Source organism: Stegodyphus dumicola, chromosome 3, assembly GCF_044657685.1.
Source record: "Stegodyphus dumicola isolate Sdum_Otavi_A_Nest chromosome 3, ASM4465768v1".
Taxonomy (NCBI): domain Eukaryota; kingdom Metazoa; phylum Arthropoda; class Arachnida; order Araneae; family Eresidae; genus Stegodyphus; species Stegodyphus dumicola.
Genome location: NC_140770.1, coordinates 26,198,276 through 26,270,364, shown reverse-complemented (window position 1 = coordinate 26,270,364; position 72,089 = coordinate 26,198,276). Strand labels below are relative to the sequence as shown.

Genomic DNA, 72,089 nt, shown 5'->3' with positions numbered 1-72,089 from the left:
ATTAAGAAATACAAAAATTGGCGCTTATTCATTTAAATTAATTAAAAAAATACAATAATATTAATAAAAAACATTTTTTGCAACAATATTAAAATAGCTTATGTCAAAAAAGTATTTGCGCACTCAACTCAACTTTAGCAAATTTGCATTTTTATGCTATTATTTGACAGTCATCCTGCAGTAAATAGCATACGTAAGACTATAAAAGGAGGTGTCGTCGAAACGTCATCAGTTGATTGTCGATTTCAAATTGTAATGGCACCTAAAAAATCTGAATTGCCGATTTCGTTGCGAGAAAAAATTGTTTCTCTACGTGAAAATGGCCTAAATTATCGAGAAATAGGTAAAAAAGTAAATGTTTGCTTCTCTACTGTTCGGTATATTATAAAACGTCATAAAGAAAGAGGATCTACATCAAATAACTTGCGCTCTGGACGCCCAAAGAAACTTTCACTGCGAATAAAGCGAAAAATCATAAGAGAAGCATAGAAAAATTCATTTGTTAGTGCAATTACTTTAGCCAATGATGTCGCCTCAACATCTGGAGTTCAAATCTGTGCCCAAAGTGTTCGAAATGTCCTGCACGATGCACACATTTATGGGAGATCTCTAAGGAAAAAACCTCTCATAACTGAACGAAGTAGACTGAAGAGACTTGAATTCTCTAAGGAATATATCAATAAGCCAATTGATTTCTGGAAAAATGTCATATTTTCCGACGAGAGTAAGTTCAATATCTTTAAATTAGATGGCAGGAAATTAGTTTGGATAAAACCTTGTACTGCTTTTCATACCAAAAATGTGTTACCTACAGTTAAACATGGAGGAGGTTCTGTTATGATTTGGGGGTGCATGGCTAGCAAAGGAGTTGGTAATTTGTGTTTCATTGAAGGGAATATGAGAGCTCCAACCTATATTGATGTGTCGCGAGATAACTTGCCACAAAGTGCAATAAAATTGGGTATCAGTAATTCGTACTATTTTCAGCAAGGCAACGATCCCAGCACACCGCCGGTATAACACGTATGTGGTTTCTTTATAATGTACCCAGAAAACTTGCCACTCCACCACAATCACCAGACTTAAATCCTTTGGAAAATTTGTGGAATTCTTTGGATTTAAAAATAAGAAAATGGAAGATTTCAAGCAAATCTGCCTTTAAACAAGCCCTTATTGAAGAATGGTCGAATACTGACCCTACTGTTACAGAAAATTTAATTAAATCAATGCCAGCAAGATTACAAGCAGTAATAGATGCTAAAGGAATGCATACTAAATATTAGTTATTTGAAATTTGCTTATATATTTTATTTCTTTTGTATTCATACAGGTGTGCAAATACTTTTTTGATACGTGATATTTTAATTTTGTTACAAAAAAGCATTGTTATTTATATTATTGTAATTTTTCTGTTTGTTTTGGATGATTAAACTTATTCTGCTTTGGCAATGCAATTTTTTTATTTCTCAATGCTTCTTTTTATGAATTGCAAACAAAAATGTAGGTGTGCAAATACTTTTTTTACCCACAGTATATACAGTGTGTGGACAAAAATATGGAAACACCTTGTGAAATGCATGTTTGAAAAGAAAGATTTATTTTGATGAAATATGTAGGTGGCGCTGGCGTTTTTGACTACTGACGCCACCTATACAACTTCGTAAATGTGCTAAACAGTTCAGTTGTTGTCGGAGTACTGTTATGTGAGGTTGTCATCGCATTATGTCAGAGTTAACAGACTTCGAACGGGGCAAAATGTTGGAGCACGTATGGTAGGTACTTCCGTAAGCAAGGTAGCCGAGGTGTTTAGTGTTTCAAGAGGTACTGTATCGAAGATTTATTCCGCATATTTGAAAAGCGGAAAAACATCATCTGCTAAATCACAGCGCGGACGAAAGTGTGTCCTGAGTGATCGTGACAGACGATCATTAAGCGCAATTGTGACGAAAAATAAGAAGACCACAGCTGAAAAAGTTACTGCTGAAATGAATGTTGTGTTACCGAACCCTGTGAGTACCAAAACAATTAGAAGGGAGCTTCATAAATAGGGAATTGCTGGCCGTGCTGCAATTGAGAAGCCACTCATCAGTGATGCTAATGCCCGTAACAGGAAAAGGTGGTGTTTAAGTCATAAAGCCTGGACTATAGAGCAATGGAAGCGAGTAATATGGTCTGACGAATCTTCTTTCACATTGTTTCCCACTTCTGGCCGACTTTACGTCTGGAGAACGCCATCTCAAGCCAATACAGAATGCATCAATACAGAATGCTTGTTGCCAAGAGTGAAACATGACGGGGGTTCTGTTATGGTTTTGGGCAGCCATATCGTGGTTTTGTTATGGTTTGGGCAGCCATATCGTGGTTCTCTGCTAGCCCCATGATAACTGTGTCAGGGCACATGACTGCCAAGACTTATGTGAACATTTTGGCCGATCAAGTTCATCCCATGGTACAAACGTTGTTACCCGATGGTGATGGTGTCTTCCAAGACGACAAAGCCCCTCTTCACACAGCTCACATAGTCCAGGACTGGTTTTCTGAGCACGAGGATTAGTTGTCCCATCTCCCCTGGCCACCGCAGTCACCAGACCTGAATATTATCGAACCTTTGTGGTCTACATTGGAACGGAAAGTGCGTTCTCGTTATCCACCGCCAACGTCGTTATCTGAACTTGCCACCGTTTTGCAGGAAGAATGGTATAATATTCCCTTGGCAAACATACAGAAACTGTATTTATCCATTCCGAGAAGACTGCAAGCTGTTTTGGATGCCAACGGGTTTCCTACACCATATTAAGCAAAGAAACATGTTTTTTAAAGGTGTTTCCATATTTTTGTCCAACCCCTGTATATATGGGAACTACTCTGATATGCGTCCTCAAGACGCCAAACATTTGTGGCGAGAAACTCGCCGCTGTCATATTACTATCTAAATTTTTTGTCTACATTTCGAACTTTAAGCCTAAAATCCCTCCAGAAACGCGGTTTTCGCACATGCAAAAACTACGTTTTGAACACACAATTTAAGCTAAAAATCCGAAACAAAAACAAAAAATTTAGATAGCAAAAACGTAAAGTTTCTAACCAAAAATATTTGACAAGAATCCATGTACACAGCAATATGTTTTAACTTAAAAAACATCTACGAATGTCACAATCTGTGGAACGAACGAATCTACGAACACCTCGCTTTAATAAATTAACATGACAATAATAAATTTCAAAGAATACCATGTACACAGCGTTCTGTTTCAACTTTAAAAAACGCCTACGAATTGCACTATCTAGACACTGCGCAGTAATCAACAAAATAAACTAAAATAAATTTCAAACAATTACAAAAACAACAATAACGACAGAAATTCATACTAAAAAAAAAAAAAAAAAAAAAAAAAAAAAAAAAAAAAACAATGAACATAACATTCTACAAAATAAAATAAAATGCACTTACCATGAATTAATGCTTTTTCGAACAGCAGAAATACCAATTTCATACCGCCTTTAACATGCCTCCACGTAATCACTATCGTATTTATATCGTATGTATATATTACACTATCCAGAAAATTCATACTATGGTTCACAAATAATCACAAATCCCTATTTCTATATTATGCACAGCCACTAAAAATAATCTCCCAGACCCTCTTTCCACACCTTCAAATACCCACTCCCCTCAACAGGATGGCCACAATGATATTTCCTTTTTCAACAACTTCCACCATTTTATCTTCTCCCCCCCCAATCTTCTGAGACACAGATGCGAACCAACAAACCAACGAGCTCCAGCGAAAGATTTTATCAACGTCAACAGGGTTGCCATACAACACGCAATCGCGCCAGAAACCAGCGCAGAACACATATCGCCACATTTGGTGAAATTAGGGCGTATATCAGAGTTGTACGTATGTATGTAATAAAAAAAAAGGACTTTGCAGTATTGCTGGTGTAGAAAGCAGACAGTTGAATTCGTAATGAAGAATTTTGATGTCATAGAATCCTGAAATACCTATCCACAGCGAACAGGAACCTGACAGCTGAGGCAGATAAAAATCTTTTATTTTATTTCAGTAAACATGTTGCGGCCACAAACAACTTGGCCTATTTCAAAAGTATTTATTACATTTTTGATAACTTTGCAGTAAGAAAGAAGCTACAGTCCAGCTAGCTACGCCAGAGGATTTGCGAGCGAGTGTGTTATCTTCAGGGGGAAATCTTAATTCAGACTTAATCGGAAGGCAGTATCTGAAAAAACTTTTATTTTATATTTGGCTCTCTACCGTATTTGATGAACCCCTCTTTTGATGTAAATTAATTTTCTTTGATGATGTGGAGCTAAAGGCCTAGCCTAGCGTACTCCGTAAATTAACTTCCTTGATCCTTGAATTATTATTGGCTGTTTTAGTTCCATTTACATCATCAGAATTATGCAGAGTCATATGAAAGAATCATATGATATGAATTAATCTCAATGACGCAGTGCAAATAGAGATTACTATTTTTAGAATAGAGAAGGGGAATTATTTAAGATGCTAATTTAATTTTTTTTCTTTTACATATTGTTAACCATAATTACACACATTTCAGCTTCAGGCACTTTAGCCATTTCTTACACTGCAATTCAAGTCTGCAAACGTTAAGTTCCTCTTGCTACTTTTCCCATTTACAATTTTCATTTTTCTAATTTCCAATAATAAGGAGAATAGGAAGTTTTTATAATCCAGCAGAAATTGCGAATGTATTTTAGTTTTCTTTTTTGGGAAATTGCTTGCTTTTTAGTAAGTTAAAATTTGAATTCTCGAACTTAGCTTCATTTTTTTAAAAATATAATTCTGTTTGTACGATTCGTGCGTTTTCATAAACGGTTTGAATATTTGTGTATAGTTTTTTAGGTTTTTATCTTTATACGATTTTTTTTGCATAATTTTGCATTTCAGTTCAGTTTGATTCTGAATTTACTTTTGCTATTTGCTTTTAACTAGGAGATTGCTAGATACGCGCCGGTTTAGTTCTTGTCATTATGGGATTCATAGAAATATTATTTAGCAATTTTGGACCAGGAAGTAGCAGCGAGTTGAGTAGTGTAATGGGCAGGAAACGCGAATCGTGTATTCTGCACTCATTAACCATCCAGATATAATGTTTCAAATTCTAATTCCTTCAAAAATTCTAATATTTTAAAATTAAATCTCGATTATTAGAAAGCGAAATTAGTTCTTCCTCTTCATTCAAAGTTAATTCAAATGCAGAAGTATTCGGCACAAAATCGGCTTGGATACGACAATTAGCGAGCTTATTAATGTCTTAAAAACCGAATTTCAGAAATTCTCATGTTTACCGCATACTAGAATTAAACTCATTATAACTTTTACTATATACATTTCTAAAATTTGGCGGCACATTGAAGCGCCGCGGCACAGTGGTTGAGAATCACTGCATTAAGCAGAGGGTGATTAAAAGATTTTATTTCTCTTCCCCATCAATATTGTTACGAAAGCCCAGCTGCGGTAAGACAGCTTCCCCGCAGAGCGGGTTTAGGGTTGCCAGATTTGGAGCGAAATCTCCCATTTGGCAATATTTGACGACAAACTATAGGCGATATGCCATAGACTGAGCAAGAACATTTGTAGCGACATTAGGTATTTTTGGAAACAGGCAAGATGAAAAATTAGCAAACGCCTTCGCCGGGAATCGAACCATGAACCTCTGTAATACGGCCCAGCGTGTAGAATCACTACACGCAGAAGGCACGCTAGAAAGGCAGAAGAAATACCTTATATACATTAATTACAAAACGAATTCTTTCCGGTTTTCTCCAGAATGTTCGACGAAGGCAGGTCAAAAGCTATATAAATATGTACGCAAAGTAGCAGTGCAACGTCGAGTGTATCGTGAGAGTATTTAGAGGACGTTGAGTTCAATAGCAGTATCTTGAGTTCCGAGAGCGACTAAACCGAGTCGGGACCTGTGCTTTGCAATGAAGCTGTCTTCACCCGTTGTAACCTGAAGGCTGTGTTGCTGATTGTTTCATCGTGTTTAATGCAGTCTTTTCGGCGACTGTAAACATGCTTTTGGAACTGTACGGAGTAATACTGGCGAATAAATTGTGTTTCATCAAGTGTTGTCATCAATCACGAACCCGTGGAACGCAACAATATTTTTCAAACTTTAGTTGTCTTTTAAGAAAAAAATATTTCTAGCTTTTTTACACTATCTAGTAATTTAAAATTTCACTACCAATTAACGTAGACATTATTAATACCGAACAATTTTTCCTAAGATGGGGTAATCTTTTAGCTCTGCAGGAATTATTTAAATATTTTAACCCGAAAGGACACGCGCTGTGTATCTCGAACTTGGGGGCATATTCTTTGTTCCTTATCTCCAACGGCTTTTTCTGGAAATGGAAACCTTTTGTAGTTGAATTCAAGGTCACATTCTTGAAACTGTGGTGTCCGCGGAGTGATTCTTGGCATATTTTTCGCCGAATAGTTCCGTCGGGGTATGTGATTTTGGAACGTTACGTAATGCATTTAAAGATCTTTCTAAGTTTGTTCGAGAAATGAAAAGTATGTGTATATTTTCAAACAAAATTTTGGTTCGCTTACCTGAGCTCCAGGGAACGGACAATTCAACTCATAAACTTGTTCTATTTTTCAATATTCGAAGATATTTTCAGGTCTAATAGCAATGTTAATAATGTGTATGAATCTCTCAGTGTTATTACATCACAATGGTCTGTCTAACAAAACTTTTGAACTCAGGGGCTTTATAAAAGAGGACTCGCCTGATATTTTGTTCCTACAAGAACGCAAACCTGGCCCTACTAGACCAAATTACGTCTCAGTTTACGATGTTTACAGAACCTGTATATCTTCTCAAGGTGGAAGAGGTAGTCGTGGAGGAGGCTCAGCAGTTCTTATCAAACGCAGCATTCCATATTACTCTGTCACAATTCCACAGCATTATGCCGTAGAGGCCTCAGAGCAATTATGCTCGCAAACGAACACCACCAATATGACATACACTTTTGTCTCCAACTATATCCTTTCAAATCGGAACCCAACATTAATCACAGACGATTTGAGAATTTTATTTACACTTGAAAACCGTCGTGTTATATAGGTGGAGATCTAAACGCACGGCACCGCGAGTGGATTCGCTATAATTATAATACCAACGAAAGTGTAATTTACGATTTGGGGCAAATTCGGCTGTATTACGCCTAAAGCAGCTCCAAGGAACCCAGTACGGTATACTGTTGGGTCTACAAGCATTATTGACTTCTTCTTGCTCCGAAATACCAGTGTTCCACTGGACATTTCGGTATTCGGATGAGTTATCTTAAAACCATAACGCAGTCAGAATTATACTGGATTTCAGACATTATATTAAACCAGACAAAAGAATCTTTAGCACTGATTGGCTGAAGTTTATTAAAGCTTTAAACAACATCCATTATTCCTTAGCAGCTGTTCATTCTGTGGATGACACAGACAGTTTCGTTAAGAATTTTACTCAGGCCATCACAAATGCTCGTACGGATGCAGGTAAAAAAGTTTCAAAATTTAAACCGAAAAGGTGTGCTGCTTTCATAAATCTGCTTAAACAAAGAAATGCAACACGGAGGCTTACGGCGCGAGGAATCTCGATTTAACTATCTCAATGGTCTCTTACAAACAAACGGAGGCAAAATGTTTGGACTAACTTTCTAAATTCACTCTCAACGGGTGATAATTCAATCTGGAGAGAGCGTTTCAAGATTCAAGAAATGCTACAATCATATTCCGCTCCTTAACGGCCTTGATAGGATGCATTCCGCTCCTTAACGGCCGAACTGAGAACTTTTAGCAACGCATCTGGAATCTCAGTTAAACAAGAACAACATACATGAAAGAGCAGCAGAACGCATAGTCTCTGATGTCCCCTCTAGGTACACACCAAACCTACTAGCACATAACCTAGCTCCAGTCCTCCCGTCAGAAGTACTTGGCTGTGTAAAGAAACTAGTCCAAGAAAATTCCTGGAATTCACCACATTAGTAATAAAATGATCAAGATATTACATCTCACGCACATTTTCAAGCTTACTAGAATTTTCAATATCATTATGATATGGCAGCATTTCCCAGCAGTTTGCAACCCGCAATAATTACTTCAGTACTGAAATAGAACAAGTGTACTTAGGAGCCTGCGTCTTATAGGCCAATAAGTTTTTAACATGTTTAAGCAAACTCATGGAAGCTGTTTGTCTGACCTAATTTTTGTTATTTTTCAGATAATTAAAATGGGGTGTCAAGTCGACAAAAATAAGCATTTTCGACACCTTCTTTTTGCGTTTAATCGAGGCATCAGTGCTGCAGAAGCTGGTCAAGAGATTTGTGAAGTGTATGGAGAAGGTGCAATGCCTGAACGAACTGCAAGAAATTGGTTTGCTGAATTAAAAAATGGAAATTTCGACCTCGAAGACGCTGCCCGTTCTTAACGACCAAAAGAGTTTGATGAAGAGCGTTTGAATCAACTTCTGCAGGAAGACGCGCGTCAAACCACTCGAGAATCAGTCGAACGAATGGGTTGTAGTCAAATGACTACAGTTCCGACATCTTGAGTCTATGGGAAAAATCCAAAAACTCGGTTATTATTGACAAAGTTAATGTTTTTTGTTTTGTTAAAATAAACATTTTTTAATAAAAAGAAAGCCCGTTACTTTATGTTTCAACCCAATACATGATAAAAATGATAGTTTAATGCACAAATATTCAAATTGATTCTATTCAGGAGAGATTTTATATCAATTCATAACAGGTTGTTCCGAGTACCAAAAGTAAAACTATTTCCGAGTGGCTAATATCAAGATGGAGCCATAATTTCTGTTAACGAATGACAGTCTCCAATAACCTGCCGCAATTTGGATACTTGTTTTTAGGCTGGTGTCAGCGTGAATTTTATCACGCTAATGCCAACATCTCAGATAAACCTTATTAGGGGTTGTTTTGGTTTATTTGATTATGGCAAAGCACTAGAGAGCTATCTGCTTAAGGACAGGGATACTTTCGAAGGGAGCACAATTTACCTCGAAAAAACTTACCACTGTTGTTCTATATATATCTATATGTAACCTTTTTAAAATCTGCAATTTTGTTGGACTGGTTATTGCCCTACTGTTTATATCTTATTAGAAAAATTTGGTTGATAAAAGTTTGGTCATAATATTTTTATAAATAAGAATAAGATTTAATATTTGACATCAGAGTATATGGGGACTTGGAATAGAAGCCTGTGTCCGAAGCTTTCAGTCAGCTAACGATCAATCCATAAATCTGTTGACCATTGGGTAGCTCGGCCGGGATTTCAGTCCCTGCGAATAGACTGGATGCATGGGAGTTTTCGTAGTTTATCCATGTCTAACCTAGATACGAAACAGTTGTCATTTCGAAAGACCAGTGCGACGTTCGCTTCTGCGACGCTTCGCTTCTGCATATTATAAATACGCCCCGGTTTTCATTAGAAGATAAACTAAAAATCTCATTCATGCCCTAAAGGAAGTATTTATAGTGATTGGTCATTTCAAATAAATAAATAAAAAGTTTCGCACATTTTTCACGAAGAGTCTTGAAATTTAGTAGATATGAAAGAAATGAATTTTAATATTTTCGACACGCGATTTTCATTCGCATTTTTTAAGTCCTGCACCACTAAAACCAATAGCATTAACCTTGGTGAACGAACAAAATATAAGAAATTTTTTAACAAAAATTACGTCTGTGCTAAATACGTTAGATATACAAGGCATGGAATTTTAAGGTGAGTTTCGATATTTCAAAAATTAGCAGAAACCCTCTACTGTTATTTAATAGTGTTAACTGATAAAACAACACAGTTGAGCTGTAAATAGGTTCCTGAATAAAACATAACAGGGCATAACATGTCTTTTTAGAGTCTAAATTCCTTTTTCATGAAGTATTTTAAACTTTGAAATTTTACAAATACTTTTAATTAAGGAATCTGTGCTGGGATTTTCTGAAGGTATATTTTAATTTCAAAGTGCTTTTCTATCAATTCTTGTTTTCACTTATTCCCTACCAGCTCCCCCGGGGGTCGACGTAGAGAATTCTGCGAAGCTACTGGCTAGGATCTGTACCTAGGCAGTCTCGGCCACGGGGGTATACAAATTTTTTAAACCTGGTGGTTCTGGAGGCCCAGAAAAGGTCACTTATTGGCTGGTAACTTATTGGCCAAATTTGGCATCTGGAAGCCCAAATTTGAAATTTGGAAATCGCTTTATTATCGATTTCATATTATGTAAAACTTTAACGAATTTTTGATTAACAAACTCAAGAATTTCAAAGCGAGCAATGGCAACTTTGTACAGAACAAACATTTTTATATCCAGCCCTCGAGACTGTGTATCGGAAATTCTAAAGATATGCTCAATTTAAAGTTATTTTGCGATATTGTGCTTAAACTTAATTTTATGGTTTAAGTGAGAAGACCATGATATTTAATAAATAAAGGTAACACACAAAATGTTAGATAAAAACGTCCTTTTGGATGTAATTTAAAATCTGAAACCTTTCAGATTTTCATTTTATTATTTTATAGTAAACGAGCCTGATAGTATGTTAGAAATTCTAAAGCAAACAAGAAAACGTGTCTATTTAAAGCTTTGTAACTTAATCTTAAAAATTTATGCGAATTACACCGATTCTTGTTTGTTTCAGTATCACCAACGTTTATTTTTCTGCGTGTAATTTTAACTAATATTAAGTTTGACAGTTTTTCATTGTTTTCAAAATGTATAAATTTTCATTCGGGCAAAGTGTTTTTGTTGTAAACTTAGATTACATGCCTGTTCGTATTGTTATAAATGTAGAACAATAGTTCCGGTAAAGAATAACAAGTATTTTTTCAGTGTCAAATAATAAATTTTGAAAAACTGCTCTTTGTGGGAAATCCAAAAATGGACAAATTTTTTTTCCCCTTTTTACTTCCTTGTACGAAGTAAAAAGGAAGTACTGTAATCGCGAAAAGCTTCAGGCAGCATATTTCAACGAAAATATCCACTTTGACCGCTTTCGAATGCAATTTAACGATGTTTGTGCGTGATATCTGTACGTAAGGACAGATTAAAAGACTCTTTTCCTTTTTTTTATATAAGACTCCAAAAAAAAAAAAACTAAAAAACTGCTTTAAAATGAATTCTGAAGAGAATTTTTCGTGGCGTCGGTACGAACGTATGTACGTACGTACGTACGTATCTCGCATAACGAACGTTGAAATTTCGTATATAAGACTACTATAACATGTAGATGTGCACCTCGTATTTTGGTTTCAATCGGCCGCGCCAAACGTATATAAATATATTTATAAATACATCCACTCTGTTACCCGGCTCAGTGATCTCAGTTTCTTTACTCTTATATGTTTGTAAATTGTACATTTTTTGCTTTAAAAATGATCGAATTATGTTGTTTTTATATTCCGGTTAAGGGTTTTATGCCTTTAGTAAATCTGTATGCAATATTTTTAGAATTATCAACAATTTTAAAATTGTTTAAGTGCCGCTAAGCCTAATTTGATGGCGGCCATTGATGTTTAAATTTGAAACAAGAGACTAGTGGATTTGTTGCCAATCTAGAGAAACTTAGCTTCGAAACAACAAAGATAACGCGTTTATTTATTTTTGCCAATTAAATCATGCTTAATCCTTTCAGGAATTTTTCGAGGAAATAAGCGTTTAAAATTTACTTCGTAAAATTTAATACAGATATTTTGAGTTTTTATGGATTTTTGCCTTGTCGCGAAGGGAGAACTGAATTAATTGAATGAAAAATACTCAATCGTCTGTGAAAAGCTGTTTCTTTTTAGTTTTTTTTGCTTAATTTCCTTTATACATAGTTCTAGCTTTATTATAGTATTTGAATAGAACATGTGGCAACGATTAGATAATTCTTTTAATGATATAAATTTTGTGCATTCAGAGTTATAATATGAACGAAATATAATACTGTTAAGTGAAACTAGCGCCAGAGTGTCGCTATGGTAAACAAAGTGAATTTTAAAGAATGCATTTATTCTATTGTGGTTTATGCGCTGTCGGCGAAGTAGGTTTAATTCCATCTAATAAGTTTAAATAAAATGCAAGAAAAAAATGCGTATAATTTAATATTCCGTACAAGGAAGTCATGTGGTGTACACATCAGATTTTTATTACATACGATACCTCAGACATTTAATCAATTAAAAATAATGTATCAACTGCAGTCTTACTAACTGCTCTTTTATGCATATGTCCATAAATCATATTACATATTTCTATCGGTCTTTAAGTTGTAGGCATTTAACCAATACTGGTGGCAATCCCAGTTGAGTGGCATCTTCTTCTATATTTCTAATTTTTCTTCTTATAGTTATATTGCGTAGGTTTTCTAAGGTAAGACACAGTTTCGATTGATGACTAACATAATTTAACAGCTGATTATTTTTATCATTTAATTCATTCATACGTCTCAACCCTTCGAAATAAGTTTCCCAAACTTCGGCCTGTAAATTAACACCGAAAAATATGAGTAAATCGACTATTCTCTGGCGTCCATATTTACACGCATAGTACAACGCAGTGTTGCAATACGAGTCACGTCTTTCCATGTCACTTCCAGAAATAAGGAGTTTTCGAACCAAATCTTCGTGGTTTAGTCTAGCAGCAACGTGCAGAGCAGTTAGATCCATACACGAAGGAGCATTAACATCACATCCACGGTCAATCAAAAACATACACAAATCTCTATGTGGATAATTTGATTTGCAGTGGAAAGTACTCATCTTGCAATTCATGCAAGGCAGATTTATGTACAGAAAATGTTAGTGCTGTTATTCCGAGCCTGTCAGCACCATCAATCTGAATAAGAAGGAAGTGGACATTAAAATGGATCTAAATTAAAATAGTCGAATAAAAATAGATACATAAATAATCACAAATAGTTAATGAATCATAAAATCAATATCGATGTATATATTATAAAAATAAGTATTCAATGTGCGTGTCGCCAAAACTCAGAAACGAGTTCTGGTACGCGGTAGCCCTGTATGCCCCATCCGTGAAGAAGGTTCCCGTTTTTACCTGAAGGACGTGCTTTTAAAGATATAAGGGCTGGAAGTTTCGCCTTCTAGAAATTTCCAGAACATTTGAGAGCATTCTACAGCATTCCGAAACATTTTGGAATGTTCGGGAACAGTCCAGACCATTGTGGACCATTCCAAAACACTCTCGAATGTTGCGGAATATTCTGGAACACTGTGAACCATTCGAAGCCTTTTTTGTATGGGTGGGGCTACCCATTGGTAGGGATATATACACTGGTGTGCAAAAATTAAGGACGAGACGGTTTTTTTTCAATATAACTTTGTACAAAAGCTTTCCAAATCAACACATTTAATACCGTAAGATCTCCAATACGTAAGGACATGAGTAATGTAAGCAACACTTGCTAAAAGAGAAATCAGAGGGATAAAAAGAAGCTTTATTGAAAAAGTAGCATGGAGCGCAATGCGACTGCAGGCCGAAACATCCCTGTGATGGATGTCCAGCAAGGAACATCCGGTCTTTAATAGGGGATATGATCTCCCCTGACTGCTAGGCAGGTTTCACAGCGTCTGCCCATGCTGAGAATGAGGGTGTTAATGAGTTGTTGAGGCATTGCTGCCCATTCGTCTTGCAGCGCCAATCGAAGCTCCGGAATCGTTACTGGGGGTAAGGTACGAGCTGCCAAGCGTCTGCCTAGAAAATCCCATACATGCTCGATGGGATTGAGATCCGGAGATCGTGCTGGCCAATCCATACGTTCAATATCCTCACTCTCTAAGAGCTGTTCGGCAGCTACTGTGCGATGACATGGTGCATTGTCGTCCATGAAAAGGAACTGCGTACCCATAGCGCCTCTAAAAAGACGCACATATGGAAGAAGAATCTCGTTACAATAACGGGTCCCGTTGACTGAACCTGCGTCGAAGATGTGAAGGTATGTACGACTACCAAGCATGATGCCTCCCCAAACGAGAACACCTCCACCTCCATACCTGTTCCTTTCAATGATGTTCGAGGGATGATTGTGGCTTCCCCGCTCTCTCCAGATGAGTATGCAATGAGAATCGCTATTCAGACTGAATCTGCTGTCATCTGTAAAGAGTACTCGTCCCCATTCATTGTCTCTCCAATTCCGGTGTTCCCGGCTCCACAGAACGATATCGGTAAAACGCGATATCGGTCGTCCAGTCGCCTGTGTCGTGTGTCTAGCGATTTCTCCCGCTGTCTGCCGCCTGTTTCTTCTGGCCTGTAAGGTAATATAGCGGTCATCTGCGGGTGTGGTTCCTCGTGGACGACCACTACTTAACCCCCGGATAGCTGTTCCTGTAGTTTGAAATTGTCTCCAAAGTCACGAAACGATGCTGTCAGCAATTCCGAACTCTGCAGCCACACTTGTCACACTGCGGCCTTCCTCCAACTTCCCAATGATTCGACCTCGGGTAAAAGCATCCAGATGTCGTCTAACAGATTGATTATTCGCCATTTCTCGCTGAGGCAGCAACTCGGTGTGATTTTAACTGCTATACGGCGTGCAATCTCTTTGCCAGAAATACTGATCTTACACCGACAACATGCTTTATACTACTCAGACACTCCCCCATTACGTCTACCTGCATATCTGCCTATGTGCTACCGTACATCACCTTACTTAATCTCCTGATTGGTCTTTCTGTCCGCTCTGCCTCTTCGTTCAGCTGATATGCTAATTTTTCGACTTCGTCCTTAATTTTTTCACACCAGTGTAAAGCAAGATCCGTCGTGGATTCGAACGTCAGTTTTTATCTCTGAAGTGCAGTGAGTGAATAAAAACAAACAGTAATGTGTGAGTAATGAAAGTAATGCAGTGACTGAATATAAATCTAAAATAAAGTGTATAAAGTATATTTAGTGTTGATTTGATTTATATTACGAGATCATTACTAACACTACCCAACGAAGACTATAGATTTCTGCAAGTATATTTCATCCGAAATGAAGAAAGAGAAATTGAGCAACGATGCATAAACAACGACAAATAATCCAAGATGTACGGAGGATCTTACTTAAATATAATCAACTTATTCACATATTCAAAACATCACTAGACCGAATGATTTCCGATGACTATAAGGTTATAATTCGAGCCGACAAGAGACCACCTGGAGAACATGAACGTCGATTTAATTCTTAATATTTCTACACAGAGAGGATGGATATCATTTTAATGTGAAACAAATCCAACCTGAAAGAGGCGTAGAAACAAAGAAAAAAGTCACTTTAAAGGAGCTCTATGCTTACCGCTTAATGATCAAAGACAACGAAACATGCAATCACATTCTCAACACTCGCCATTTATTCCAACAATTCCTGTAGATATATATGTCAAAATACAAGCGGAATGAATGCTTTACATAGGACTGGATCAGAAGAAACTACACATGGAAGAATACACCTCCGAAACACGATCATGAATGACGGAATCATTGACGACATTGGAACAGTGGTAATCTTACCCTCATCTTACGTAGGAACTCAGACACATGCATGAATACAGCCAAGGTTCAAAAGAAAATTCCTGGTGAAGAGAGAATATACAAAACGCTTGACACGATGGTAAACGTTGAAGAAAGTGTTAACTTCCCTACAGAATTTTTTAATTTTTTGCAAGTACCAGGGATACCATTACACTGTCTTCGACTGAAGATTGGATCTCTGATGACACCGTTCAGAAATCTCAACTCACCAAAGCTATGTAATAGAACAAGGATGGTTGTTAAACATCTATCGAATAAGATCATCGAAGCCGAACTTGTGACTGGAAGGGTCAAAAAGGACACACAGTATTTACCCCAGAATACTACTGATATCTACTGAACTGCCACTCTAATTTAAAAGACTGGATCTTCCAATCAAATTAGCCTATAGCCTATAATTTTGCAATTACCAAAGCGCAAGGACAAGCTTTTTAACCATTTCCGGCACGCTACCTTTTAAAGTCAGAGTTTTGACAAAAAAAAAAAAAAAAAAAAAAAAAAAAAAAAAGTAGGCAGTCTAATTAGGCCTAGAGAAGTACACAAGTAAAATTTTGTGAAGATAGCACTTATCGTTTTAATTCTGTGGGTGTGCTTAAAGGCGCACACTGATTGAATAGAGCTTCGAAAAGAGTGCTGAAAATAGCATTGTTGTGAATGAACTGACGTATGAGATGCGGAGAAACATAGAATACAGACTTTTGTCCTAGATTATCAGTTAGCCCTTTCTGGGCACACCTAGGGTTCGCCGTTTGATTTTAGGCAAGATTTCAAGGTAAAAATTTAAAACCAATATAGAATGAGGAGATTAGCATACAATCAAAAAATAACATAGAAATTTCTTTTCAAGCAATTCCTTTTATACTCTAAAAAAAATCTGGAAGATGTCTTTGAAAAATGAAGGTCTTAAAAAACTAACTAAGTGGGCGTTTTCGTGGTTTTCGCCATGTGTAACGTGTATACGAGCCAGTTTCCCTTAGAATTTCCTCCACGAAGGCCTCCCTCCCCTTAGGCAGATAGCCTTCGAGGCTTTGCCATAATCACACACACACACACACACACACACTCAAAACTAAACATGGCTAAAATATATGGACTGGTTTGTGTTGAGCTGCCATCTACTATAAATAAAGAAGGTTCAGAGTAACCTAAAAATCCTTTTTCATTCAATTTTTCTGTGCGTACAGAATGAAATTTTTAGGTGTGTCCAAACCGGACACACTGTGCCGCAAACGGTTAAAACATTGCGGCATCAACCTTAGACTCCTTCTTTTCTCCCGGTCAGCCACGCGTAGACCCACATCTATACAGGAAACGACACAAATTATTATAGCAGTCAAAAACCTCAAACTGATAAAATGATTACAAGATTCCACGCCTTCGAATTGATTATGAAATTGGCAGAGCAGAAAGAATAGATGGTAGCTGAACGGTATCTACACTTTACTGAATTGAGGATCGAGTGATCGTTCCCCGCTCGGGGAGAATCGACATAATTCAAGATTATTTTACTCGTGAAGACTGGAAATAATTCAGGATTATTTAAATTTCCCAATTCCACGCATTCGTTATTAGATTTAACTGCTCTGAATATTTTTTTTCTCCGCTCTAAATTACCCTATGAGACGAATGATGACCGGAGTCAGAGCCTTGAATAAGGCCGGTACTTCAACTAGTGTAATGTCCTGACCTGACGTGAAGTCCATCCTCGTTGTGGCTCTAGCAACCATTCTTCCATGAAATTTGGATTCAACGTAAGCTTCATCTCCAATATCAAAAATTATTTTCGCGACACGGTAAAATCTATCATTACTTATAAATTAAATTAAAATTTATTCCGAGCAAAAGCTTTTGCTAAGTATATTAAAAGAACTCAGTTTCTTTTCTAGATTGTGTACAGAAATATGCGGTGAGATGATGCTTCGAATGCAAAATTTTAATTTGAAAGTACCTCAGTACTATCAAGCGGCAACTTGTATTTAACTGGCTATAAGTATTCCAAAACAGCTCATTAAAATTATTTAAAAAACTTTTATAATTAGAAAACCTTTCCACAACAAATACAAAATAGCAACAAACATAAAGCATTTTGTGTTGGATATGCGTTTATTACCACTGTTGCTTGATATTCTCAAGACAGATATATGGCTATTGTTGGAAAACAGATTTAAACAATGTAATTTAGCATAAAAGTCATTTTGTTCCTTAAGCTAACTAAGGTGCTTGCGGAATGCGATTTCTCTTCTTTGATGAAAAGATTATTTTGTACGTTAAAACTGTTTGCCAGCTAAACTGGTGAGGTGTTAAGGAGAGGACTAGTTGATATAATGGAAGGACTGATAAAAAGAATAATTTTTATTACGCTGTTTTTCATAATAGCGATTCTGATATTCTTACCTACCAATGCTTTCGCTCCTCATGTATTTGAATTCCTTGGATTTCAAGCAATTTTCCGGCTTTTTCTCAGCTGTATGACTATTATTTTCATATCGATCATGGCACTGAAGAAAATGAAAACAGATGTCCATAACTTCGAATTTACTGAAGATAAATATTATAATCAAAATGTCTATTTTGAATACGCATCTCTATCCCAATCAAATATACATGAAGACATAAGAGCAGAAGTTGACGTTATCGGTCGCTGCACGGAACTGAACCCAAGTTTAGGATATGGAGGAAGTCTTTTGAATAAAACCCAACTTTTGAATGACGTTAATGATGACGTTGAACTAATTGATCTCTTTACGGAACTGGACCAAAATATAGCACACGAAGAAAATCCAGTTTTATCTGAAATTGAAATTGACAACGAAAATGGTAACCTGCCTGTTCGTCGTGAAAGAAATAATAAGGCAATCCTGAACGAAATTTCGAACCATGATGAAAATACAGAAATTCTGAAGCCTGAAGTTGGAAAATTTTCGGATCAACTGCCAATGCTTTTCACCATGTTTATACATAGCATCTGTATTGGGTATTTTATTGGAACCTGTATCCGAAAATGACTTCTTATTCTATTTGATTGTTTTTATTTTTTATGTATATTTAATTTTTATTTATTCAGTCTATTTTTAAAATTTTTTTCTCTAACTATAAAATGACGAATGAGCAAAAAATAGTAAAATTTTGGAAAACTGGAATAACTTTAGAAACTCGGTGTAAAAATTGATATATTCATCAATATTTTTTTATTTGTACAATATATTTAGTTTTTAAATAGGGAAGAAGTATAGTAAAATTTAAATAGCTAAAAGAACACAAGAACTTTCATGCGAAAATGTTTTGCTGTATTGTTTTCTTTTTTCTTTCGGCATGCGAAAACTTTAAATGCACAGAATAAAACTCTCAAGATCAAAAATCTGAAGCAACGTTGGAGCCTACAGAAGAAAATAACTTATTCTTCCGTATTGTCACTTACGACATATATCATAAAACGAGAAAAAGAAAATAGAAGATTTTTCTAAACCCAAACAATGATTGGCACCTGCAACTGAATTCGATTTGCTCATCATTTTTTATTCACTTACTGGAACATCCATAAAATCCGAAGAAAAAATTAGCAAAATCTGAAAAGCTGAGAAAAATTTAGAACTGTATCCTAAAATATTTCGTTCTCCGACTCTCAGACTCTAATTCTTAACTGGAAATAATAACATATGAAAATCCTAAAAGCTAAAACATTAGAGTATGGATACGAAAAACATTTGTTCCTACCTTTGATTTATTCTCGAAAATCTGAAATCATTAATGGGATCATAAAACTGTAAACCATAGTTTTATGCATAGTACTGACGTATCTGACAATATTAACATTAATTCCACTAAGAAGAAAGAAACATTAAATGGATGTCCAATTGTTTTTGCTACGCAAAGTCAATGACTGGTTCCGAAGATATTTTTCTTATTGTCACACTACAAGCTATTCTCTGATGTTGAACCCTGATATTAATCTAAAGCATGATACACCCGGCATTGCTCCGCTGCTTCAATTATTATTAATGATCAATTATTTACTCTTTATTCCTTTTATTATATTCGTTTAAAGATCAGCATGGATAACATAACATTTCGGCTTTTATTCAAAATTATTCATAATTCATACATTATTTTTTGTTATTGTAAATACTTGTTTTTTCTTTTTTTCTTAATTTTTTTTATTATTATCCATTTGAAAACCGTCATGGATTAAGTTTACAATTTTGGATTTCACTCAAAAATTTTCTATATAAGATTTAAGATGTATTATTTCTTGTTATTATTTTAATGATGCGATTTTTTTAATTATTAATTCTTTGTTCTTTTTATTTCGTAATTTTAAAAAACTACATGGATAATAATGTTAAGTCATTTTAGGGACGTTTGATTTTTAACGTAATTCATAATTTCTTAATTATTTAAGTTTATAATTGGAATAACTTGTTCCTAAATATTTGTATAAAATTTTAAAACAGATAATAATTGAATTACCCTCCTTAAGTTTAAAACTTGAGAATGCAAATCCAAGTTATTATTGTGAGTGTCCTAAGTGAGTATTTGAGAAGTCAGGGAGAATTAGAATGATTTTAAAAGTTTACTTTTCAGAGGCTGCAAATCGCGAAGTTCTCACTTTTGAATGCAGAAATTTTACAAAAGAGGGAATAAATTGTCTTTTAATTTCAAAGAAACATTTTCCCTGCGGCGGAAGAGTGTCCGTGGCCTGAGTTCGTTACTATTTTGGGACAAGGTGACGGATAGGGCAGTCATTTTAGGCCAGGGTTTAAAACAAACTATAAAAAATTACACATTATTAGAATCTGAAATATTTGTGTGTAATTATTTTATGGAGAAAAATTAGCAATCGAAGTATCAATGGTAAAGATGTTGTAATTGAAAATTTGCTGTAATTTGTGATTAGTTAGGCAAGAATAAAATTTTAAAATTTTGAGCTCAATATTGGCGTAAGACAAAAGCTCTTCAATGGCGTACCTAAGTCAGAATAATTAAATTTTGCTTTACGTTTCTTGAGGTTTGATATTGGGAACTGAGTTATATTGGTTGTTAAGGAAAATGTCGGAAATAAAAATTTTGATTTATGGATTAATAAAGAGTTATAGGTTAGGTCAATTGTGTTGTTTCGTGTTTTCAGATTTCGGAGTATGAATTTTGTTGTATTATTTAAGCAGAGATGTATTTAATTAGTAATTTGGTTACAAGTTCTGCTAGTCCATTTAACGATATTTAGTTACGAAGAGTGATCTAAAACATTCTGTTCTCTTCAGGTTGTTGATGGAATCAGGCTCGTGATTAAAATTTTAGGAAATTAAGCATTACTTATATATAATTACTGTTTATTTTGTTAGAAATAAACTTTCGATGTGTAATGGAGAATGGATATTTAAATGCGAATTTTATATTGGACAGAATTTTTCATTTAATCCATTTTCTCCCTTTAATACTTCCAGTTATTTGTAGTCTTGCTTATGAATTTTGTCATGCTTCCGGTTGCCAATCATATTTCAAGGCGTATGCTTCATTATTTAGACTTATTAAGTGTTTACTAATAGGGATACGAGAAAACTTGTTGCTGTAAATTATTAACGCATTTTCTTCTTTATGTTGAAATGCTGCTAATGACGGTAAATTTTAAATGAAGCTAACATCTTCTTTAGCGTATGGATTCATTATTACAATTTCAACGTGTGTAGCAGTTCAAACAGAAATGGGACGAAATTACTGCATGGATTCGAGCAATTTACGGTCTACCACCTTGCCTTCCTCAATCATGATGGCATGAATATTTTATTACGGGAAAAAGACGATTTGCTATGAAAACTTTTTAGTGCTGTTTCAAATTAAATATAATTCAATTCTATAAAAAAATGCAAAAGAAAAATATTTCTTAATTTGATTTTACATATAAACAGTGAATGATATTTAGTGACTAATAATCTAATCTGAAATCTTCCAACTTAATATCCAGTTGAGAGGCCAGAGAGATCTGGCATTACATAAATTTATTAAACATTAATTATTCTAATTCATAATATTATGGTTATTTGATAGTGTTACTGAAAATATTTCTATTTAATCTTAATTAGTATAACCGCTCTTCTCAGAATTTAATTTCTTATCAACTTAAGGAAATCATTATTTACCTGATGTGAAATCATAGATTTTTGTTATGTTTAAATTTGATGATAATATTTTAAGGATAAAAACTACGATTTGTTGTCTAGAATTTTATAGTACATGGTATCTTTTATATATTTTATGCATATGAATTCATGAGGAATTTATCGATAGTTCAAAAAGAATACCTGTTCCATCCAGTATTGTTACCAAACAAATGTGAATTTACTAGGATATTGAGTAAATCGAACACATGAATAATTATCAGGCTAGAGCTCAAGTAATACGAAATATATTTACGGGAAAGGTTTTGGACAATTCAAGTCACATAAATAATTAAATATGTTTTTCATAACAGCAAGGTTTATGAACAATTTAAAGTTAAATCTATATGAAGTGAACCTACATATGTTTGCAACCAGATTAATTTACAAATTGTGTAGCTTTCCAGTTTGTAGGAATTGAATTTGAATACATTCATTAAATACAAATTACGAAGTCCAAGGAAACATTTTAAGAATTTAAGAAAATATTTCAGACAGGAATTTTTCAGTGAGCGTATTCATAAATGCAATGATAAATGTTGATTGAACCCAAAATTGGTGAAATAGATTTAATGATAATAAAAGATGATAATAAAAATAGTTTATTTTGGTTCATAACAAACATTATTGAACAGATGCCTGAGTGAGATAGGAGAGTTCGTAACTTTAGTAACCAACAGAGAAGAGTCTTGGGATAGGTGCAGCTTGCTTTTCCTTTAGAACTGCAATCTATTAGAATAGTGTAAACGGAGAGTAAGAAAACAGGAGAGGAAGAACTTAATTCTCACAAGACTTCTGGATTTAAGATGAGTTTGTCTCCTGTAGGAAAGAAAAGACATAGCTCTTCTGGTAGGAGCTAAGTGGATTTAGTCAACTATAATTGTTATATATTTGAGACTCTTCCTAAAATCTGAAAAGTGGGGGGGGGGGATGTTACGACTCAAATGAACTGAAGCTGAGTTAGAGCGAGTTTAACTTCTAGAGTACATAAGAATAAGAGTTAGTCTTTTGTTAAAGTTCGGTGTTGTGTGAGTGTGTGACATTCATTTATGCATTTCCATGACTTTCGGAATGATGCTTGTCTTCCTAGACCTTATGAAACAATTTTTTACGTACATGCGAACGCATGAATTAAATGTTTCTTTTTCGATCCCAACACGAGCTAAAATCTTCTTTCGAAGGCTTCGAGAGTGGCAGAAATTTTTCTAGAGGCGTTAGAGAAGATTTCTAAAGGTGTATCCCAGGCTACGTGTATTTTTTGTCCCTCCGAAAGGAAATTATAAGTGTAGCGGGAGTCAGGAAATGTGATAGACTTTAAATAAGACGCTTTTCGAATTCATACTCGTAGATTAGAGAATATTCCTCCCGTTCTCTGCGACCCAAACTGTTTGCTGGCTGATCACAGCAGGGAGGGGTTGTCCCGGTTTTCTTCTTGATAGATGATCCTCTCCTCCTTCTTCGCCACTCCTGTTCTCCAGTCGCAGAGGAGGTATTAGGGGTCTTTCCACCAACTTTCCACTTCCCCGGGCAGCTACTACTTCACCGCTGCTGTCCACCCATACTCTCCTCTCTGTTCGTCGAAACGGTGAAATTAATTCCTATTGGGTCCATCGGCATGTTAAAAAATGGCAATGCGTTCAGGTCACGGACTGCTTCCTCGGCACCGGAAATGTGCCTTTAAAAGAAAATTTTCTGCTGTTTTGCGGAGTTTCCACATTCAATAAAAGGGAAGTGCGCACTGTACAGCTTTCAGAAAGAGGTAAACATTTAAAATCATTCTATCTAATGTTCTCTAATTTCTATAATATCCTCTCATGCTCTTGTGTTTGCTTCCACAGAACCGACCTTTAGATTTTATGCCTTATTAGTTAAACTCCAATCTATAAAGGTACTTATTGTTTGCTTTGGAAGTTTACTTAAATAGTTAGAAAATAACTGTTCCAATTTAGAACTAAAACAATTAAAAAGTTGTTAATTATCCTTAGAGTAAAACGTCCCTGAAGTGATATAACACTATAACGTTTTGGTTTCGTTCAAAATTAGTTGATAATTTTATTTATTATGTTTTCTTATTATTTTTAACATGTGATTTTGCTTTTTAATTTTTACTATTTCTTGATTTTTTATTATATATTTTTAAAACCTACATGGATAATATAAAATTTCGGCTTTCAATCAAAATCTAATTCTTTGGTTCTTTTTATTTTAGTCATTTTATTTTTTCCCTTGAGTTTTCCACTCTTTTTGAAATACAATTCGGATATATATCATTTCGGCGTAAAATAAAGAAAAAATTAATTTTATGTCTCTTGATTTGATCTGTCTGTTCTTATTTTGTTACATAATAATATAGGCATATATTATTTAAATTTAGAAAAAAAAAAGAGATTGTGTCAAAATGGAAAATGCATAATCCATTTGGACGGAAGCCACGCCCTTCTCTAAAAATTAATCGTGAGGTAATTTATTAAAAATTTTAAGAAACGTTTCAACATATCTGAGAGCTATGGACGTATTTACATTGTGTTGTTCAGAGGCCAATATTTAGAGTAAAGAAGCCATCGTAGGACAACACACTTTATTTACACGAATAATGACTAAAAAGATGACACAGGAAATCATACTGACCATCACACAGCACATAACAGCTCACCATCTCCATACGCTCGAATGACAGATGTGTCGGGAGAAGAGACAGCTGCGCCATCATAATTAATACGCATGCGCATAAAAAAAAACGTTCGCTCGCCTCTACCCAACACATTGCATTAACCTTTTAAGCACAAATGAGATTTCGAAGAAAATATTGCCGAATAACTATAACATAATTTTGAAACGTAAGATCCACTCCAATGACATTTGCTATTATACATTTAATTTCTTGAAGAATCCCTTGATGCCTTTCTTACGAAACAGATTTCCAATTGCTTAGCATCTTTTTAAAAATTGGGACCATCAAATTGTAAGAAAACTTTAAATAACGACTTTTATTTAAGCTCGAATTGATTAGATTTAGAAAAGTTGGATTTTGGTAATTTGGGTAGCCGCATACTAACCAAATTTCGCCTAACTCAGTTGGCTCGAGCTTCAGGCCTTGATTCAAGCAAATTGCTAGCGGCAGGATATTAACTGGTAAAATGGGCAAGTGAAATCAAACCTGCGAGCGTCGCTGCCAAACACTTTATATCTAAAACAATGCAAACAAACCCTTAGCTTTAAATGCACTCATGTCCATAAATTAAGGATAATTCGGAGTCACGCGGAAATCGAACTCTAAAATATATATATCACCTGTAAAATCACTACACACATCTTCAAAAATCATATGCAAATTTCAGGAAGTAACCAGATGACACCGATGGTACGTCACAATGACGAGAGTGTAAAAGAGTGATATATAAGGAATACAGGCAAAAACGTAAAATTGTTCGCAGGCGCTTTATAAGCATTTCAGTGCAATAACCGAATAGTTATAACCCTTAATGGTCTCCTTCATTACCCTTCAGCCAGTGCTTTTTCTTAATCACCTCAGTTTTCTTAACGAAGTTGTGGAGGTAATTGCATTAAGTTGCAAAGGTACTCCGGAAAATATCGCCTTGGGCCTTGGGCCGAATAGTTATGACACAAAGGATGCATTTGGATGATTTTTTACGTGGTAGAATTATCGGCCGTGTGGAATGTTGGCCTACCCTATAGGGTTTATATTTATTTTAACTAACCTTTATTTTAAGTTTAAGCTATCTTTCGTGTCAAGCCTTTACTTTCCCCTGGAATTGCCAATGCCAGAGTATGTAAATTTTAGTAGAACGCGCAGAGTATTCAAATTTTTAGCAGAAGTAATTTTGAGTTAAATAGAAGGGAAATGAGTTTGTAAGTGTGCTTCTTGATACACGATCGTGAAGGTTGCTAGGTAGAAATTTAAGAAATTTAAGCCATCACCACAACTGCTTCTGAATTTACATAAAATTTATAAGCATGTTTATGTATAAATTTAAATTCAGAAGTTTGAAAATTATCATTATTTTATGTTTTGGTATTTTCAGAAGATCATCTCATTGTTTCCAAAATTTTGTGGTTTTCCAGTATATACTGTACTTTCTTGCATACCTCTTAGCTTTTTAGTGACAGATTCTAAATTTTTTTTTAAATATTAACATGATTTAGCTTTCTCCAGTGCATTAAGCTCTCGTAAGTTTTAAAATGATTTCAACCATATAGTGATTATTTTCATCTTATTAACAAAAACAAACCCTCACACTTTACTAGGGCTTTCAGCGTCCAGGGACATCTCAAGATCTTGTGCCCCTCTTGTTTGCCAAGAATGGAAAATATTTTATTCTAAAATTTCATAACATCAGTTCGGCACTCCGTGGTTGCTGCGCTTGGGGATAAATGTTCTCTAGCTATGTCTCATTTGTGAAGTTCAGGTCGTACGTTTCCTATCTAACTCTTGAACTTTATGTCAGCTTTGTACAAGAACTGATTCATCATAGAGAAGACACAGGAACTGATATTCAGTCTATGATTTCAATGAGTCAGCCGCACATTCACTTTCTCTAATTATTTCTAGATCATTTCAGGTTTAAGAAGTAGCAGAGATAACAATACAAATGGGTGAGGTTCAAGTTACAGGGATTGAAAAAATGAAGATAATATTATTGGATACTTTAATGTTAACCTTTAACTGCTGTGAGCGGTCTGAGAGACTACTGAGGATTTTCTAACCGTCATATCCACCCCTAAAAACGGAAAATGGTCCCTTTCCTTCCTCTTACCCCCACCTGTCTCCGTTTGATGATGAAAATATAGAAATAAGTGATGTTAAGCTTAAATTAACTACTTTGAAATGCATTAGTGCTGATTTAATGACTCTTGACAACGAAATATCAGAACTTGCCTTAAGTGCTGACGATAATAGTAAAAAATATTCTGATGAATTTGAAGCTGTAGAAGAATATAAAGTCAAATTTCATGAAGCTATAGTTTGCGTCAATTCTTTATAGAGAGTAAATCATAACCAAATGGGAATATATTAAGTAATGAGAATTCAAAAATAAAACTTCCCAAACTTGAACGAATGAAATCTGGCTTGTTGAAGTTAAAGAATGCTTGTGTTTCTGGAGAGAGTTTAAATGAATTCACGATCATAAAGAAATTGAGTTGGAAGAGAAATTCCAATATTTAATATAGTGTATCAAGAAAGAAAGAGATCATTGATAGCTATTCAACTACAGCATAAAATTATACGAAAGTGATTAAGCAAGATTTGGCCGTGAGGAATTGTTAGTGGAATATTATATGTTCTTGAACTATTGACTTTAGTTGTTAAAAATGCTACCAAATCAAGACTTAGTATCACTCAGTTATATGATAAACTTGAATCCCACCTCAGATCACTAGAATCCATTGAAATGACCGCAGACAAATATTCTACAATACTCTTCCCACTTGTGGAGTCGTATGAGAAACTCAGTAAATGAAGAGAAATTGTATAGTGCAAAACTGACACAGCTTTTAAATTTTGTAAGGGCTGAGATCGAAGGGAAAGAAATAATAACTGAAGCAAAGCGATCCCCACACACACACACACACACACACAAAAAAAAAAAAAAAAAAAAAAAAAAAAAAAAATTCATAAGGATAGCGAAGATATTACTATACCTACTGCAAACAACTTGTTTTCGGGAGCAGAATAAATAAATAACAATGATATAATAAATTGTATATTCTTTGAAAAATCTCATCAAAGCAAAGATGGCTACAAAGCACAAAATTTAAGTCATGATGAAAAATTGAAAATTATCGATAGAGAAAAAGTGTTGCTTTACGCGTTTGAAAACAAACCGTCGAGTTAAAAATTGTAAAAGCAAAGCTCTATGCATGTTTTGTGGTAGGAAGCATTTTGTTTGTCAAGAATTTAAGCAGAAATCAAAAGTTCCTGTCGAGTGCAATCAAGAAAATTGTCAAATTAGTACTCTTTCTTCAACATGTACTTCAGGAAGTTTTGCTTCAAATTTTAGTGGTTGCCATGCAACATGAAGGAAAGAAACTTCATCTTTGAAGCTTTGGTCGATACTGAATCTGAATATTCCTATGTTTTAAAATCAACAGTAGAATCCTTAGGAATAAGATCAGAAACTCATAAAAAATTAACACACGTTGTGTTTAGAGGAAGGATATCTGATATGAATCATAAATGTTGAGAATCTACATACTGGTTATAGCTGCAAAATTCCTGTTTTAGATCAGCCTATTATTTGTGGACCTATACTTAGTCTACAGAAAGGACCTTCGGGATCAGAATTAGCTCTAAAGGGAATTCATATCACAGATGTTGATTATGTCAACCCGAGGATTGAACTTTTGATAGTAGGGTTCAGAATTTTCTGGAAATATTTATATAGGAAAAATACAGAAATTAAGTACAGGGATTTTTGCCATGGAAACAGTGCTCGGATGGGTAAATCGCCAACAACTAGGGGGGAAAATTGTATTGGTGCTATAGTTACCTTCCTCTTAATTCAAAATCAAGATAACAGAAAAATCTCTGGGAATTAGAAACCATTAGCATTACAGATCCCTTTGAATTGAAATCTAAGGGGAATTTGATAAGATCGTAAACGGTCATTTATGACAAATTTAAGAAAGATAATGAGGGAAGATATGAAGTGAAATTTCCATGGGTACATGAGAAAAAGAAGCTATAATTGAAAAGGTACCACGTGAAGAACTATCTAAATTTGATTGCTACTTGCCACATAGAGGTATTATCAAGGAAAATTCAACAACTAAGTTTAGACCAGTTTTGACGCATCAAGTTGAAAGAAAGGATTTCCTTCACTTAATGATTGTCTTGAAAAAGGACCTAAACAATTTAGAATTGATACCGCCATTATTAGTAAGATTTAGGGGAAAAAGAATAAGTGTTATACTTGACATAAAAATGGTGTTTTTACAGATAAGCATTGCCGAAGAAGCTCGGGATAATCTTCAATTTCTGTCGTGGAAGGATAGTGACAGTAAAGAAATTCAAGTTTTTTAGGCACCATAGAGTAGATTTCGGAGTTATCTGCAGTTCGTTTTTTCTTGGAGCAGTTATTCGTCATCATCTAGAGAATACATGCATAGAACGTAAAGAAATTGCTGAAAAGTTATTGAGATCGTTTTGTGTTGATAACTGCGTCATTTCATTGGATACAGAATGTGAAACTCAGCATTTTATAGACGTCTGTATATAGTTAATGTAAAACTCTAAATTTGAATTGAGAAGCTGAGAGTTTACCAATTTTAATACGAGTATATCAACTCCAAAACTAGAAATATCTCAAGTCTGAGGAGTGCTGTGGAATCGAAGAACTGACACTTTATCTTGTGAAGTTGATTTAAGAACTGAGATGATGGAACCATTTACTAGAAAAAGTTACTTTCTATTGCACAAAGAGTTTTTGATCAGATTGGGGTTTGTTGCCCTGTAACATTGTATCAAAAACTACTTCTTCAAGAAAGCTGGAAATCAAAACTTGGTTAGGATGATGAACTGTTAAAAGATGTAACTGAAAAGTTTAAGAAATGGTTTAAGGATCTTCATCTTTTGAAATTCGTTGAAATTCCAAGATATATGTCAATAGAAAATCGTGTATCCATCAGCCTGCATACATTCGGTGATGCATCTAAATTATCTTATTTAACTGTCATTTTCTTGAGGGGGGAAGTGAAAATCAAGTTCTAGTGCGACTCCTGATTTCTAAATCGAGGATCGTACCATTGAAAGCAATGTCAATTCCTAGACTAATGGCATGTGCAATAGGCATACGACTTTCTGATATGATGGAAAAGGCCTTAAGTATCCAAGATATTGAAGAATATTATTGGACAGATTCAACTTCAGTACGGTATTGGATAAGTCATGATGATACATGGATTGTGTGTGTAAAAAACGAGTTAAGGAGATAAGAAATCGAACAAGGTGGCGACATGTACCAGGCACTGAGAATCCTGATGACTTGCCTTCAAGAGGTTGTTCAGCGAAGAATCTAAAAGAATCACATTGGTGGGAGGGTCCTCAGTGGCTGAAGTTGTAGGAAAAAGAATGGCCTCATCATACCCGAAATGATGAAGAAGAAAATGTTGACATTGTTGAATAGTTCTAACAGCATTTAATAATGTCAACGACTTGTCTTCAAGAGTTGTTAGCTACTTTTCGATTTACACGAAAATTTCAAGAATGATCGGGTGGATGTACAGGATTATAGAAAATTCTCGAAAGAAAAGAGAAGAAAGAAGCAGGGAAAGTCTAGAGTTCATGAGCTATAAAAAGCAGAAAAAATTATAGTAAAGCTCGTACAACTTAACTCCTTTTCATCTGAAAATATTAAAAATTTAAAGTCCGTGTGTTTAAGGATGAAGGGATTTTGCGAGTCAAGACAAGAGTAACAGAGAAGAAAGATTTAGGAAATTTTTCCAGTTTTATTGCCAAGTACACATAAATTAGATAAACTATTCATCCTAGAATATCATTTGATTTTACATCATGCTGCACTTCATATGCTCTCAGAGATTAAATTGCGCCGGTGCTTGTCAATTTTCAAGATAAATTATAATTTCTGTCGGAGCCCTAAATCAAAAAGCTTTCTTTTATGTACGTGAACCACAATTTGAGCACATAAATTTTGTTTTAATAACAAACATGCCTTAAAAATCAATTCTAACTTCTGAACGCAGACCTCGCACTTTCCCTTTAAGTAAAGAAAACCTATCCAATCATATGTCAAAGGCTTATTCTCCAGGATATGCAATGAATTTGTAAGAGCGGGTAAATTTTGCATTCCCCTCAAAGAACCAAAAGTGATACTTTGGTCGTGAACGTTCCGCTATAGTGACTTCCTACTGCAGAGCTCCTGTAGACTTTCTGACTGATGTAACCAAACGGTATAACAACTTCTATCACTATACAGAGAATTCTTACGTTTATTCTCACGCTGTATTCAGGAAAGTTTATTCATGAAAACTTTCTCCTTCACGGCTAGAATTATATCGACAGAGCATCGCAATCGGAAAGTCTTTAACTCTTCCCTCATTATTTTCAAAGCTATACATTTCCGTTATCTTCATACCGTTTCTAGAATTTTCACTATTCTCCTTAGTGAAGCTTTAATCATTTTAACTTGGTGTGCTTTAAAAAAAAAAGAGGGATACCTGTCATCCCTTGAAATAGTACATTATACGTATACAATCAGGGCTTAAACTCAGATGGAGATCGACTGAGCTGCTTCTTAGCATCTAAGTGGAATTGTAATTCCAACCGACGCCCCAAATAAGACAAGGTCCGATACTTTTTTCTGTTTAACTATGTAAAACTAATTTAATAATTTATTAGATTTCTCTTTATCTCTTTACATTTTTCTTAATTAAAATAATATTAATCTGAATTTAAATTTGTTATTTAATTATTTTAATTTTTAGCTATTTTTTTATTCTTTTTCCCTTCCTCACAGCATTCCATAGGGCTCCTCCATTTTTAATTGTAAAAATTAAGTCCCTTTATGCTCTTAACCAATCTTCGAGAGAAATTTTGGATTATAAACGGTAGAAAAACTATAAGAAGAGCTATTTCTAAATGCATTGCCTGTAGGAGACGCAGTGCAAAAGCAATGAGGACAGATTCTGTCCCACTTCCAGGTAACCTATTTAATATTTTCATCGACTTACACTGGTGTGCAAAACTTAAGGACGAGACGCTTTTTTCAATATAACTTTGTACAAAAGCTTTCCAAATCAACACATTTAATACCGTAAGATCCCCAATACGTAAGGACATGAGTAATGTAAGTAACACTTACTAAAAGAGAAATCAGAGGGATAAAAATAAGCTTTATTGAAAAAGTAGCATGGAGCGCAATGCGACTGAAGTCCGAAACATCCCTGTGATGGGTGTCCAGCAAGAAACATCCGGTCTTTAATAGGGGATATGATATCCTCTGACTGCTAGGCAGGTTTCACAGAGTCTGCCCATGCTGAGAATGAGGGTGTCAATTAGTTGTTGAGGCCTTGCTGCCCATTCGTCTTGCAGCGCCAATCGAAGCTCCGGAATCGTTACTGGTGGTAAGGTACGAGCTGCCAAGCGTCTGCCTAGAAAATCCCATACCTGCTCGATGGGATTGAGATCCGGAGATCGTGCCGGCCAATCCATATGTTTAATATCCTCACTCTCTAAGAGCTGTTCGGCAGCTACTGTGCGATGACATGGTGCATTGTCGTCCATGAAAATGAACTGCGTACCCATAGCGCCTCTAAAAAGACGCACATATGGAAGAAGAATCTCGTTGACTGAACCTGCGTCGAAGATGTGAAGGTCTGTACGACTACCAAGCATGATGCCTCCCCAAACGAGAATACCGCCACCTCCATACCTGTCCCTTTCAATGATATTCGAGGGATGATTGCGGCTTCCCCGCTCTCTCCAGATGAGTATGCGATGAGAATCACTACTCAGACTGAATCTGCTCTCATCTGTAAAGAGTACTCGTCCCCATTCATTGTCTCTCCAATTCCGGTGTTCGCGGCACCACAGAGAACGCCTTCTCCGATGGGCAGGCGTTAGAGGTACACACCGTACAGGGAGTCGTGCAAACAGACCACCACCGTGCAGTCTTCTGGCCACGGTAAAACGCGATTTCGGTCGTCCAGTCGCCTGTGTCGTGTGTCTAGCGATTTCTCCCGCTGTCTGCCGCCTGTTTTTTCTGACCTGTAAGGCAATATACCGGTCATCTGCGGGTGTGGGTCCTCGTGGATGACCACTACTAAACCTCCGGATAGCTGTTCCTGTAGTTTAAAATTGTCTCCAAAGTCGTGAAACGATGCTGTGAGCAATTCCGAACTCTGCAGCCACACTTGTCACACTGCGGCCTTCCTCCAACTTTCCAGCGATTCGACCTCGGGTAAAAGCATCCAGATGTCGTCTAACAGATTGATTATTCGCAATTTCTCGCTGAGGTAGCAACTCAGTGTGATTTTAACGGCTATACGGCGTGCAATCTCTTTGCCAGAAATACTGATCTTACACCGACAACATGCTTTATACTACTCAGACACTCTCTCATTACGTCTACCTGCATATCTGCGCATGTGCTACCGTACATCACCTTACTTAATCTCCTGATTGGTCTTTCTGTCCGCTCTGCCTCTTCGTTCAGCTGATATGCTAATTTTTCGACTTCGTCCTTAATTTTTGCACACCAGTGTATAGTTACCTGGAAATACTTGAATTTTACACAGTAAAAAGACTCAAAAAATTGAGATTGATTTTAACTTGAATAAGATTTTTACTTTATGAGCTGTTAGATTTGTTTACACGAGTTCATTAGTTCTTAGTATCGAATACTAGACGTTTGGTTTTATTTAATCTGTTGCTACAAAACACGGCAAAAAAAAAAAAAAAAAAAAAAAAAAAAAACATTACGAATTAAACATCTGGCGCGAGGGCAGCCCCATTTATAGAAAAAGATGAAATAAGGCATAAATATATATAAAGCTGAACATTTCTCCTACCCCTTCGGGCTGAACACTCAAGTTCAGGAATGACTACTTTCTCGTAGTTGTAGTTGATTCGGATATTCCTTCTGCCATCTTGACCAAAACTGATTACGAAGCTGTTGAATCAGATGCCATTTTGACTTAAGGCAAAGAGACTTTGTTGGAGCTCTTTCAGAAAAGGAAGTTACAGGAGCACCTATTAAGAAGTGTCCTGGAGTAAGCGGTTCTAAATCCTGAGCATCTGAAGAAAGAGGAGTCGGTGGCCTAGAATTTAAACATGCTTCCATCTGTATTACTAGAGTGGTAAATTCCTCAAAAGTTAAGATAGCTGACTTGCAAACTTTCAATAAATGTTGCTTCGCAGATTTGATTCCAGCCTCCCACAGTCCTCCAAAATGTGGAGCTGAAGTGGGATGAAATGCCATACAATAAATTCTTGAGCTGCAAAGTTTTGAATTTTAGCAGAACTGAGAAGCACTGATTCGTCTTTTATGTAGGTTACTGCTCCTCGAAAATTCGTTGCGTTATCAGAATACAAATTTACCGCCCTTCCACGTCTAGAGATAAACCGTCTTAAAGCCGCTAGAAAGGCATCTGTTGATCAGTCTGAAACAACCTCGAGATGAATTGCTTTAGTGGCAAAGCAAATAAAAAGAGCAATGTACGATTTAATTCTTAGGTAAATTCTGCGTGTCAGGTTAGGTTTTGCAATGAATGGTCCACTAAAATCAAGTCCATCGTTAAGAAATGCTCTTCCAACACCAAATCTACTAGAAGGCAAGTCTCCCATGATGGTATGGCATGATTGCGACTTCAATTTTAAGCAAGTCAAACATTTAGATAGAATTCGTCGGACTGCATCTCTTCCAGAGGGTATCCAAGATTTTTGACGGATACAACACAAAGTAAGTAGAGGACCACTATGTAAATGCATTTTGTGATAATACTGTATCAGTAGCGTAGTGAAATGATGATTCTTTGGCCTGAGAATATGATGTTTTTGATTGTGACCTAAGTTCGAGTTTGTTAAGCGTCCTCTAATAATTCCCTCTCCATCAAGGAAAACATTCTTTGGAAACAGTTTACTATTCTGAGGCAAGGAAAGTCTCTTTTGTAAGTAGTTGTACTGAAGCTTGAATTCTGATTTTTGAATGAGCTTAATTATAGATTTAGTTGCTTCTTTAAGCTCTCCAGGTGATAATTCACCTTTGATGTTTTTAAGTCTGAGCTTGTATTTTGCAATTTCTAATGTATCTTAAACACCACGAAATTATTCTAATGCATTTTGAAAATGATGAATATTTTGAAATAATTTCTAGCATAGCAGTAACTTCAGGTGTATCTGAAATGGTGATACTGACTGACAGAAACGATTTCTTTTCTTCGCATCTGATATCATCTACACATGCTTCCTGTGGATCTCTAGGCAGAGGGAGCATATTATGCTGATACAACCATTGAGGACCATGCCACCACAAAGTGTGACTTTTCAGTTTTAATACAGAAATACCTCTGGAGGCAAAATCTTCTGGATTTTCTTGACTTTTCATGTAATTCCATGAAGCTTCTGAAGTTAAGTCTTGAAATTTTGATATTCTATACGCAACAAAACTTTTCCACCCTTGAGGAGATGAACTAAACCAATCTAAAACTATTTTTGAGTCTGAATATAAAATAGCCTGATCAATGTGAATATTCTCTCTTAAGGATGTTGAAACAACTTTATAGAGTCTAGAAAGAAGAAGCGCTGCGCATAGTTCGAATCTTGGCAATGTTATTATCTTTACAGGAGAAGTTTTTGATCAATGAAACGTGGAATGTTCCATTTTCGAATATTGTTCTTAGATAAAACACTGCAGCATAGGCATGTTCAGACGCATCGCAAAAGCCAATTAACTGAATATTTTTAATACAACTGTTTTTCATCATGAATCGTGAAATCTTGATTTCAGCTAAATGTTATATTTGAGATTTAAAGAGATTCCATGCTTGGGAAATATCATTTGATAATAAATCATCCCATTCAATATTTTTCCTCCGTTTAAATGCTGCTTTAAAGTTTTTAATTGAATCGTTGTAGGTGATAAAAACCCAAGAGGATCATAAATTTTGGCGATAGTTGACAGAAGTTGACGTTTTGTTAAAACACCATCCATAGGTGGGATTATTCTAATTCTGAATACATCTTCTTTAGCATCCCAAATGAAGAATTTTAGAATTGTATGGATTTGACTTTCTTCACTCTGCCAAAGGTCCGTTCGGCTTCTTAGTTCTTGGGGTAAAAATTCAATGACTGACGGTCCATTAGATACCCATTTTCTTATTGGAAAACCGCCTTTTTTGATTAATTCGATAATTTTTCTAACTGTTTTGCTTCCTCATTATTCTTCGCTCCTGTGAGAACATCATCTACATAGATGTCTTCCACTATGACTCTCGAAGCTTCTGAAAAACTCGTTTGTTCCTCTATGGCAAGTTGTTTTAATGTCCGAATAGCCAAATGTGGAGCACAAGAAGTGCCATACGTAACTGTCAGAAGTTGGAATTCTTTAAGCGGTTCTTCAGGATTTTCTCTCCAAAAATGTTTATTGACTAGAATTTGTCGGAACATTTCCTCAATATATCCAGTGAGTGCGATACAATGAGTTCTAAATTTCAATGGGATGTCAAACAATTCATTTCGTGTCAAACATCATTTAAAGAAACTCCTGAATCAGACTTTGCAGAACCGTCGAATACGACCCGTAATTTGGTAGTTTCACTTTTATCTCTAGTAATTCCAAAATGAGGTAAATAGAAAAACTCTGACGATGATTTTGAAAAATCAACTTTTGGAACAATCCGCGTATGATTCATCGTTTGATATTCCCGCATGAAATGTATATATTGAGTTTTAAGCTCTAAATTCTGTTGAATTTTCCTTTCCAAGGAAAAGAACCGCTTCTTAGCTCGATTTCTTGACCCACCCAATAGAACTTTATTCTTAAATGGGAGATTGACAACAGATCTACCATCAGAATTTCGACTAGTGTGATTTAAATAAAATGCCTCGACATCTTGCTCTTCATCATTCAGTGTACTCACTTCTGGAACCGATTCGACTTTTAGAATTTTTTCATTGAATTTTCAATGTCTATTAAAGCATGACAATTGATTAACGAATTCTGAATTCTATTTGAAACGGATACCCTTCCTGAAATGAGTCAACCCAATTTTGAATTTAGAGCGGATGGTTGGTTTTGATTTCGCATTATCTTTCTAGTTTGAATTAAATCTAAGAATATATCCGCCTACTTAATCCTTTCAGATGAGGCCAATTTATTTCTGACAGATCAAAGTTTGGTAAATTTGACGTCAGCTTTTTGACTACTAAAGCCTTAACAGAAAAGTTCCCCTTATTAAAATGAGGAGTAAAATTTAAATTAGCTACTTTCGTAACACGTGCGGCAACTGTATCATCAAGTCCTAGGATAGTGTGTTCAGACTTTTGAAATGAAAGCTTTAGTCGATTGCAACACGATTCAGTGATTAAAGATGTTTGAGAACCATTATCAATCAGAGCACAACATTCGATAAACTGTTCTCGATTATTTTTTACTCTTATTACAGCTGTGGTACGTAATATTAAATTAGAATTTTTTACATTCCCTGTGAAGCAAAACTGCTGCTCTTCCGAGGTTGATATAAAGGCTGATTTTGAGATAGACCTTTTTGAGTAGACTGTACTTGACTTTCAGCAGAATGTTTTTTTATCAGTTCGAAAAGCACGAAGAATTGTGGGATGTTCCTGTTTACATACCCTGCAAGATGTAGTAAATCTGCAGGATGATACACCATGATTTAGTCTCAGACAGTTAAAACAAAGATTTGCTTTTCGTATGAAGTTCCAACGCTCATCAATACTCATTTTAAGAAATTTCTTGCACTTATGTAAAAGATGTGGTAACTGGCAAAGTGCACAAGAATCCTGCCTTAACTTGTTTTAAGAGCAAAAGTTTTGTTAATTAATTTTACTGATTTGTCTGGAATTTTATAATTTCCTTTTACGCTCTGAAGGCTTCTAGCTTGTTTTTCCAAAAACGAAAGAAAATTTTTTAAAGATGGAAATGTTTTATTCTCTAGCGTTAATACCCACTTGATTTTAAGTGAATCTTCTGGCTTATCTTGTAACGCAAATATTAGAAGAATTTCGACTAACTGATTGCATTCTAGTTTTAAAATTCCGAATAATTTCATTGCTGGTATCTATCATTGTTCGAATGGAATCAGATGTTAGTTTTACAAATTTTAAATTAAATAATTTTCTACACTGAGAAAATCCTAATCCCTTTGGTTATCTTTCGAGTAAAGTGTCCCAAGCATTTTTATAATTTTCATAGGTTATTGCGAATCCTCTAATAAGTCTTGAAGCATCAGAAGAAACTGCTCTTTGAAGATATTGCAATTTTTGAATGTCAGTTAAAGATGCATTACGTGGCAGATTTTACCGTCTTACCATTATTGAGCTGTGCTTCTTTATTAAAAAAATGAGTTTAGATATGTTTCTATTTTAAATAATGATTCGTCTGCCAAAGCCTGAGTCTGAGACAAATTTTTAAACTCAGATTCTTCATCAAAATCTTCAAGAATAGAGTATTCATAATAACATTCTTCAAGCTTGTCACGACATCTTTGCAGATTTCATTTTAATGTAAGAATTTTATCTAAATTTTCTGATGTTAAAACATCGTCAACAGTTCCAGTAAATCTTCCGATTTGCTTGATTTGAGTTTGATACATTAACGGAATTGTTAATTTCCTTTTTGACGTTTTTATTTTACCTTAAAGAATAAAATTACCTACAAAATAGTTATGTACAGATGTCGTGCAAACTTCAAACATATATTTAAAAAATGTATAGTAGAAACCAATGTTAAAGAATGAATTTTACATGAAAATAATCTGAATACAACTAAAACTTCGTTATAGTTTTTCATTTACAACATAAAAATGCATGCCTTTTTTTTTTTTTTTTTTTTTTTTTTTTTTTGTAAACCACGTAATTTTAATGGAATACTAGATTTGGATTTTCAAATGTTTGTTCATAAGTTCAATAATTAATAATTATTAAATAGCTTACCTTGAATTTTCATCGACTTATAGTAACCTGGAAATACTTGAATTTACACAGTAAAAAGACTCAAAGAATTGAATAAGATTTTTACTTTATCAGCTGTTAGAATTGTTTACATGAGTTCATTCTTTCTTAGCATCGAATACTGATCGTTTGGTTTTATTTAATCAGTTGCTACAAACACACGGCAAAATTAAGAAATGCATTACGAATTAGACATCTGGCGTGAGGGCAGCGCCATCTATAGGATAAGATAAAATAAGGCATAAACACTTTTAAAAGTGCTCCCCTTATGCTCTTAACCAATCTTCGAGAGAAATTTTGGATTATAAACGGTGGAAAAACAATAAGAAGAGCTATTTCTAAATGAATTGTTTGTAGGAGACGCAGTGCAAAAGCAATGAAAACACATTCTGGCCCACTTCCAGAAGACAGATTTAGAGTAGCATCCATTTTTGAAGTCGTTGGAATAGATCTAGCAGGCCCTTTTATTCTTAAAGATGGAACAAAAGGTTGGTTTGCTTTATATACATTCGCTGTATTCAGAGCTATTCATCTGGAACTGCTAATTTCTCCTTCTATGAATTGCTTTCTCTTCAGTTTACGAAGACATAAACGTGGACGTCCTCAAGTAATGTATAGTGATGATGGGACGAACTTCACAGGGGCTTTATAATCTGTTTAATGCTATTGGTTGGAAAATGATTGAAGGTGAAGCAGCTAATAGAAGAATTAAATGGAAGATTAATCATCCCCCCTCAGCTTGCTTTGGGGTGATATCTGGGAATGTTTGATCCAAATCGTTAAGAAAATGCCAAGAAGAGTCTTGAAGAATGCTCCACTAACTTATGAAGAGATGCTTAGCTTACTTTGTGAATGTGAAGCTACAGTTAATTCGAAACCATTAACTTATGTATACGAAGATTCGGATGAGTTAAAAACCAATTACTCCTGCAATGTTCCTCCAAGAAATTCCAGAAGTTGGTGTACCAGATCTTGACCATATGGGCAAGATAAATTTAAAGAGAAGGTTACGGTACCAGCAAAGAATTCGGGAAGAGTTGAGAAAATGTTTTAGAGTAGAATACCTAGGAAATCTCATGCTCGAACAAACAAATAAGAAGTCATCTTATGAATTAAAAGTTGGGGACATAGTTTTAATTAAGAATGAAAATAAGAGGCGAACCTTTTGGACTTTGGGACGAATAGTCAAATTGTATCCCGGTAAAGACAATAACGTCAGAATGGTTAAAATTAAGGCATCGAATGGATAGATGCTAAGACCAATTCAACGCTTATATCCATTGGAAATACAACCAGAATCTGAAGGAAGCCCTGAAAAGGCAGATATTGAAGAAGAAAATATCCATACAAGTCCTTCAAGCGATACTGAAAGAGTTACTAGAAGTGGTCTAGCTATAAAAGTACCTTCTAGATTTAAGGACTTTTTGAACTTTAAAATAGACTTTTAAGTGAATTTAAAATGGACTTTTAAATTTTAGTTTAATTAAATATTTGTTTTGATAAAAATACTGTTATCAAAAGGGGAAAGTATGTTAAGTATAGCATTGTTCATATACATTCAACCAGTGTAGTTTTATTTTCCCTTTAGTTTTGCTTTCAGTGGCAACTGTTGTAAAAAGTTATTCTTATTATTATTTTGTAGAATAAATTTGCTTTGTTGTGTTTAAATTTTTAAAGACATTATTTAGTAGGATTGAGTTTATGGGATGGACAAAGTGGTGAACATTTACTATCGTATATAACACTTCTATACAACTGCCATGATCTTCACTCCAGTTTCGCTTAGAACTCCATTTTTACTTGTTTCTGCAAATATGGCTAAGACTACATACAAACGTTCCAAAATGTGTGTAATAAAGGCAAATTTCAGAGAAGTATTGATATAGGAAAACTGAGAACTAGGAACACACTTATCCCAAGAAATAAAACAAAATGCTGAAATTTCCTCAGAGATATTCGTACAATATCGCAATATCTCACATTAGTTATATTTTGAACTACTAAAACGTTGAACAGAACTCCAATTCAAAACAGAGAAAGCTAATCCGATCTCACTGCGAATTCGCTACAGTCAATAACAGCACTAAGTAAGCAACTGAATTGAGATGTTTTCCTTCAGCTTTTATAAGCTTTTTAATCCTGCACGAGAATATTCTAGTATTTTCTCGATTTTTCTGGATAGCAAAAGAGTACAATTACGAGATATATATTTATTAAAATGTTAAATGCGCGTGCTTCCTGTATTTAAATATTTCCGGCGTAGCTTTCTCTTCAAATGAGTCTCGTGCTGCATTGCACGGGAATATAAAACAATTTTAATTACAAATTCTACTAAAAATAGCTAAATAAATACAAAAACATTAACAGTATTGAAACTAAATCCTTGAAAATATAGAATATCTTGAATTTCTGTTATCTGGAGTGTTTAGTTTTTTATATATATCTAAAATGATACAAAATTTTAGAAGAACATATATTATTAGTAGAAATAATGGGTTGGGGAAGAAAGAGAACTTTGAGTGTCTCCGATTAAGTGGTCAGTAGCATAGAAATATGCAGTGTAGTATTTCTATGTGTCCTAACTGAAAATGCGAGAAAGAACATAGCATCGATTTAGATCTCTTTTATTTTACAGAAAATCTTTGAAAGTGATTGACTTTAATTTATATTCACGTAAATTCCAACTTTAATTTAATGAATTAAAAAAAAAAAAAAAAAAAAAAACATATACACATGTTTATGCATAGGTTTATCTCTGAAGAAAAGGGGTATTGTATAAATAAGCATTTAAAAGAAAAAAGGTAAACAGATATTTTTTTAAAAAACATGATATTGCTAAGACAAAGTGAATGACAACCCTATTACCGGGGGGAAATAAAAGGAAGAAAAAAATATCATTGTGTAAACAGATTTCTGTGGTAGAATGAGAGGAAAAAATTCAGTCTGCCTCAGAACTGGCATTTTTTATAAGAAATGGATGGTACTAGAACACCTACCACATCATATGAACTCATTTCAGGCGATTTCTGAGCAACCTCAAAATTCAAAGTGTAGCTATGCAAAAACAGACTTTTCATGCGAAGATATAAAAACTACGACGGCCACAGTGTTGAAAGAGATGTCATAAATCACTCAATTTCATATTTTAAAAATGTTTCCAGACTTTTTAATGTAATCTGATATGGAGTCCCCAGTGCAATTCCCAATTTATAAATGAAATACTCAGTCTGAAACCTATTTAATAAATCTGTACATATATAACAAACATAATTCTAATTTCAACAAATATAATTTCAGTTTTAATTTTATGCTTTAAGAATTTTATATCTTGAAGCCCAGGTAATTATTAAATTATTCTCCACTCTGATTAAATAAATATATTTTATTATTTGTATGCTTGTAATCATTTTCTTTAATTACACATATTTCATACATAATAAGCCTCTATCAGAGTTAAATAGTGTAGGTGTAGATATTATGCTTTTACTGCTATATTCTTCAAACAGTTTTTTCTTCTAATTCTTCTTGCAATTATGCAAAAGTCCGAACTTTCTTTTGACCAAGAAAGGCACTTTCGCATTTTGATACCGATATAGCTTCAGTACGTCTTCCTTTGTTGTTTTGGAAATGTTATATATAGAATCATTCTTCTGAAAGTTTTCTTTTCCACGATTATATCTGGAACCTTGATTAGAGGAAGAATTTTCCGAAGATGCCTGGAATCTCTTTCTCTCAACATATTTCAGATCTCCTTTTCCATCTTGAACAGAAGAGATACCATTATTTAAAGGCGTTGCAAAAAGAGGGCTGTTATGAAAATCCTGACTTTTCCTTTTCGCTACATTTTTATATTTTGTATCTTGTCCTGAATCTGTTATGGAAAAAAAAAAAAAAAAATTGAAAGAACAAAAATAGTACATTTGCTTGCAGTGTATTGAAATACGATTAAGTAAAACAGTAATATTCACTTCAAGTAATTATTAACATTTCACCATTTCCCTCGAGACAGAATGGTCGATTTGAAAAGTATTGTCGAGCATCAGCAGCACACAGTCGTCGGGGTTAAATGTGGGCTGGATCGTAACCGCAAAACAGACTCGTCTGCCGTTCGTAATTTGAACCTATTATATGACATTAAAGGAAAAAGAAATATGCCAATGTGCCTTTTAACAGGTTTTTCTCACAGAAGGAAAAAAAAAAAAAACTAAGCTGTTTGTATATTTTAGAATGATTATAATAAAGGAAAGAAAAATATATAACATTTTTATTAAAACATTTTTATTTAAAGAATTATTTCTCTTCAGTTCATTTAAACTAAATTATTGTCTGACATAGTTAAATATCGTCTGCTTTTAAAACAACTCAAGTAAAACTGATAGAAAGTTGGGCCTTGTGTTCTTTCCATAGATATAAATATTTATTTTATTTATTTTCTATTATTCAACACGCCAGAATGCAGAGAAAATGAAAAGAGTTGAATGATGGCCTAATTAGACACGCTCTCTCCACAACGGGAGTGGTATTAGGATTGTTGTGGTTTACTCTATTTGAAAAAGTCTTTAAAAGAACATCCTACCAATTCAACCCCAGTATAGCCGAGAGATGGCAGCACCTGATTACAGAGTAAAATTTTCTCTTCTAAGATCCTAATAAAGCAAAGGCAGTCAGTTGTCGAACGCTCGGGGATACGCACGTGTGTAGCTTGGAATGTTGTTAAGTTTGAAATTTTTGCATCTAATTTGATCTTCATAATTAATTATCGGCGATTCCTAAGAGGATCATACAAAGATGGAAAAAAGGAAAGAACTTCTGGTCCATTTCAACAGGCATTGCAATAAAACTATTGCTCATGCCTTTAGGGGCTCGTCTTTGTTAAGTTTTCAGATAAGAAACTAGTTAACACAATATAATTTTTTCTCCCTGGTAAAGAGACGTTACTCAACATCCTTGAATGGAATTTTTCTGAATAGACAGCTGGTGAAAGGGGGAAAAGAAACATTTCTGAAGTCAGTTTTCGAGGCAAAATTTGGAGGAAAGAAAAAGAAGCAAATAATTCAATTTTGTAAAACAGTGAAATGGTTTAAGCTATTTCTTGAGAATAAGCAAATTTAACCTTGGAGGAGATGAACAAGACGTATTAAATACGCTGGTGCCTTGCACAACAAATCTGATTCATTCTGCAACAACATTCGTTATGCAGGGGCTAGGTTTCCATAAGTAACTGCGGTAATAATTTTCATCCGTTTCCAAACTCAATCCGAAAGCACGAAGCATCATAAAAACTTCAGAGAATATTAATAACACCGTCAATGCTCGAACATCATAGAATTCATTAAATATAAAAATACTTATACGCAATATCTATAAAATAGAGTCTCACAGTTTTTAGTAACCAATTAGGACAAAATCCTTATGAATTCTAATCAGTACTTTTAACCACTTTCACTTAAGCCTGCCAGCTTTAATAGCGGGCCACTGCGAATGATTTCAACACATCCGAGAAACATTTTTTTGACCTTTAATTTGCTTAATGAATGCACATTAAAGTGTAGTATTTTTCTGAGTATAATCGAAACTTTCCCGAAAAGATTTATTTTCAAGTAACGTACAGTTTTTACATTTTCTTTTCTAGAGTTTTTTGTTTCACCGTAAATGAAGGCTTTCATTTACATGTTCCTAAGCGAACATATTACAAATAACAACTTAGACTGACGTTAGCGGAAAGTTCACTGTAAGCGAGTTGCATATGTCCAGAATTCGATGTATTTTGAGTGCTAAATTTCTGAGACAATGACTTCAAATTTTATTTTGAAATATCAATATGTTTATCTTGATCCATCGTAACATGATTAAAATTAAGGTTATGATATCAAAGGGAAACATACACTCCATTCTGCAACACCTTCTGGACTATTTTGTACTGTTTTAGGTAACTTCAAGTTTCCAAATTATTATGTGGCTTTTCTGTGTACTAAGAGCTGATCACAGCAATAAGAGGTATTACATAAGATTCTTTCATCAAGTACTCACTTATTTCTGAATACAAAATTCTTATTTGTCCTAGATTTTTGAGAAGAAAGTTTATGTCTTCCACTCTTTCATTTATGTAGAATTTTTCCGACAATTTGCCTAGCATGCTATTTATATTGATTTTTCTGGTAATTAACTATATGAAAAGTGTTGGCAATTTAGATCCCAAAGCATGAAAACTAAGATTCGTTTCTTGCTGATAACCCACAAAGTAAGTAGGAAAGAAAGGGTGAAATACGCTGCACCATCTTCCTTGTAGTCCTGATAAAATTATTTGGAGATTTTCAGAAAGGTTCTACAGGTACAACAATTTCCAATAAGATGCAGACATTTTAAACGCAGTTTACAAGTGTGTAAAAAAGCAGCTAAAATTATTTTCTGCAAATGATACTTATTTTCTTCCCAACTCAGATATGTGTCTGGATGCTTAGAGCTATTTGTTCAAAAGAAAAGATTCTGCCACACCTGCTGATGCATCCGTTTGTTTCCGGCAATAATGCCATTCAAAGAGGTTTTATGTGATTGCATGTCATAACAGAACTACGTTCAACTGAATTTATTAACATGTTGACACTTACATATTTTCCATCATAAGGGTTAATTTTTAAGGCAAAATATCTTATTCAGTATTTTTAAAGTACATTCTTCCGGATCCTATTATTATTTCACAACAGATTCAGGTATTTTAGATTTCATAACAGAATTAAGGTAAAATTATGGGGGACACCAGCGATGTACCACGGGCCAACTGGTAGTGCCTTTCCGTACTAACTCTTAAAAAAAAAAAAAAAAAAAAAAAAAAAAAAAGATAATAAAACAAATCTGAAAGGTTTCAGATTTCACATTATGCCCAAAGGGGCTTTTTTTTAACATTTTCTGTGTTACCTCTATTTATTGAATAGCATGTTCTTCGCACTTAAGCCACACAAATTCAACAGCAATATCACAAAATAGTATATAAAACAGCCAGGGGCGTAGCTAGAGGGGGGCATCTGTCCCCGGGCGCAGAAACCAAGGGGCGCCAAACTGATGTTACGACATTTTAGAATTACATATTTTCCATCTTTGGCAAGCAGTTGTTGAATCTTCAGTAATCTTCAGTTGTGTCACGAAATCTTCAGTTGTCTCTGGGCGCTGAAATCCCTAGCTACGACTCTGAAAACAGCATATGTGTTTAGGATTTCCGATAGATGGTCTCGCGCGCTGGACATAATTTTTCCCCCCGTGCAGTGTTGCCATTGCTCGCTTTGAAATCGTTGAGTTTGTTAATCAAGTGTTACAAAATATGAAATCAATAATAAAGCAAATTTCAAATTCTAAATTCGGGCTTCTAGATGCCCATATTTAGTTTAAGGTTACATTATTTAAAATTTGATGGCTCTGGGTGCCGTTGTTTTATCACAATGCGAGAAACATACATACATTAATGCAGATTATTCATTATTTAATTTCTTTAAATATAAGACAGGGGGATAATATTTGGCAACAACACTTTGAAAAGTAAAACGGACATTTAAAGTTTTTAACGCAAAATGCCAAAACGAAATTAATAGCCCTTCTGGGCTAACCCCCTTTGGGCTTTAAAAAAAAAAAAAAAAAAAAAAAAAAAAGAGAGAGAGATTTATAAAAATTTACAAAGAATGGCTGAGGAAATAGGCAACGGAAGATTTCCAAATTATCTCAGAATTTACTTATTATGGTACATCGTGCAATACCACCCTACGCCCTGCATCCAGTATTTATTAAAAACTAGCTACCCGCTCCGGCTTCGCACGGGTATAAAATATTAATGGATATTTTAACAATGAATCGCAGTTCATAATCTTTTTCTGAACTTACATACCTCACCTTAAATTACGATTTTTGAAAATAATTTCCCTAATATTAAATTGATTTAACTCTAAATTTTGACCAAGATCTTAATAGAAAATTCCAATCCATAAATTATGGTTTTATTTAATCTAATCTTATCTAACCTTATGTACTTATAATTACTATAAGTGCGATTTAAAAATTAACCTTAGAATAGAATATCATTTATATTTTAAAACTACTATCATGCAATTATTTATCTTATAATTACTGATACGTTGTCGCGCTGAAAGCTAGAGAGCTCCGATAATAAACGCGTTCGATCGCTGCTAAATTCAAAGTGCTATAAGGAGAACCGCGGCCTCCGACGCGCTATTTTTAGGCACGCTCCCGCCGCCCCGGCCGGCCGGTACCGCCGCAAACGCTACGTCCCGCAATTTTTAAATCTGTAGACCTTTTCAGTGTGTACAATACTTAGTACATTATTTTGATAAATCTCGTAGGGTTCAGCCTGCGTTTGCAATGTAAGCGGAAAAAATGCAATTATTTACGACATCGCATTAGAAACCTAAAAAATAACAGTATTTCTCCACTATTTAATAGATGTTATTATACATATAAACCTTTCTCTTCAATCACTCTATCTATTAAAAAACAAAAACCGCATCAAAATCCGTTGCGTAGTTTTAAAGATTTAAGCATACATAGGGATTATAGGGACAGAGAAAGCGACTTTGTTTTATACTATGTAGTGATAATGATTTAGGACATAAAAGAGATTACAGTGTAGTCTCAATGCAATTTGAAATTCACAACTTAAATTGAACAATCTGCTTTAGTGTAACAAAAATAACAGATAAACATAATTAGTATACAGATAAACATAATAAGACGATTATAATAAGTACTGGGAGCACAATGAATATAATAATATAATGAACTGTAATAATCACACTAAAGAGGAAGGTTTCAATGGGGTTATTTCCATAACAGGTTTACAATAAAAACGAAGGCCCATTTTTAAATAACAGGCATTGAATATTATGTAGGAATATAGCTGTGAAATCCACTCAGTTTCGAATTTTAGAGAATTTAGTATAATCATGTATTATGAATATCAATACATGATTATACTAAATTCCCTAAAATGCGAAATCAATTTTGAATAACCATAAGGAGCTGCCAGCGGACAACTATAACAACCAAAGTTCAAAGTAAAACTGTTTATTTACCCGTCGACCTGGTATTTACACAAAATCAGTGCTTAAAGTAGAACTCCACTAGCATGCGGAACACAAGTTCAAATTGTATAGAGTGCAAAGTACATGCTTAAGTAAAACTTTTCTCACCCTTGACTAAATGTTCGTAAAGTAACTGCGGCTAACAAGAGCTTAAGCTGATAGTCAAACCGCAATAGCAGAAAAACCGAAGAAGAGTGACTGTCAAACTCTCTCTGTTGAATTTTAGACCTTAAAAGCTCACTTTTACATTAAATTACTGCCTGGTGAAAGCTGAGGAAAGTAGACCTTATAGAAAAGGCAACATAATAACTGGGTAAACTCAAATAAAAACTTATACGGTCTTTTTAATCACGAAATCTAACCCGTAGCATTCGGATACAACCATAAAAAAAAAATTAAAAAGAACCTAAGAAAACTGCCTTTAATACCTTGAGTAACAATGATACGAATAATTGGAAAATAAAACATTCTTTTAATATCAATATCACTATGTACTCGAAAGGAAAACAAAGAATTAAGAATAATACTTTACTGATATTTTTTCAATGTATCATCTACAAAAAGGTCTGGTCAGTAATTTTAAATCCAATGTAAATTTAATTTAGCTTTATTTATTTCTAGCCCAAAGGGTGTTAGGCCGGAAACGGTACTAATTTCGTTTTCGCATTTTGCGTTGAAAACTTTAAATGTCCGTTTCATTTTTCAGACTATTACAACCAAATATCATTGCCATGTCTTATATTTAAAGAAATTAAAAAAAAATTAAGACTCTGCAAAAATTTATGTATGTTTCTCGCATTGTGATAAAACAACGGCATATAGAGCCATCAAATTTTGAATAACGTAATCCTCCAGCGAATATGGGCCGAATATCGATTTCATACTTTGTAATACTTTAGCGAATTTTTAATTAACAAAGTCAACGATTTAAAGCCAGCAATGGCAACACTGAACGATTTTTTTTTTTTTTTTTTAAATCTCTAGCGCGCGAGACTGTGTATCGAAAATTCTAAATATAAGGTCATTTTAAAATTATTCTGCAATATTGCTGTTGAATTGAATTTTATGGTTTAAGTACGAAGAACATGATATTTAATAAATAAAAGCAACCCATAAAACGTTAAAAACCGCCCCTTTGGGCGTAATGTAAAATCCGAAAGCTTTCAGATTTTTAGACCAAAGGGACTTTTGTCCCTGAAAGACTATTAATTTCGTTTTGCGATTTTGCGGTGAATCACTATAAATGTCCGTTTCACTTTTCAAACTGTTGCCACCCAATGTTAGAGTCCTGCATTATATTTGAAGAAATTAAATAATGAAAAATCTGCATAAATGTATGTCTATTTCTCACATTGTGATAAAACAAGGGTACATAGAGCCATCGAATTTTGAAAGACGTAATTATCTTACTTTATATGAGCATGTGGAAGACCAAATTTGGAATTTGTTTTATTATCGATTTCCTATTTTGTAAAACTTTAACGAATTTTCAATTAACAAACTCAAGGATTTCAATGCGAGCAATGGCAACAGTCTGCGGAGGGGGGGGGAAGAAAAAAACCTTTTTACGAGTATCTCCAAAACGCGGAACTGTCTGTGTATCGGAAATTCTAAAGATGGGCTCATTTTAAAACTATTTTGCGACATTACTATTGAACTGAATTTTATGGTTTAAGTGCAAAGAACATGATATTTATTAAATAAAGGTAATACACAAAACGTTAAAAAGCACCCCTTTAGACGTAATTTAAAATCTGAAACCTTTCAGATTTTTTTAAATTAATTTATTTTTATTTATGTATTTTTGGTATTGGGAGATTCAATAAATAGTAGATAATTTAGATTCAATAATAGTAGTAAATAATTCAATAGATTCGAATGCAACAGGTTAATTATGTTTCGATATAACTTCCTTGAAACCCAACTAGCATTATAATTAGTGCATTCTATTAATATTAATATTAATTAAATGCGTTCTATTAATATTAATATTAATTATTATTTCTATTAATATTAATTAAATGTAATGTACACTGGTTATCATAAATTAAGGGAAAATCACAAAAATAGCGATAACTCCCTCAAAAATAAACCAAACGTGTAAAATTTGAATATGTTGCCAAGTAAGAGTAGCTGAGTAAAACTGCGATATGCAAATTAGTGGCGCTGCTTTCGGAATACGTCATCTGCGAGGAGCATAAAAGTCTATGTTTGAGAGCAAGCCCACATATTTCACTGTGACAGTAACATCAGAAATCTGAGGTAGCCAATTCGTAAGAATGACCTCCAGGCATCATTTGCCTGCAGATCTGCGATGGAGAGCCATTGGGAGACTAGAGGCAGGATAAAGTCAAACAGAAGTGGCCAGATGGGTAAATGTGAGTCCTTCTGTGGTTCATAGACTTTGGAGGCAATTTCAAACCACAGATTCGGCATCTAGGAGGTTCAGCCAAGGACGGCCAACTGCTACGACGAGTGCCGATGATTGATATTTGACATTATGTGCACGTAGGAATAGAACCGCTACTTCGACTCTTCTTAGATCCTCCTTTACTGCAGCCACCGGAAGGTTCGTGTCAACGTCAACTGTGCGTAGAAGGCTTCACGAAGATGGTCTGTATGCGAGGCGACCAGCCATTTGTGTGCCGCTCACGTCACGCCATAGGAGGGACCGTTTTCATTGGGCACGACAACATGTCAACTGGACGACTGATCAATGAAGGGCGGTTCTCTTTACGGATGACCCCAGGTTTAGTCTAGAAAGCAATAGTAGGCGTTATTTGATATGAAGAGAACCTAGAACCCGTCATCATCCGTCAAACATCTGTGAAAGAGATGCATACGGAAGAGGCAGTGTCTGTGTTTGGGGTGGCATCTCTTTGGGTGGACGCACAGACCCCCATGTCTTTCCAAGGGTAACTGTGAATACTCAGATTTATAGAGATGACATCCTTGATGTTTATGTGCGCCCATATACCGGAGCAATAGGTGATGCTTTCCTGTTACAGGACGACAACGCAAGACCACACAGGGCTCGCATCCTAGATGATTATCTTCAACAGGAAACAATTATGCGCATGGAGTGGCCAGCCCGATCTCCGGACTTGAATCCTATCAAGCACGTTTGGGATGCTTTAGGGAGGGTCGAGCTGCTCACAATCCGCCCTTGTCGGGCTTACTATGGAACTGATAGACCGCATAATTGAAAGCATCACTCATCGCTGTATGTGCTGTATTGCTTCTAGAGGCGATCATATTCCATATTGAAGTTACTTTTCTTATAGCAAACTGACACCTTCGATTTGTTCATTTTATACATGTGCTAATTTCTATACTACCACATCTGTCTGGTAATTTCTTTTTATGTTATTTGATACCTTACTGTGTGTTTTATATTGTGGGTAAGTTTCATCAAATTTTACATGTAACTTTTCCAGTAATCGTGATTTTTGTGATTTTTTCTTAATTTATGATAACCAGTGTAATTAAGAGTAGAAAACCAAAGCAATTTAGAAACTCTTGCCTATTGAAAACTTCCCCCCACACGAATTATACATGCAAACCTAAAATAAACTTTTTTGGAATTATATATTTTTCATGGTTTTAGATATGTGCACTTAATTTACATATGCTCTTAGAATTTAAATGATATTGCAAATTAGTTCGCAGCAATAATTAATTTTTTATTTTTGCAATTAAAACTTCTTACTAAAATTTTAAATTTATATTAGCTTTATACGAATAGAGAACATTTCTTATATATATATATATACTTTTAATGCGGCCGATTGCAACCAAAATGGAAGGTGCAGAACTACATGTTATAGCAGTCCTATATACAAAATTTCAAAGTTCTGAGGCTACTCGTTTTTGAGTTATGCGAGATACATACATACATACGTACAAACGCCACGAAAAAAAATCTCTTCTGAATCCAATTTAAATCGGTTTTATAATTCGTTTGGGTAAAAAGAGTCCTTTTTCCTGTCCTTACGTACAGATTTCACGCAAAAACATTATTAAATTGCATTCGATAGCAGTCAAAATGGATATTTTCTTTGAAATATGGTACCCGGAATTTTTAGTGATTAGAACACTTCCTTTACTTCGTACAAGGAAGCGAAACAGTAGAAAATCAGTGTGAACTTTCTTCCTAAATCTAGTAACAAATCTTGAGATGTGACAAAACATGATTTTACCTGAAATATTTCTGTAATGTGAACTAAGACTCTGCTTATCTACGTGACTTGACTTTGCTTCCGAAGAGGTGAGATGTAGCTTTCTGTTTTGACATACAACTTCATTTAATCTGAAAGATATATTACATAGAAATCTTGACCAATTTCCGTCTGTCAAAATAAAGGAAAATGACTAGCACAATTGAAGCTAAACACACTTGATTCCTTAGGATTTTATTAAACTAAGCTGTTTTTATTTATTATATATAATTATAAGTAAAAGAGCAGTTTCAATATTTAAATTATTCAGAAATATTTCACAATATATATCTGTGTGCCCACCAGCGGCCGAGCGGTAAAGTCGCTGAACACTGGTAGTTCGGTCCGAGGTTCGAACCCCGCGAACGGGCTGGCTGCATGGGCGGTTTCGTGGTTTTTCCCATGTGTAACGTGTATACGAGCCAGTTTCCCTCAGAAAGTCCTCCACGAAGGCATCCCTCCCCTTAGGCAGATAGCCCTGGAGGCTTTGCCATAATCACACACACAATATATATCTTAAAGTATAGGTAGGATATCATCCACAAAGCACAATTTCGATTGGTTATTGCTTTCTGATAACAGTTTTTCATTCATTGCTTTGGATACTGGACTTCTGACTGTTTTCTCTTGAAAATATGAGATTTATTGCTTATTTCATTGTAATTTTTTTATAACACACTTTTATTAAAATTTCTGTTTTTTTTTGCTATTGTTTGTTTTTTTGTAGTTGTTCTGCAGAGTAAAATTCTGTGCAGTTTTTAAATTTAATTTTTGGCATTTTTCCTTTAGGGATTTTTCTGGTACATTTAAAAGCCAGACGAGGGCTGGTCGCGTAGCAGCTAGTTTGAAATTTATTATCATTAAACGCTGGCATACATTGCGCATTCTTTTTTCCAGGTGAAATACTCAACATAAAATTAATATTCATTTATAATAAATTATTATAAATTATATTCATTTATAATAAAATTGGGTGCAGTGTCTGGAAATCTCATAGGATCACCAATGAGCGAGCGGAGTCTCTAATACTGATGATAAATAAAGTTTCTAAATGCCTGATGATCTACACTGACTACCAATGAGTATTTGGACACCTATGCAAATGACGATATCTGCGGTTCCAAGGTACGTCACGGACTCCGCCGGTATATATCGTGTAGGAAACAGCATCGGCTTTAGTCGCATGCAAGATGCCTCGCAGTTCGGAGCTCTCTGATTTCGAGAAAGGTATAATTATCGGGTATCACAAATGTGACCGATCCTTAAGGGACAAATCTAGCAATCTGAAGTACCCAAAATCGACAGTGGCCTGTGTGATTAAGAAGTGGAAGGTGAGCGGTGATTGTCGGAATGTGCCCCGAGTCGGCAGACCAACGAAACTGGGAGATAGAGACCGAAGAGTGCTGTCCAGAGAAATTCGGAAGAACCGAACCCAACCGATGGCCCTCATCCGCGAGTTTCAACAAGCATCCGGGAGTATTGTTTCAATGAATACTATCCGTAAGGAAGCACATCTGCTTGGTTTTCATGGTCGTGCTGCTGCCCATAAGCCTTTGATCACAAAGTCCAATCGCGCTTCTCGGTTAATGTGGTGCAAAGCACATCGAAATTTGACCGCAGATCAGTGGAAACGGGTACTTTGGAGTGACGAATCAAGGTTCACCCTTTACCGTTCGGATGGCAGGGTCTGGGTTTGACATCTACCTGGAGAACTTCTCCTGCCAGAATGCATTGTGCCAACAGTCAAGTTCGGCAGAGGTGGAATTGTGGTCTGGGGATGTTTCTCCTGGTATCGGCTGGGACCCTTGGTCCCCATTCATGGTAAGCTCAACTCCGATGCCTACTGCACTATTTTGGATGACAATGTGCTTCCTACGTTGTGGCAGTTTTGCGGGTTGGACCCCTGTTACTTTCAGGACGAAAATGCCTGTTGTCATGTTTCGACGTTAACCAAGCCTTGGTATGGTGCCAATGGAGTTCATCGAATGAACCTGAACCCTATCGAGAACCTCTGGGACGAGTTGCATCGCCGAATTCAGGGGTGCACTACCCGTGCAAAATTGGTGAAGGAACTTCTATGTCTTCTCCAAGCCGAGTGGAAGAAAATACCACTAGCTGTCATACAAAGACTTGTGGAAAGTATGCCCCGGAGGGTCCACGCTGTAATTACCTCTCGTGGAGGCTCTACCAACTATTGATTTTGAATAAAGTTAGTTTTTCTTTTCTATCACAGGTGTCCAAATACTTATTGGTAGTCAGTGTATACTCGAATCCTGGCGAACGGGCTTGCTGTATAGGATTTCGTAATTTCTCTCTGTGTAACGTAGATACGAGCTAGTTTTCCTTAAAATTCCTCCAGGAAGGCATCCCTCCGCACAGGCGGATATTTTTATTTTTTACTTATTAAATGAAGGAAGGCTTACTCTCAGGCTAGTCTGTACCCTAGACAAAGAACTAGGTTGGATCATTCTTTATTAATTTAATTATATTTATTTCCCATTTTCAAATCTTTAATTTTAATTTACCAAATTTTAAATTTGAAAACTTATTTCACATGTAAGATTTTAAAATGAATTCTTAAAAAAATGTTTAACTTTCAAGCCTCCAAAATCGTTTGAATTTAGTTAATTATAGTTTTTACTATTACACATCCTATTTACATGATTTATTCTAATTTATTATCGCAGAATACTAAACAATTATTATTGCTGACGTTGCATTTTCACTAGGAAATACTTCGTTTTTATTTGTAAATAGAAGGATTCCAGAATATAATAGTATTTACATAGAAATTCGCATTATTAAAATGAATATTTAGCAAAGTAATTTGAAGAAATTAATAGTTTTATTGAATATTCTGAATTTAGAATAAAATGTCAGAAATAACGCAATTAATTTAACACATATCAAAAGTTAGATCAGTAAATTTTACTTAGAAGTTGTTGCTACTAAAAATACTACATAAACGATACTCACTTCTGATGTGCCTGCTGGAGTAGATCATCTTTACTTTCAATTTCTGCTTTTGCAGTTTTGTATAAAGAGCACAAATTCTTTTTTAAAACATAAATTATCTGCGTTAATTCAGATATTTTGGCATCTTTTTCTAGATTAGATACGTTCAGTTTTTCAGCTTCTTTAAGAAGATTCTGGTATTGTGCTTCTCGCTGCGAAAAGATTATTTATTTAGTTTTTCTCTAAAATATAAACAGAATCTTACAAATATTATAAAGGTAATTCGGAAAACGTAGAAGCAAAAGATAAACAACATTTATAAATATTATTATAGTAATTTACAAAATAATAAATGTATATAGTATAGTAATTTACCAAATAATTTTGGAAATTTTGTTATAATATTTAGAAATTATCGGTGTCTGAATCTGATCAGAATGAATTTTTTAAGTTTTTGGTATTGTAGAAAACAACATAGAAGAAAATTAAATTAGGGCATGAGATTTAAAATATTTATTTTAAATAAATTTATTTCTGAATTTTCTTTAATCAGAAAACAATTAAATTATATGTTATTCAACTACCCAATAAAATACAGTTTTCAATTAAAAAATAAATGAGAGGGCAAACATTTTGATTTTTGTTGATATAAATTTCGAAAAACCAGTTTTTATCTATGGTCACTTACGCCTCACAAATATAATCTAAAATTTTGTTTATAGACTTCTCTTTTTATTTCAACAACAAATTAGGTTTTATTTATAAACGAATAGTCCGAAGTATTAAAATAAAAATCCCTGTCAGAAGGTGTATGAAGATCTTATTAACATGTTAAAATTTGAGGGTGTTGTAGAGTTCAAGCAAAAGACAAATCATTTTCGCTCAACCTCATACGCAAAAAAAAATGGCCTCAAACACCTCTGGAATAAATATGCTGAGTGTGCACTTTCGCACACTCGAAATGAATATTGCAGAGAACTGTACGAGTCACCCGCCCTAAAAGAAAAAAAAAAAAAAAACCCGAAGCGCTATCTGCCATTTAATTATGCTGACAGAGCATCTCGAAAGAACTTTTTTCTTTTTTTTTTTCCTCCCTGAATAAGTGGAGTGATAATTTCCAGTAAAGTTCAAACTATCCTACACCCATTCTGATGAAGTTTTTGTAACTTTGGATATCCTCCCCCCGAAGTTCATTTAAAAGTTGATTTAATGCTCCCAATTGATCAGGGCGAGCTTATACAGTCATGTAATTAATTCCCTTTTCTTCTTCATTTTGTCGCCTAGAACAGAAATTAATTCGTTGGAAACTTCAAGAATTGCAACTGGCACTTCGATACCCATTTTGCAAACAAACGGAGGCGAGTTGTCAGTCTGGCTCTGATTGGTCTAAACATGGAGGTAGGAAAGGGAGGAGGGGCCATTCCGCGCTAGAAGTGAAGCACTGCTTTGAAGCTTGGGTCACCAGACGGGGTATTCTTTGTTTACATTCAGAAGCTCGCTTGACAAGATTCTGATAGTATTTCGACACACGACAGTTCCACAGAAATCGAAAAAGGGACACTCTCGCATGAAAGAAACATTCATAGTGTAATGGATAATAGCGATTTGTATAGTTTACTGACATTTACGCAAAAATCACATCTTGGTTATTTTTCGATAACTAACAACAGCGATTTTGATTATGAATTTGTTTTATAAAATTCTAAGCAGTTGCACTACAAAAATATAGATTTTAAGAAAATTGCTAAAAAAGATCTGCCAAAATTTATTTTCTAGAAGATTTGAAAAGTTTGAAACTTGATGGCTAAATGTAAATATAAAATTATGTATGTTAAAATATTTGTAATTAGGCACATAGGTCAGATTAAGTTTTTATTAAATAGAGTAACGCATGCAAGGGCTATCTGCCTAAAGAGAGAGATGCTATCGTGGAGGAATTTTGAAGAAAAACTGACCTTTGAGTGGGTATTAAAAATAATACTTATAATTTTCATTCAAATTATATACATATATATTTTATGTAAAACTTTCGGGTGTATGCTAAATTAGTGTAAATTACTTTACACGAAAAATATAGTGAATGCACAGAAATTAAAGATTTGCACATGCCGGAAATGATAAATAGGAAATATGTATGGGTATTTATGCATGTGCTTGCAAAAAGCATGTATCTGCCTTTGACAAAATACTTAAATATTCATTAAATTATTATAAATGTATTTGAAATGAAGAATTCATTTACTTATAAACAACTGTGAAAGTACTGTGAAGAAATCTAATGATTAAATGTATCTAATTTATAATGATTATAAATGTTATCTAAATATATAATAACCTTAATATTGAATTGTAAACATAAATTGAAATCCTGTTGACAAATACGTTATAAAACTATTTAAGCAAGAATTGTTCGTATTGGAAAGCAATCTGTTAAAAGGTATTGTAAAGCAAATGCTATGAGATGCGCACTTAAGAACGTAATAAAGAGTTTTGGAATATGTATTGTTGAAATGAAGGGTAAAAAAAAAAAAAAAAAAAAAAAAATCTGATAAGTATAATTAAAAGAATTATTCCCTTTACATTTTATAATAACTCAGTTACAAGTTTTAAATAATACTTAAAAAAAAAAAAAAAAAAAAAAACTTATCTTATTCCCTTTCAGAAATGTTCAGAGAAAGTCAAATACTATTTAATACCTATTTAATTATTAGGAATTAGCGAAATACTTATTTAAAGTATTTCGCTAATTCCTAATAATTCTCTAATTTAAAATGAACCGAATAGAGCATTAATTATAAATTGACTTACATTTTTCGATTTAAAAGATGCCTCAGAAGCCAAAAAATCATGTCATATTTAAGAAAGTATTTTAGGAAGAAGCTCTATAAATAGAAAAGAAATAATGCATAATTTTAATATTAATAATACAATAAACTTTGATCTTAATTTTTGTACCTTAACCGAATAAAATCGAATTACCTTAATTTTTTTTTCTAATGTAATTAACGAAAACTTGTGAAAATATTTCATTCAAATTAAACCATTCTGAGAAAAATGTCCTGTGAAGAGTATAGCATTTAATTCCGTTCAGAATGAAATGTTGTTTAAAAATATGTTGTTTTCACATACTTAGGACTCTGAAGTGTTGTAGAAAAAGAAAATATATACATTTATATGTATATTTGCGACGTAATTACAAAATATTTACACCCGAACGCGTCAAATCCCATAGAACTCAATGGTAAATGACCCAATGTTTTGGTCACCACGTAGGGATCGCCGGTGCTTCAGAGCAGGGTACGGAGAAACTTGTTTAGGGCGACTCCATCTTACTTCCTACCTCCATGGGTCTAAACTATGTGTCTTCAACCTTTCACGCCCGAGGGCCTCATCAATAAATTCATAAAGATCCGCGGGCCACATGTCCGTCCAAAAAAAAAAAATAGTGTGGTCAGAAAATTTATATAGAAAAGGAAGGTTTGTTTTACAAGACTACAATTGATTCTAAGCGAAGAGGTAGTATTACTGATTTATATGTACATTGGTTCCAAAAAGTTAAATCTAAATCGAATTAAAATGTTTTGCAACATTTTTTTAACTATGAAAAGAAAGTAAAGATGATTGTACAGAACGATGTTACAAAATACAATTACAATAAAAAAAAAAAAAAAAAAAAAAAAAAAAAAAGAAGAAGAAGAAGAAGAAGAAGAAGAAGAAACTTACAATTACTGGCGGGAGATGGTAATTACTTTAGTTTTAATCTGTGTTGTTGCAATTCGTAAAGTTTCCTCCAAATGTCTGTCAGCCGTGTTCTTGTTTTCGATTCTAGGATTTTCATTTTACAAAAATCTGTTCACATATGTAGGTACTACCAAACTTCACTAGCAGAAAAACGAAGATTTTAATTTACAAAAGCTTAATCAGACCCATTTTTACATACTCTGCTGAGACCTGGTCAATGACAGAAAAAGCTAAAAATATCATTTCTGTCTTTGAGATAAAAATTTTTGAGAAGTATTTTTGGTGGCATAAAATGTAACAATATCTGGAGAAGAAGAACTTACTCTGAACTCTATAAATCTTGTAAAGAAACAGATATAGTAAAATATATAAGGATTCAGAGAATTAAATAGGCAGGACACCTGTGCAGAATGGATGAAAATCGGGTAACTAAAAAGATCTTCTCGGCCAGACCATTCGGCCCCCGAAAAAGAGGAAGACCTAAACTTAGGTGGCTCGACTGTTTGGAAACAGACTTAAGAATTTTAAAAATAACCAATTGGGTGTCCATGGCCAGGGATAGAAGAGCTTGGAATTCGATTCTGAGGACGGCAAGGGCCCATCCTGGGCTGTCTGGCCATTAAAGAAGAAGAGGAAGACCCTATTCTACCAAACTCTTTCCTAGCAAATTAAATATATGTATATATTTATATATTTTCCGGCGGCGGCCACTAGCCGTTAGGGGCGTTGGCCACTACTAAGGCCGGAAACAGTGGTCACTTTATTATAGAGGCTCTTAATAGGTGGGCCAACATTGCGTCTTATGAAGGGATAGACAATTTACATCCAGGCCTTCTTCGGGATTCAAATCCGGGCCCTTCAATTCAGCAGTCAGAATCATTAACCACTTTACTGTCTGGGCGGTTAGCAGATTAAATATCAATATAAATAAAAGCTAATCAATCAAACGTAAATGAGACAAAATTTGCCCATTGTGGAAAAATAGTTTTCTTACTAAACCTACATAGAATATAAAAATGATAACAATAAAAATTAACATTTAAAAAATACATAATATCAGCATACAAAGGAAAAAAAATAAAGTCGGTAATCTTAAAAATACATAACTGAAATATCTAAAAACTACAATATTTAAAAAGATATACCATTTCCTCTTCTTCTTTTCCTATTTTTTCTATTAATTCAAGCTCTTTAATCAATTCATCTTGGTCCATATCATCTCCTTCCGAAGAAACAGTAGAATCAATGATTTCGGGATTCATAACTCCAAGGAAATCATCGTCGTAATAAACTAATTCATAACTCTCAGGAATCATAGATAACACTAAGGAAATGAATAGATGTTATTTAAAGGAAAACAATAATTTTATATTGAAGAATTTCTATCAATATATATATATATATATTCATGCGGAGTAAAAATAGTTTACTAACTCTGTTTGAAAGTTTAAGACTCTACATACCAACTGAAATTTGTAGGTCACGCACCAGGTCACCCATTTAAGGTTTTTGTTATTCAGAAATGCATTTTCCCAGCAGGTTTGATCGTATATATGACAATTTAAAATATGTTGGTAATGTAAGTCGCCAGTAGCCAATGAAACTGCGTATTGGAATTAAATTCCCAATGAGGTATGACGGACTCTGAATCAATGTTTTATTAATTTAGAAATAAAGTATGACTGAATTCTTTGGCATTTTTATTTTAACAACTTAAATTTTGATGGCACATTTCTTTGAAGTGAGGTGCATTAACATTTCGAACACATCGCACGCACTTTTACCTCATTTTTAGTAGTAAAATAACTTTTATCAAGTTGTTTTATCAAGTGTCTGTGTGCATTCAGTCTATTACGACCCCATACGTACGGGTTCGTAATACACTGAATGCACACAGAATTTTACCTTTAACTGGACAACAGTATTTTAAGTGGAATTAAAATGTTTGAATTATCGAAGAATTTGTTTTTTGTAGTTCCTTAGTTGCTTACGCATTAAAAATTGCCTGTGTTGGCAAAGGGCCCATTTTCAAGGCATAAACACATGAAAATCCTGAAAAGTGGAAAACGCATTACTTCCTTGTACGAAGTAAAAAGGAAGTATAGTAATTGCGATAAGTTTCAGGCAGCATATTTCAACGAAAATATGCATTTTGACCGCTATCCAATGAAATTTAACGATGTTTTTGCGTGATATTTGTTTACGTAAGGGCCCCCCCCAAAAAAATATAAAATTGCTTTAAAATGAATTCCGAAGATTATTTTTCGTGGCGTCTGTACGTACGTACGTATCTCGCATAACTCAAAAACGAGTAGCCTCAGAACGTTGAAATTTTGTATATACGACTGCTATAACATGTAAATGTGCACCTCGTATTTTGGTTACAATCGGCCGCACCAAACGTATATATATATATATATCCACTCTGTTACCCGGCTCAGTGATCTCAGTTTCTTTTTTCTTATATTTGTAAATTGTACATTTTTTCCTTTAAAAATGATTATGTTGTTCTTATCTTCCGGTTAAGGTTTTTATGCCTTTAGTAAATCTGTATGCAATATTTTGAGAATTATCAACAATTTTAAAGTTGTTTAAGTTCCGCTAAGCCTAATAATTTTTTTTTTGATGGCGGCCATTGCTTGTTTACATTTGAAACAGCAGGATAGGGGATTTGTTGCCAATCTAGAGAAACTTAGCCTCGCAACAACAAAGATAACGCCTTCATTTATTATTGCCAATTAAATCATGCTTAATCCTTTCAGGAATTGTTTCGAGGAGATAAATGTTTAAGAATTACTTCGTAATTTTTAATACATATATTTCGAGTTTTTATGTATTTTTGCCTTGTCGCGAACTGAGAACTGAATTAATTGAATGAGAAATACTCAATCGTCTGTGAGAAACTGTTTCTTTTTAGTTTTGTTTGCTTAATTTCTTTTATACATCGTTCTAGCTTTATTATAGTATTTGAATAGAACATGTGGCAACGATTAGATAACTCTATTCTTTACATGATATAAATTTTGTGCATTATGAGTTATAATATGAACGAAATGTAATACTGTTAAGTGAATCTAGCGTCAGAGTGTCGCTATGGTAAACAAATACTAGAGTGAATTTTAAGGAATGCATTTATTCTATTGTGGTTTATGCGCTGTCGGCGAAGTAGATTTAATTCAATTCAATAAGTTTAAATGAAATGCAAGAATAAATGCGTATAATTTAATATTCCATACAAGGAAGTCATGTGGTGTACACATCAGATTTTTTTTTATGTTGATAGACCACATAGTATACGTATAGAACAGTGGGTCTGATCTCTTTTTGCCCCATGCCCTCCTCTCACCATTGCTAAACGATAACCCTCCAACCTTTCCAAAATTTGAAAAGTATATATATATTTATTTAACAAACATTCTTTGTTCGTAAAAAGCAAATTTAAAGCTAATTAAATTTTAAAGGAAATTGAATTACAAATAAATGATTAATTATTGCTGCGAACTAATCTACAATATCATTTAAATTCTGAGAGCAGACAGGAAAATTTTTAAAAATTGGGAATTTAACTTTGCTATATATATATATATTTATTTTCTCAATGCATTTTATAAATAAAACAAGAAAAAGTATAGAAAATATTGATAAATAATAAAACTTGAATAGAAGTAGCTTTTTATATTCATGAAATACAAGTTAATACTTAACAGGTAAATAAAAGGCTGATCTCATTCCCCCATTTGAAACTGTGAAATTTCCTGTGTATTTCTCCTCGCAGTGCTATTTTCTATAAGCTTCTTTTATGAAGCCAACAGAAATTATGCAATTAAGTAAAGGCAAAAGCTGAGAAGATGAGGTTGAAGTTGCGCTTAAAGTATATTATGAATCATCCATTCAATCTTACGTACGAACTGAATTATTATAAATTCTAGAAATACAGTTTGTAACCCCACGGCTCAACAAGCGCCACAGGAATAAACACCAGGACTTTTTGTCGCCTAGAATATATATATATTTATTTCTCAATGCATTTTATAAATAAAACAAGAACAGTATAGGTGGTGTGGTGTGTGTGATTATGGCAAAGCCTCGAGGGCTATCTGCCTAAGAGGAGGGATGCCTTCGTGGAGGACTTTGTAAGGGAAACTGGCTCGTATACACGTTACACATGGGGAAAACCACGAAAACGCCCATGCAGCCAGCCCGTTCGCGGGATTCGAACCTCGGACCGAACTACCAGTGTTCAGCGACTTTACCGCTCGGCCGCTGGTGGGCCAAGAACAGTATAGAAAATATTGATAAATAATAAAACTTGAATAGAAGTAGCTTTTTATATCCATGAAATACAAGTTAATACTTAACAGGTAAATAAAAGGCTGATCTCATTCCCCATTTGAAACTGTGAAATTTCCTGTGTATTTCTCCTCGCAGTGCTATTTTCTACAAGCTTGTTTTATGAAGCCAACAGAAATTATGCAATTAAGTAAAGGCAAAAGCTGATAAGATGAGGTTGAAGTTGCGTTTAAAGTATATTATGAATCATCCATTCAATCTTACGTACGAACTGAATTATTATAAACTGAATTATTATAAATTCTACAAATACAATTTGTAACCCCACGGCTCAACAAGCGCCACAGGAATAAACACCAGCAAACAAACAAACAAAAAAAAAAAAAAAAAAAAAAAAACCCAAGACTAGCCTTCAGTTGATGTTCCCCGCCGAGATTTATTTTGTAACTTAAATGTGTAATTATTAAGCCCTTAATTTTAATGGTTTATCTTAATTGTGTTTTGTTAATTAAAACTATTTAAAAAGGCCAAGTGAGTCTTTGTTTATGTTAGTTTTGATTATAAATTCATTTTAATTTGATGTTTTTTGTTAGATCACATTTAATATATGGAAGTAAATTTTCTCAGTAACATTTAAATTAGTAAACTTTTAATTTAAAAAAAAATTTGTTTATTCAGCTCTCTAGGCATTTCCAAATTAACCGAGTGTGAAAAATCCAGTTAACCAGCACAAAAAGTTACCGTTTAGAATTTTCAAAGGGGTTCCTCGGCAGTTTATAGACTACAACAATAAAACAATACGAATTTTTCATTAAAAAATTACGCCATTTCAAAGCGAGCAATGGTAACACTGTAAGAATAAAAAAAATCATTTTTATCTCCAGCGCGCGAGACTCTGAATCGGAAATTCCGAAAATATGCTCATTTTAAAATTAATTTGCGGTATTGCTGTTGAATTGAATTTTATAGTTTGAGTGCGTAGAAAATGATATTTAATAAATAAAGGTAACACAGAAAACGTTAAAAAAACGCCCCTTTAGACGTAATTTAAAATCTGAAACCTTTTAGAATTTGTTTGTTGTTTTCTCGTCTTCATTACTAAGAATCCTTTCTTCACACTTACAACACATAAAATTCAACACAAAACCACACAATTTTTAAGAGCAGCATATGTTTAAAAGTTCCCGATACCTTGTTAATTGTTGGCATACATTTTTAATCTTTCCTCAGTTCGTCATATCAGTGTTCAGCTTGCTCAGCATTACACAGCATTTTTTGTCTTTTTATTGCTAACTTTTCTTGTTTTTTACTTTCTTGTTTATTAAATTTCACGATCTTTCACTTTCGCCATATAAAACTCAACAGCAAAGTAACACACACACACACACATACAAAAAAAAAAAAAAAAAAAAAAAAAAAAGATGAAAATGTCCGCTTTTGTACATTGTTACAGTTGTTTGCTTTGAAATCATTTTGAGCTTTTTAATAGAAAATTCGCTAAAGTTTACAAACTATGAAATAGATAATAAAAAAAAATTGAAATTGAAATCCGGGCGTACAGGTACCCATATTCCGGTGGAGGACTATGTTATTCAAAATTTTAATTGGATAGGATTATTCAGTTATGGCAAAGCACACGAGGGCTATCTGCCTAAAGGGAGGGATGCCTTCGTGGAGGACTTTCTAATGGAAACTGGGTCGTATACACGTTACACATGGGGAAAATCACAAAAACGCCCATGCAGCCATCCCGTTCGTGGGATTCGAACGTCGGATCGAACTACCAGTGTTCAGAGTCTTTACCGCTCGGCCACTGGTGGGCTATTTAAAATTTGAAAGCTCTAGGTATTGTTTTTTCACAATGCGAGAAAGACAATGGTTATATTTTATAAAACGACAATGGTTTAAATGGCTAATCTTTAGAATATGGTAACAGATAGTTTGGCGACATTTTGGTAAGGCGATAAAGGTAATTTGGTAAGGATAGCTAGGACTTTAGCAATAATCTGAGAAGTACACAGTTCGAATCACAGATTATTTTGTCTCGGAGAAATGAGAGATCATGAGACATGTAATGAGACATTTTCCGGAAAATTCCAATGGGGAGTTTAGCTAATAAGCACTTAGAAACAATTTCGTTGCTAAAGTGCAGAATCGCCCGCTTATTTGTTTGGCGCCTTTTACAAGAGTAAGAACTGGATTTTTGTCAATATTCTTTAACTTTTTAAGTGAAAATAGGTCGATGCGTACATGGATAAAGTCAAAAGTGTGCGCAATGCCATTTTTGTGCAATTCTGGGATTTTTTTTTTTAAGTGAAAATAGGTCGACGTGTACATGGATACCGTGTATGTGGAATTCTTAAAAACGCGGCAAGCAGTGGGCTATTCTGCACTTTCTCCCAATTTCGCACCTAATCTTCGTCATGATTAAGCACTTTTGTTCCACAAACGTTCTAGTATAAGCGTAATTCGGCTAGCAGATTGTTGGAAAAAATGTTGAGTAAAAAAAAAAAAAAAAAAAAAAAAAAAAAAAAAAAGTCTTTACTTTGTAAAAACAAAATGGCGTCCCCCCCCCCAAAAAAAAAAAAAAAAAAAAAAAACTAGCAAGTTTGCTGTAGCAGGGTTGGTCGCCAAAGTTTCGCCAAAAAATCGCGAAGTTACCATAATCCAAAGATTAACCTTTTAAATAGTTCAACAGCAATTTAATAACGCTAATTCTCTTCCATCATAAACAAAACCATAAAATGTTTTTTCATAGGGAACCAAATTTGAGATTTTTTTTTTTCATAAAGCGAATTTCCAACGAGTCATCAAGAGAAAGTATTCCTTTTTAACAGTTAGAGCTACAAAACTGTAAAATATTTCTAACACTTACGAAAATTTATTTTATGTAACAAGTTTGGTCTATTTCGATTTTATGAAATTTTGAGGAAAAAAAACTCAAGTCTACAGGTTTCAAAATCAAAATATCATTAGCCCAAAATATTTACTCTGATACGGTAATTAATTTGGAGCTCCAGAACTTGTACAGCAATTAAATATTTACCGATTTGTTTTTATCTCGCGTAGAAGGATGCAAAGTCGTTAAAATTGCATTTAAACGCAGTAAGTCTTCCGTAAGCATGTATTTCATCTATCGTTTGTTTCCTGCGAGGATAAAAATTTCTGCATTAATTTAGAAGCTGCAGTTTAAAATTATATAATTTTGGAATAATTGATATTATTCCTATGAAAATTGAATGTAATTTTCATTCTTTGTTGATATATGTTATCCTACCCGGTCGGAAAAAGTACAGTTTTTTATTTTATTTTATTATTAGAAAACTGTATTACAACTAAAATTGCCAGACAATTAATGTTCTGTAAGCCTGAACAGAAGCAATAAATGGAAAATTAATGTTTTAAATAAATTATAAAGAATAATTCTTTTTTTTTTTTTTTTTATCTGAACATCAATAATGAGCCACATAGAGACGAGGAAAAGAAAATTATCTAACAGTAAAACACAATTTATATTGCCTTTTTTTATTTGTACTGATGATATAAAGAATGAAAATATATAAAGAATATAAAGTGTTTAAATATTTCTGTGTGCTATTACGTGGAACGGACATCTACAGAATTGATTGTTTACTAGGCCGCGTGGCATACAAATTGGTATTTATAAATGAATTAGTAAATACAAATAAATATACGTCAATATATACTAAAAAATAGTTTTTCAAATTTTTTAGTAATTTATCAATTATTTTCTAGCCATTTACACTTTAGAAACCATTGAATAGTGTGATATAATAGCACGTGTTTTTCCTCAAAACCTTTTACAAATGGCAATTCTTATAAACGATAAAATGAAATGTTTATTGGTAAGAATTATAAAATTCATATTACATACATCAGACATGTAAGGTGGCTGTCTGTTCTGGAGTGCCGCCGATAGTGATTTCCAGAAAATAAATTTATTACGTGCTTCGCCCTTAGGCACCACACGGAAAGGGAGGGATGCACCGTGGAGGTCTTTTTAAGGGAAACTGGCTCGTATCCACGTTACACATGGGGAAAACCACGAAAACGACCCTGCAGCCAGCCCGTTCACGGGATTTGAGCCCCTGACCGAACTACTAGTGTTCAGTGGCTTTTACCGCTGGAGGGCTATTATTCTCATTTGGTTGGATTATTTGAATACGGCAGAGCTCGCCAGCGCTATGAGCCTAGGCTGAGAAATGCCTCTGTGGAGGGGTTTCTAAGCGAAACTCGCTTGTATTCACATTAAAGGGACTCATACACCTTAAACCCCTTATGATCTTCGAATATGAGACTGTTGCAAGAATTTGGATATTTCATTTATTTTAAAAGCAATTACTTCCAACTTTTTACAGCTGACTACATAATATAGCTGCTTTCTGAAATAGTAACCAGAAAGTTTGTGTTGCCACAAATATTTTTGTAATTTAATCTTCTTTGTGACAAAATATTTCGCCATGTTTCCACCTTGCGCGCATGATATTTTAAAAATGGCTAATGGTACATACTTGAAACTTGATGGAATTCTTTATATGGGCACTATTTTCTAACTGAACCAACAATCTGATGAATATTTTAATACTGAAAAATTTTATGGACGAAAACATTACAAATTTTGTTAATAAAATACATTTTATAAACTCAACTGAACATAAAATAAAAATTTAATATGAAATTTTTAGAATTTTAGGTTCACAGTAGTTTCCAAATGTTATAAAAGCTATATATTAAATATGGAATTAAATTGTGAAACAGAATGTTTTAAACTGTGCGCGCAAGTTGGAAACACGACGAAAAATGTTGTCACAAAGCGTATTAAATTATAAAAATATTTGTGGCAACACAAACTTTCTGATGACTATTTCAGAAAGCAGCTATATTATGTAGTCAGCTGTAAAAAGTTGGTAGTAATTGCTTTTAAAACAAATAAGTTATCCCAATTCTTGCAACAGTCATCTATTCGAACATCTTATGGGTTTTAAGGTGTATGAGTCCCCTTAAACTTGCATAAAATCAGCCATGCAGGAAGCCGGTTCTTCTGAGATCAAACTCTCAGCATTCATCTGTCTTAACACCTCGACCTCAGATGGTACCCATTTCCATTTCGGACCTTACGTGAATAAAAATTCATACTTCCACTACTCAGATGTTTAGTCGCAATACACATTATTAAAGAAATACAAAATTAAACAAAATACCACATGTACATAGCGCGTGATTATATCAAAATAAAGTAAAAGTGCATCAAAATGTTCAATTGTTACGTAACACTAATAGGCAAACACATGTGGAAAATATTTACCGTCTTTAGCCTTGAATGCCATGAGGCGCCAACAGTTGAAACCAAGCTATTGCATTGCTTAAATAATTATTGAAGAGATGGATATCATTTTATCCAGAGTAACAGACAGCACAAGGACTATTTGTTTGCGCGAACCATGTCCAACACATTTTTTAACTTCTATCCAACGTCTGATGACGTTCACTTTGGACATATCACGTGAATATGCTTGAGCCTGAATGAAAGAATATGTAAACATTCTTTGTCTGAATGACCTCGAAATTCATTCAGTAGAAGCATTTTTACGAATTTTGTGTGCATGTCTTTTATTGTATCTCCTACATAGGTACTGTAGGAAGTACTACTCTGCATCCCCACGTATAAAATGAGTCTGTTCTACAAAAGGAACCAAATAATAAAGAAGATAAGAAATAACACCACTTTCCATTAATACAACAAAGAAGCTTTCAATTTGCCTCACTCTTAACTCCCGGAAACATCGAAGAATCCGTTTTTAGCTAAGCAATTTCAATGCAACAGAGTAAAGGAATCTTCCAGGACAATTAGGCGTTATTGTGTACAAGAAAGAAACTCACCCATGGAGGTAGGAAACGGAGGAGGGGCCATTCCGCGCTAGAAGTGAAGCACTGCTTTGAAGCTTGGGTCACCAGACGGGATTGTTCTTTGTTTACATTCAGAAGCTCGCTTGACAAGATTCTGATAGTATTTCGACACACGACAGTTCCATAGAAATCGAAAAAGGGACACTCTCGCATGAAAGAAACATTCATAGTGGGATGGATAATAGCAATTTGTATAGTTTAGTGACATTTACGCAAAAATCACATCTTGGTTATTTTTCGATAACTAACAACAGCGATTTTGATTATGAATTTGTTTTATAAAATTCTAAGCTGTTGCACTACAAAAATATAGATTTTAAGAAAATTGCTAAAAGAGATCTGCCAAAATTTATTTTCTAGAAGATTTGAAAAGTTTGAAACTTGATGGCTAAATGTAAATATAAAATTATGTATGTTAAAATATTTGTAATTAGGCACATAGGTCAGATTAAGTTTTTATTAAATAGAGTAACGCATCCAAGGGCTATCTGCCTAAAGAGAGAGATGCCATCGTGGAGGAATTTTGAAGAAAAACTGACCTTTGAGTGGGTATTAAAAATAATACTTATAATTTTCATTCAAATTATATTCATATATATTTTTATGTAAAACTTTCGGGTGTATGCTAAATTAGTGTAAATTACTTTACACGAAAAATATAATGAATGCACAGAAATTAAAGATTTGCACATGCCGGAAATGATAAATAGGAAATATGTATGGGTATTTATGCATGTGCTTGCAAAAAGCATGTATCTGCCTTTGACAAAATACTTAAATATTCATTAAATTATTTATAAATGTATTTGAAATGAAGAATTTATTCACTTATAAACAACTGTGATAGTACTGTGAAGAAATCTAATGATTAAATGTATCTAATTTATAATGATTATAAATGTTATCTAAATATATAATAACCTTAATATTGAATTGTAAACATAAATTGAAATCCTGTTGACAAATACGTTATAAAACTAATTATGCAAGAATTGTTCGTATTGGAAAGCAATCTGTTAAAAGGTTATTAAATGAATGCTATGAGATGCGCACTTAAGAAAGCAATAAAGAGTTTTGGAATATGTATTGTTGAAATGAAGGGTAAAAAAAAAAAAAATCTGATAAGTATAATTAAAAGAATTATTCCCTTTACATTTTATAATAACTCAGTTACAAGTTTTAAATAATACTTAAAAAAAAAAAAAAAAAAAAAAAAACTTATTTTATTCCCTTTCAGAAATGTTCAGAGAAAGTCAAATACTATTTAATTCCTAATAATTCTCTAATTTAAAATGAACCGAATAGAGCATTAATTATAAATTGACTTACATTTTTCGATTTAAAAGAAGCCAAAAAATCATGTCATATTTAAGAAAGTATTTTAGGAAAAAGCTCTATAAATAGAAAAGAAATAATGCATAATTTTAATATTAATAATACAATAAACTTTGATCTTAATTTTTGTACCTTAACCGAATAAAATCAAATTACCTTAATTTTTTTTTCTAATGTAATTAACGAAAACTTGTGAAAATATTTCATTCAAATTAAACCATTCTGAGAAAACTGTCTTGTGAAAAGTATAGCATTTAATTCCGTTCAGAATGAAATGTTATTTAAAAATATGTTGTTTTCACATACTTAGGACTCTGAAGTGTTGTAGAAAAAGAAAATATATAGATTTATATGTATATTTGCGACGTAATCACAAAATATTTACACCCGAACGCGTCAAATCCCATAGAACTCAATGATAAATGACCCAATGTTTTGGTCACCACGTAGGGATCGCCGGTGCTTCAGAGCAGGGTACGGAGAAACTTGTTTAGGGCGACTCCTTCTTACTTCCTACCTCCATGAACTCACCAGAGATCGCAGATAAGAGAAACTCCCCAGAGGAATGAAAATATTTTTTTGGCTACGTGTATGTACCAGGACTGGGTTAACAAACACCTGACATTTTTAAACAGAGACAAACATAAATATTACCACATTCTACTCTGTAAATTTTTGTTTCTTGTCGCTTTTCAAATATTAAAGTTGTTTATTGTAAACGCTTTTTTATTATTTAAGAAACCTGAATACTGAGGGGGAAGTTCAAACAGGGAATGACTTTTTTGTTTAGGGGATTTATTTTACTTCATCTTTATCCTTTCTAATTCACTCTAATTTCTGAAACTCTACAACATATTTTTCAAAGTACTTAAACGCAGTGTTTCTTTACTTTTAGTTTCTTTTAACTTAATACTTTCCTTCAAAGGACATATATTATAGAATTCCTTTCAATGTAGCATAATTTTAAATTACATCTTTAAATGGGTTTTGTTAATATATATATATATATAGTATATATACGGTGGGTACAAAAAGTATTTGCACACATACATTTTTGTTCACAATTTATAAGAAAATGCATTAAGAAATACAAAAATTGGCGCTTATTCATTTAAATTAATTAAAAAATACAATAATATTAATAAAAAACATTTTTTGCAACAATATTAAAATAGCTTATGTCAAAAAAGTATTTGCGCACTCAACTCAACTTTAGCAAATTTGCATTTTTATGCTATTATTTGACAGTCATCCTGCAGTAAATAGCATACGTAAGACTATAAAAGGAGGTGTCGTCGAAACGTCATCAGTTGATTGTCGATTTCAAATTGTAATGGCACCTAAAAAATCTGAATTGCCGATTTCGTTGCGAGAAAAAATTGTTTCTCTACGTGAAAATGGCCTAAATTATCGAGAAATAGGTAAAAAAGTAAATGTTTGCTTCTCTACTGTTCGGTATATTATAAAACGTCATAAAGAAAGAGGATTTACATCAAATAACTTGCGCTCTGGACGCCCAAAGAAACTTTCACTGCGAATAAAGCGAAAAATCATAAGAGAAGCATAGAAAAATTCATTTGTTAGTGCAATTACTTTAGCCAATGATGTCGCCTCAACATCTGGAGTTCAAATCTGTGCCCAAAGTGTTCGAAATGTCCTGCACGATGCACACATTTATGGGAGATCTCTAAGGAAAAAACCTCTCATAACTGAACGAAGTAGACTGAAGAGACTTGAATTCGCTAAGGAATATATCAATAAGCCAATTGATTTCTGGAAAAATGTCATATTCTCCGACGAGAGTAAGTTCAATATCTTTAAATTAGATGGCAGGAAATTAGTTTGGATAAAACCTTGTACTGCTTTTCATACCAAAAATGTGTTACCTACAGTTAAACATGGAGGAGGTTCTGTTATGATTTAGGGGTGCATGGCTAGCAAAGGAGTTGGTAATTTGTGTTTCATTGAAGGGAATATGAGAGCTCCAACCTATATTGATGTGTCGCGAGATAACTTGCCACAAAGTGCAATAAAATTGGGTATCAGTAATTCGTACTATTTTCAGCAAGGCAACGATCCCAAGCACACCGCCGGTATAACACGTATGTGGTTTCTTTATAATG

General features: G+C 34.1%; 1 protein-coding gene across 1 annotated transcript; it reads right to left on the bottom strand.

Moving 5' to 3' along the window:
* Positions 1 to 41,803: 41,803 nt before the first annotated feature.
* On the bottom strand, positions 41,804 to 59,716 carry LOC146997937 (uncharacterized). The gene is made up of 4 exons (XM_085812658.1): positions 59,559 to 59,716; positions 54,694 to 54,884; positions 51,700 to 51,809; positions 41,804 to 42,288 (listed from the first exon to the last, which is right to left on the bottom strand). Exons 1-4 carry the CDS (start codon positions 59,673 to 59,675, stop codon positions 41,933 to 41,935), a joined length of 774 nt encoding a protein of 257 aa, XP_085668784.1. The 5' UTR covers positions 59,676 to 59,716; the 3' UTR covers positions 41,804 to 41,932.
* Between the last annotated feature and the right edge of the window lie 12,373 nt (positions 59,717 to 72,089).

Bases quoted from the DNA above. Each gene is read 5' to 3' on its own strand.
- LOC146997937 (XM_085812658.1), bottom strand. From the start codon at position 59,675: ATGAATCCCGAAATCATTGATTCTACTGTTTCTTCGGAAGGAGATGAT. The intron at 54,885-59,558 runs GTATATCTTTTT...ATCTTTTCGCAG, and splicing joins GAAAAGAAGAAGAGGAAATG to CGAGAAGCACAATACCAGAA. The intron at 51,810-54,693 runs GTGAGTATCGTT...TATATCTTTCAG, and splicing joins CTCCAGCAGGCACATCAGAA to ATTAAATGAAGTTGTATGTC.